Source organism: Gossypium hirsutum, chromosome D06, assembly GCF_007990345.1.
Source record: "Gossypium hirsutum isolate 1008001.06 chromosome D06, Gossypium_hirsutum_v2.1, whole genome shotgun sequence".
Lineage (NCBI taxonomy): Eukaryota > Viridiplantae > Streptophyta > Magnoliopsida > Malvales > Malvaceae > Gossypium > Gossypium hirsutum.
The window spans coordinates 18,723,203-18,793,178 of NC_053442.1; the positions used below are offsets into that span (position 1 = coordinate 18,723,203).

Genomic DNA, 69,976 nt, shown 5'->3' on the forward strand with positions numbered 1-69,976 from the left:
ATTTATCTATAATATATATAAGCACGAGTTTAAAAACAAATTAAACTCGCGAGAATTTTGTTTATTGTTAATATATTACTAAATTGTTATTATAAAAAAAATAATTTTAATATATTATTAGTTATTACGTGATAATGGCCTGATGGTTAAGAGTGTTCATCACCTCAAGTGTTGTCTAGGTTTGAGTCGCGTTAATCACATTTATTGTTCGGGTTTTACCCTATTATTATAATTCACCCAAAAAAACAACATTGACTAACTATTAATAATAGGTAAAATAAGAAGAATATTGAACAAAACTTGATATTCATATTAAATTAGACTTATTATTTTAGATTAATGATTAGACCGAATATTGATAGCTATTATTAAATAGACGGAATATTTTGGTTAAAAATATGGATCTAGGGTAGGCGTCGTTATTGGATTTTTCAAATTCTCAAAGTTCTATTATATTCTTAATTCCTAAATTCACAATATTAATATTAATGATGTAAATTAAGTGTTATAATCCAATCACTATCATTGTGTTCGTAACTTATTTTAATATTCTTCTTTAAATTGTTTCCGTTTCTTCCCCCCCTAAGCCAAGTACATGAATCTCTTCCCACGCCCTTAAAACACTTAAAAACATTAATTAAACAAACGGAGGCTATGAATATGAAAAATAACAATGGAGTCGTCATTTTTGGATTTTTTTGAATATGAAAAATAATAATTATCTTTGATCATTTTCAATCATTCTCTAATCGATGACTTTAAGAAATAGTGTTGTATTGCTTTGATTTATAGTAGAATATATGTACATCTAAGAAGTAATAAGGTTGTTTATTAATATATAATATATGATGATCCCATTCCTTCCATAATAATAAGAAGAAGAAAGCATGTAAATCAAAATTGGCGTGACATGAACCTACTATTAAGTAGCCTTCCTTGTTATTGAGTTGTCTTCTAAATTGGAATCCGATACTCTATACATATTTTTAACCAAAATAAGTCCCTTCATCTCCACCTCTCTTTCTCACTATCACTTGAGAGCACAAAAAAAAAAAAAAACAAGCTGGAAATTACCAACAACAATCATAATGCAAATGAAAGTACCCTCAGAAATTTCTCAAAGTCTACAACTGCAATACATGAATAAAAAAAAAAGGAATGATTGTTCCATTTCTTTCATCATTTCGTTCTCAGATTGTCGCATTTCTTTTCCAACCTTAATGCATTATTTCCTTTTTCTATATAACTCTCTCTCTCTCTCTCTCTCTCTCTCTCTCTACATGTAAATGTGAAACGTACACCAACACACATGATTTGAAACAAGAGTGGCATGAGACTAAGAGCCAAGTGGATCTTCAACCATGTGGATAAATTGGTCCACACTGCTCAATCTGAACGAAACCACAGCTCTTGGCTTAACCCTAGTGTCTCAAACCACCCCCTCCCTCTTGGGTCCCAGCCTTCTTTATACTTTTTATCATTTCTAAATTCTGCTTGTGGAGCAAACATTTTTTTTATAGCTAATATATACTAAAAATGGGGTGGAAAAATAAGCAAATGGTAAGAACAGTTGTGTCGAGAAAGGACACTAACCTCAACCAATAATAAGTAAAAAGAAGTTAAGCCTTAAAACTCCATGCGCTCTCATACAGGTTAGGCACCCAAAATGCCTAGAGTATAATAGTTTTGGGTATATGAGCTCACCATTATTGAAATTCAACATTCCTTCGCTCCTATATTACAGGTATCAATGTCACTCCTATAAATTTATTTTGAAGTCAAAACAATTTTCTTTTTTTTTTTTCAAGATTAAATCAAATGTAAAGATTTTCATTTAAAATCATCTTCAAAATAAAATTGAAAGATTGATCCAAGATTAAACCTCATACACGTATTAGGTTATTGATTAAACCCTATCGATCCAAGATTGGAAACCCATTTAATATTTTTCATATAATGTAGGTAGAACTGTGACCCTCCAAAAATATCTCATGTCAATGTCTGTCAACATTTATTCCAGTCCATTATTGAGACAAAGGCTACATCAAAAGTAGTGCACTAGCTACACCTCATATATCCAATTTATAGTCATTTTGGAGAAGAAAATTTATAAAGAATGCTTCTTTTTGGAAATCCAAAAAAGTATTATATATCAATTAAATTTAATTTAATTATAAAATTTTAACACTTCAAATAATTTATCGATTCAATCTTAACTCAATAGATATTTTATTAGTATAACCATCAAGACAGCGTAAATTTAAACACTTTTTAACTACAAATCTTTTTTAGATTGAACAATAATTATTATTAGAATTACACATAAAAAAAACTTAAGATGATCTAATCAAATAATTCGAACCTAAATGTTAATATAAAAAACTTGAATGATCACCCAAACTCAAAAATAACATAAATCTAAATCAATCTCAGAATCAAAACGACCCAAAATAAAAATCAATTTAAACTCAAAATGATAAAATTCAGAAAAGAAAAGAACTATTCCTAAATAAAAATAAATTCAGATCTTAAATCCGATGGTAGAATTGTTTTATTGCATTGACTGTAAATATATTCTCACTATTACTGTATCAAAGTGGGACGCAACTCAGCTTTACACATCTTACCTTCACAGTGCCTATAAAATATAAATATAGAGAGAATGATAGCACTAGTGTTTGACTCTGGTTTTCTTTCTTTCTTTCATGGTACTGTTGAAATATTGTATTACTTTCTTCAGTTTGGAAAAATGATTTCTACATAGTCAATGAAAAGAAATAAAGTTACAAAAATTATGAATTTCATATATAAATAAAATGTAATATTTTATATATTACTTTTCCATCTGTTTCATGAAATGTCTGGTTTTTTTGAGAGTGAATTAAAGTTTAGACATGACATATCTTCATCTCTATATCTGGTTGCATGCAAATATAGAATGCCATCCTAAACTATATTATAGCAACAACCAAAGCCCTTTTCACATCACATGAAATAACATTTCATCTATTTGTCTAAAACATACATGGTGCCACATTTGTAAAGGTTTGCTTTTAATCTATGAATTGGTAAGTTTGGTATGATTTCTAAGTATATTAATATTGAAAAAGTAATAACAAAAATTTTTTAAAAATATATAATCAAACTGTATTAATCATATCTTTTCATTAATCCAAGTATTAATTTAAATGCTAAACGTCAATTTAAATCTATCGTGGGGTATTGTGTTGTGTGATTACATGCAAGTGTATACGATCGTACAAGTAATAAGTAGTAAGTATAGAATTATCGTCTTCATAGGGACTATTGTGTGAATTATTTGCAAAGTCAATTATCAATTTGAAAGAAAACAAATAAAAGGGAATACTGTAGATGAGAGTCGCAATTTAAGTTGATATGGAAGTAATCAAAATTCAAAGACCCACGAAATAAAACAACATACCTTACAGAAAATAATCACAATAGGAAGATTAAACACAAGATTTAATAAAACACAACATGAATAGACTAAAATAAATATTTTACTTAACAATAATTTATTTGCATTCGTAAAAAGAATATCACGAAAGGATCATGGCAATATCAAAATTTATTAAACCTATTTTAATTAAGGCATAGGTTTCTCTCAAAGTCTTATTATGTCCCTAAGTTAATTAGTATATGCCTATATCAAAACTAACCTAGAAATCACCATATCGGGCATTTACACAGTTTATGCATACAGCAATCATCTTTCGATATTGACATGATATGCACCATTTGTTGGATATTTGAGTAGAGACAATAGAACCAGAGACTTATATGAAAATAAACAGTAGACTTCGAGGCGCGGATGACGCTTTCCGAAGAGAACTATTTGCCCCCCACACAAAGTTACTAGAGGGTTAAGACAAAGGTCCTCTCGGGATACAATGAAGTTTTGAATTTCCTTTGATTAGCAAAATCGAGGAATTCCCTAACTCTTACTCTAGTTTCTAAAAATAGGATTGGTTGTAATTGTGATTTGTGAGCACCATAGACCCTCTATTTATATTCACTCAAAGGATACTAATTTGAAGAATCACAACATTTCATGTTGGACATATTTCTTGTAAGAAATGTGTCCCATGAAAATGTATCATTGAATGATAAATTATCACTTTCCAAAATTGAATAAGTGCTCATCAAAAATTAAATTTGCAATCTATAATTTCCAACAATCCCCCACTAGATTGCTAATTCTAAAAATAAGTACTCAATGATTATGCATAAAGAAAGGTGTCCGCAGATTGAACCTTCCTTTAGTGCAAACTCTCAAAGTATCAACAAGTGAATGGTGGCTAGTTGCTTGAACCATCACTCTTAAAATCAATACCGAACAATTTTCACAAATAACCATAAAGTATTAGAGTAAGAGTTTAATTTTCTTTAGCACCGTTATGGCCATGTGCTCATCCCGTTCCATGAACATGTACGAGAGAAAACCATAAAGAAAATTTCGTTGGAGTGGCACCACTTCATGTCCATATAAGTGGATTTCATGACAATTAATGTCCATCCATTAAGAGTAAAACTCATCCTCTTAAAATATAAACACTAAATCCTGATCCTTAGTGTACATTGTCATTCGATAACTTGTTATTACCCTTTGAACCTTGAAACTAACTTTTGGCTAGAACAAGGTAGGGTTTCCATTATCAATGACGTGATTAGAATGGTTTTAATCCCATCTTAGTGGTGGTAACTTAACCGTATCCCTTGACAAACATTTTGTTAATGGATCCGTTAAATTGTCAATTGACTTAACATAGGTAACAATTATCACACTGTCCTTAATCAATTGTCTCGCATACTCATGTCTCAAACTTATATATCTAGACTTTCCATTGTACACCTTATTGTACGCTTAAGACATGGTAGATTCATTATCACAATATACGGAAATTGTGAACCTACGTTGTGGCCACAACTTTATATCTAGCAAAAGATCTCTTAGTCATTTCGCTTCCTTGCTAGTAGCTACTAAGGCTATAAATTCAGCCTCCATAGTTGAATGTGAGATGCAAGTTTGTTTCTTGGAGGCCCAACTAATGGCTCCACTTCCGATTATAAAAATCCATCCCGATGTAGACTTATTGTCACTTAGACTTGTAATCCAACTTGCATCCGAGTAACCTTCTAGTACTACGGGATAACCACTATAGAATAATCCTAAATTTTTTATTTTCTTAAGATAGGCAAAAATCTTACAAATTTCCTTCCAATGATCGATACTAGGGCAATTTGTAAATCTCGCCAATTTACACACAGCAAATGCGATATCGGGTCTAGTGCAATGCATTGCATACATAAGACTTCTGATTATGCTGGCATATTCAAGTTGCGCTATAGCCCTGCCATTATTCTCACTTAACTTGAAGTTCGAATCGTGTGGAGTTTTCGAGTCCTTAATATTCAAGTGTTTAAACTTTTCCAATACTTTCTCGATGTAGTGAGATTGACTTAATGCAAAGCCTTTTTCATGTTTTTTCACCTTTATGCTTAGAATTGTATCTACCTTATTGAGATCCTTCATCTTAAATTTCGAGGCTAGATACTCTTTGGTCTCACGACACCTTCTATGTTTGTACCAGAAATTAATAAATCGTCTACATATGGACAAATAATTACACCATACCTATCGGTGAATTTAGTGTAAATACATTTATCCGCACCATTATGTAAAAAATCATATGACAAGATAACTAAGTCAAATTTCTCATGCCACTATTTAGGCACTTGTTTTAAACCATATAATGACTTGATCAACTTACACACCTTATGTTCATTCCCAGGAAGCTTTCTAGTAGCTCTATGTAGACTTCCTCTTCGAGATCACCATTCAAAAAAGCAGTCTTAACATCCATTTGATGTACATGTAACTTATGGATAGATGCAAGTGCTATAAGAATTCGAATAGAGGTCATCCTAGCCACTGGTGCATAAGTGTCAAAATAATTTAAGCCTTCTTTTTGCCTAAATCCTTTAGCCACCAACCTAGCCTTAAAGGTTGGAGAACCCCCTGTTAGAGTATCCTTCCTTTTAAACACTCATTTACACCCGATAGACTTCGATCCTTGAGGAAGATCGACTAGAATCCAAGTATTGTTGGATAATATTCAATCCATTTCATCATTGATCGCCTCTTCCCAAAATGCTGCATCCTTAGAAGTCATGGTTTTACTATAGGATTGTGGATCACCATCCAAATTAAACATTATGGGGCTCTTCCTAATTACGGATTCTCTATTTCCCTCAACAAGGAATGCTAGTGATTGCAAGAAAATGAAATCAGGACCAAAGTCCTTTAATTTTCTCACTCTTTGACTTTTTCTCGGCTCCATAACCTTATTATCACAAAGACTTCTTTTGGCTTGACCATTTAAGATCATTGGTTGATATTCTTTTTCTGAATCTGTTAAATCATTAAAAACCTTATTTTCAATGAATAGAACATCTCCTGTTTCAATTATCGTATTTGACACTAAGTTAAGAACACGATAAGCCTTAGAGTGTTGGGCATATCCAACGAATGCACCCTTGATGGCTCTTAGACCTAACTTTGTTCTCTGTTGGTTGGGAACTCTATAGTAAGCCAAACACCCCCACACTTTGAAATAATCTAAGTTTGGCATCCGACACTTCTATAACTCATATGAAGATACTTTGAATTTTCTCGATGGTATTCTGTTAAAAATATAACATGTAGTCAATAATGCTTCACCCCATAAATTATATGGAAGTTTAGCATTTAACAACATCAAGTTAACCATATCTACTAAATTACGGTTCTTTCTTTCCGCCAAACTATTTTGTTGCGGAGTATAAGGCGTGGAACACTATTGTATCACACATTGTTACTCACAAAATACATTAAATTAATTTGAAAAATATTCACCACCTCTATCACTACGAAGCACTTTGATTTTCTTACTAAACAAATTCGCAGCCTCATTTTTAAAAACATTTAAACATATCAAAAGCCTCATATTTACTTCTCATGGGATACACATAAGTAAATTTAGAGAAGTCATCTATAAAAGTGATAAAATATCGTTTTCCACATCTTGTTAGTGTTCCATTTAATTCACAAACATCCGAATGAATTAAATCTAACACTTTTGAATTCCTTTCAGACTTATTAAAAAATGACTTCTTAGTAATTTTTGATTGAATACAAATTTCATATTTATCCACAAACTTATCATTACTTAGACTTATATAACCATTCTTTTGCATATACTGTAAAGTTTTAAAATTAAAATGTGCTAAACGCGCATGCCACAAAGGATAAGATTCAATAATATAAGCAGAAGAATTAAATTTATTCATATCAATGCTCACCTTAAGCATACCCTCGTTACAATATCCTTTTCCTACATATATATCACCCTTAAGCAAGACAAACTTATCGGATTCCAAGATAATCTTGAACCCCTTGTTACGCAAAATACTTGTGGACACTAAATTCTTTCTCACATCAGGAGCATGCAACACAATGGTCAAAGTCAATTTCTTCCTAGATGTGAAGTTGAGTTCCACTATCCCTTGACCGAGCACCTTAACCGATTGATAGTTTCCCATAAACACTTCACGGTTTGCCACTAGTTCATAACTCTTGAATTGTTGTTGGTCATTATACACATGGATAGTAGCTCCAGATTTGAGCCACCAATTACAGGATTTATCAACCATAGCTATGTTGAGTTTAGTAATCATGCCAATCTCCAAACTCTTGATTCCTTCTGTAACCATGGCCACTAAGTCCATGTCCTCTACCATATTGGCTTTGGAAGTTGTGGCATCTTATTTCTTTTTTAAAAGTCTTCAATCCTTAATATAGTCTCATTTCTTATTGCAATTATAACAATTGCAAAATTTTTCTTCTTGTCTTGCAGATCCTTGGTTTCGAATGTGGCCTTTCACTTACCATTTCGAGAGTTCTTGGACTCACTCACATGGTTCACTTTAGAACTTTAGGGAAGATACACTGCATCACGCTTCTGAGTTTCCTCTTCAATACGCAAATTCCTAAATATTTTCTCTATAGTGAAATCCTTTACCATATGCAGAAGTTTCTTCCGATAATTATTCTAAGATAAGGAAAACTTCAAGATGATAGCCCCAACTTGTAACAATTCCAGAATAACAACTTCCAAGTCACAAAGTCTGCTTACAAGGACTTGTAATTCTTGGACTTAATCCATGATTGGGATACTATCGAGTATTTTGAATTCAAAATACTTTATCATTAAAATTTTATCAGTACCTTGTCGTTCGGTGTTGTATTTCTCTTTAAGAGCTTTCCATATTTCCACTGAATATTGCATTGACATGTAAAGATCATACAATCGATTAGACAAGGTGTTGAGGATGTGTCCTCAATATGTGAAATTATCTTCTTCGCGCTTCTTCTTGAGCTCAACCACTTTCACTATTTCCTCGAAGTTTGCATTAGGAGCGGGATCCTCTACAGGTTGTAAGTTTGGATCTAGAACGTACATTATATTTAAGACAGTAAGAAGGAACAACATCTTGTCCTTCCAACGATTAAAGTTTGAACCATCAAATCGGTAAAGTTTCACAAATTCTTGGTTCATCACTTTGAATGCGGTAGTAGCCTCAGTTGCCATCTCCAATATAGTTCTCTCGCGGATGACGCTTTCTAAAGAGAACTATTTGCCCCCACACAAAGTTGCTAGAGGGTTAAGACAAAGTCCTCCCGAGATACAACAAAGTTTTGAATTTCCTTTGATTAGCAAAATCGAAGAATTCCCTAACTTTTACTCTAGTTTCTGAAAATAGGATTGATTGTGATTGTGATTTATGAGCGCCATAGACCCTTTATTTATATGCACTCAAAGGATACTAATTTGAAAAATCACAACCTTTCATGTTGGACATATTTATTAAAAGAAATATGTCCCATGAAAATGTATCCATTGAATGATAAATTATCACTTTCTAAAATTGAATAAGTGCTCATCAAAAATTAAATTTGCAATATGTAATTTCCAACACCATTTAGGTCTTTTGTCAGTTAAACATTACCTCTTCTCAGATTAAATAGTTAATTCATTAACCTACAAATGTTAGTCATACATTTACAAGCATAATCATTAATTAAACTTAAATGAATAAAATAATCATTTGCACAAAATATTCAGAAAATAAAAAACCAACTAACTCAAATCAAGATTCATATCCATTTTGAATAAACAAAATTAAGTCATGTCATATTAAATTGAAAACATGAAGATGATGTGCAATCTTGCCACTCGACACAGAAAAAAATATTAACAGTAAAGAGAAAGGAAAGAAAAAGTAACTGAGGGGGGTCATCCACAGCCGTTTCATAATAAGAAGCGAAATAATTGACTGCAATGGGTTATTTGTTTTACTCCTTGTGGCTTTCCATGGTAGCTCTCCTCCTTGTCTTTATGATAAATCATCTAAAAGCCTTCAAGTCATCCTTCCTAGCAGCTCTCATTTCGACAAGTGTTTACCTTATTTTGTAGAAATCAAGTGTTTTTAACAAGCCATGATAAAGGCAAGAACACTTAAAAGAAATTTTCTCTAAAAACTAATGTAGAAAAAAAGTGACCAATGTTGTGTGAAATGAAGGTCCATTTTATAGTCTTCTTATCCCCAACGTCCCTTGTTATTTTTAGCAAGAGATTTCTTAATTTTCTCTCCATGATTGTCGTCCCTTGAATGGTAGAAGTGGGTGAATATTTTGCTTGATTCCCCCCTTTTGATGTTATCCCTTAATATGAGGATGAATAGGTGTTTCCTTTCTAATTTTAGCAAGGAAGTTAGTTTGATTTCCTCTATGTATAGCCGACCATTGAGTGATAAAAAGGAGGTGGTTTTTTACTGCTATTTTTAGCAGTAGGTGGACGGTTGAAGCTTGATTCAAGGAGTATACGTTGCTGATTTTTATTTGGTTAAATCTGCTATATATGGGAGATGGATGGGTGGTTATGGACTGCTAATTTTAGCAATGGATGTTGTCAGTCTTATTTCATGGTAACGTTGGTAAGTGGACTAGTTTTGAACTTCCAATTAAGACAATACTGGCCTCTATGCAATTAAATCTAATATAACGTCATCTTGAAGCCCATGTAACTTCATTGTCAACCTATACCTATTTAAGACCCAAATACAACCAAAACCTATCATCCTTTCCCTTAGCCCAATTATTCCCAAAAAAATTACAAAAGAACATGCATTTAACATGAATTTCACTGAATTAACACATTCTCATGGTAATTATAAAAATATCATGAAATTGAGTATAAAACCATAAAAAGTGTTGTTTATTTACTCAGAATTTGCATAAAGTGTACATAAAAGAGTGCTAAAAAATCTATATATTTTGGAGTTTACACACCCCCATACTTAAATCATTGCTCGTCTTGAGTAATGCTAAAAACATGTTATAATCTGCAGAATTTAATTCATCCAAGTAGTCATGTAAAGGCAAAATTTATGCCCTCAAATTAATTTTGCAAGTATGTATCTTGTATATAGTATATCACCAAATATTTCTTCAAGTATTTAGATGCTTACAAATCATGATTTGAACAATTAATTTTATGAGTAGAATAAGTTCAATTCCATAAAAGACTTTAACTTCCCTAAATTAACTAAGCATCAGTCCTCAGATTTAACACATGTCTTCATATGTTGAGTTCAATACTTTCCTCTCTACTAATGTAGTCAACTTAGCGGTCTAGATCAATAAGTCTTTATAAAGGTTGTAACGGAGCTACGGTAAAGGTATGGAAAAATGGATATTTTAAGTCTAATAACCTTAAACTTAGCCTACCTTGGCCTTCAAAATTGCAACTGCCCACTGACTAACCAACTCTTTTTCTCTCTTTTTTTTTTCAAAAACATGTGCTCACTGTTACTCTTTTTTGCAACCATTTTTTTTTTGTCTGAAGTCCTTCTTGAGCACACAGCTTTATGTAATTCAGCATTGAGTGTTTTGTAATGCACACCCAATACCCTCTTTAACTCCCCTAAACTTAATCCTCAAACATATCAAAAGTAAGAAAAGTTAAGATTTGGTGGTACAAGAGGTCGGGAAAAATTTTAAGAAGAGATACTTAATTCATGGCTTTAAATAAATAAATATAGGCCATACAGCTCAACTAGGTTTTCAAGGGATAACGATTAATAGGGTAGGCTTGAAAGGCTCAATCGATCCAAAGAAATTCTACCTAAATCATTTTTAAACCGCTATACTTCCTAGGATTTTGCCTCAAGGAAATTACCAAACCAATTCTAAAGACTAAACCCTCATGCATGCTTAATTTTTCTAAGGAAGATTAAAAAATTTCGTGGCAAATCTATACATGCTCACTAAAATTAACATTCATTTCATGATTTACTTAACATAAAATACTTGAAAGAAATAGAAGGTCATAGTTGAATACAGACTAACATACCATAAAAATCAATTGATTTTGAGCATCTTTCTGCTTACCTACCTCCATGCAAGAATCATCTTCCACAAGAAAATTTTGAGGCATTGTCCCCCCAAACTTAAAAGGAACATTGTCTTCATTGTTCAAAAATATTCATCAAAGGAAAATACAAAAAAAAACTTAAAAATATATTTCATTAAAACCAATTCATGAGTGCAACCATATTTTATTTTGCAAAATAAAAAAAGAACAGAATAATAGAATAAAATTAATGTTTTAAAAATGAGTGAAATATTTTTCAGCTTAAATTCATCTGTCCGATAATATTTGACCACTGACTGATTACCTTAATCTTACATTGGTTGTCAGTGGAAGTTTCTGGCCCTCGAGATTTAAAATTTTACTTGGATCAAACACTCAAGATTGGGTCTATTTCCACAGACCCTTATTAGTTGCAATTATGCTGGTAGTAGTAAATGATCCTAACCATTAGGACTTGAGTTTTCCTAGATCAAATACTCATGTTTGGGCCCATCTTCTCTAGCTTTCATTAGACCCATCTTCTCTAGCTTCAGGCAATCTTTCGTGTGCATACCAAGAAGAACTATTATTTTGAATATCTACAATATGACATCCAATGTCTTTCTTTTTTTTTTGCCTTTTCAAGTTCACAAGCAACTCTACTTCTTGGATTTCAATCAAAATTGGAAACATTAATTGTCCTAGTTGAACCTAGGGTTTTGGGAATTCATAGATTTGAATACATCAAAAGGTTACCTGATCGTCTTGTACTCGCATAGTGAGTTCTCCTTTTTAGACATGTATCAATTTTTTTCTAGTTGCCAAAAATGGCCTTCCCAAGATAATGGAGATGTTTTTATCTACTTTAAAATCCAAAATAAAAAATTAGCAGGAAAAATAAATTTGTAAACACATACCAAAACATCTTCAATCTTTCTCTGTAGATGTGTTATCGATCGCTTTGCCAGTTGAAATGTAACAATTGTCGGCCTAACCTCACCAATCCCTAATCACTTGAATACAGACATGGGGGATTAGATTTATACTTACTCCCAAACCATATGAGCCAATCTGCAATAACAGTCTCCAATGTAACAAGGTATGGTAAAACTCCCTAGATCCTTTATTTTCTACGTCAACTTGTCTTGTAAAAATGCGCTACATTCTTTTGTCAATGCAATTGTCTTGAATTCCCATAACCTCCTCTTTTTAGAGAGAAATATCCTTTATAAATTTGGCATAATTCGACATTTGCTCCATAGCTTCTACAAGAAGGGGCATGTTGATATGTAACTATTTAAGCATATCTAAAAATTTCTTAAATTATACCTTTTGTTGATACTTCTGGAGTCTCTACAGATAATGAGGTAATGGAGTTTTAACCTTAACCGGATCACTTTTCTGATGGGGTGGATGTGTTTGTGTTTACCATGGGCGTTGAACTTTCACGATGATGTTGTTGTGCTTGGTTTTTGGTAGGAGTCACAGAAGCATGCTTTTGTATTATGGGAACTTCAACATTTGGTTGAACTTCCTCCCAATTCTTAGCTACAACGTGCTCATATTCAATTTAAGCAATCTTGAGTCCCAACATCTTTCCACTCCTTAAAGTAACAATTTCACTGGTTCTTTACCTGCAATCCTCGGATTTACAGTGTCACTTGGCAAAGCTCCTTGAGGTCTGCTTGTGAGCTCATTAGCTAACTGTCTCATCTGGTTCTCCAGATTCCTCAGAGTCGCATCAGTTTTAGCCATATATGCTTTTAGTAGGTTCTCTGAACTACTTAAAGACTCGACTAGCTGAGGTCTCTACATTTGTTGAGAAAAACCTGGCAAATAATTTGAATGTGAAGGCATATAAGAATTACCTAGACCAGTCCATTGATTACTCTAGGATAAATTTAGATGATTCTTCCATAAAGAAGTGTAATAATTTGAGTTCGATCCCGACCCACTTCTATCCTAATTCTGGTTGTCCATGTAGTAGATGGATTCTGGGTTTGATGGGTAGTCTTCGCACATATGGTCATCTCCACAATAAATACAGGAGATAATTTCAAATTGGCTTGGTTGCTGGCCTAATATGTTAGCATTAAAACCATTAGCAGAAAAGTTCTTAAACATGGAAGTCATAAAAGGTTGTGGTCTCCGACTACTCTTCTTCCTATGGCTACTTGAATAGTATGTCATCGATAGTTGTTGCTAGAATTGAATGGATCACTTACTTCCATAAATAAGTGAAGGTGCAAATGTGGATCTTCGGTCGGCTTTCCACTAAATTGGCTCGTCATTTGCAACATTTGGAACATAGCCAACTTTAATTCAAACTAAGGAGCCTCAATTTAAGGCTTCACAATTCCCAGATTGAGTCTATTGAATAAATGTGCAACATATTGACAGATGGGATGGTCTCTGTCATCAGCAATAATGACTGAATTATAAACGTTGTAAAAAGCTCCTTGGTTTTGATTTTGTCGTAGAGGATACATAATCACATGAAAATAGAAAAAGAAATAAAATAAATAAATTTAAACCAAATTGTAAAATAATTATCTTCACAAATAATTACAGAATACAGTCCCCGACAACGGCACTAAAAACTTGTGTCGCATGATTACGTGCAAGTGTACACAATCTTACAAGTAATAAATAGTAAGTATAGAGTTATCGTACAAGTAATAAGTAGTAATAACTTGTGTTATTTATTTACTTGGAATCTGCATAAATTGCACATAAAAGAGTGTTGAAGTGTCTATATATTTTGGAGTTTACAAGTATTTTTAAAATACGTGGATTAAATTGTAAACATATATACACTTATCGCATAAACAATTTGTTTCTAACATGTTAAAAAAGCAAATAATACCGATAAAATTTTAAAGGACTAATTTTTTAACCCATCAAATCTAAAGTGTACATATAGTAAGTACACATATGTTTATAATTTGATCCACGTGTTTAAAATACCACAAATCATATTTAACAATTAAGCTAATAGCTAAACTTATATAATAATAGGTATAAGGGTCAAAAAGGCTCTTAGTTAAAAAAAAATTAATTTAGCCCTTATAAAAAAACTGTATCCAATTAAGTCCTCAGTGACTCAAAAAAAAATCAATTAGCCGATTTCGTTCTGTTAATGAAAACTGTCAGTAACTAGTTTGACCATTAACCTTGTTGACACGGACGACAAAAATCACTAGAAACTGACATGTGGCAGTATGTTGACGTGGCATGCCCATATCAACAATTTTTTTAAATTTTTTTAAAAAATTAAATAATATTTTTTAAAATGGTTATTCGATAATGTAAAACTAAAAAAACTTCAAAAATTATTAAAAAATTCTAAAAAATATACAAAAATTTATAAATATGCAAAAACTCAAAAACATATTATTTATTAAAAAATTCTCAAATATATAGATAATTTCATATTATACTCAATGATTTAAAAAGTTGTTTGTTTACCAAGTTGAAATTATGATTTAGATCTCTTCCTGATGCTCAAAACTGTTATCAAATTAGATATTATTTTGTAGATGGGATTCAAGTTCCTGACATGCATTCAATCGTAATAGGTTGCAATACATCCAAAAAGATTTTTAGGCTTGCATCCTGGTTGAGCATCTTCATTCGAGTAAAAGTAGTGGCAAGGTGAGCACAAATGAGCATTCTAGCGAATCAACTACTAATGCCTTTTATATTACAGGTGGCGGTTTGGATCCATCCAACCTTTCAACGAAGGGCTCCTTGATAAAGCATATCAGAGGCGACCCTCAAAATGGAAAATTACTCTAAAAATTTATAAAATTTTAAATTAATATGCAGTCACTCTCAAAATTTTTAGAATTCAATTTAATCCTTTTTAAAATCATAAATATATAATGATGAAATTACATTTTAACTCTTATAAAAATATATAACTTAATCTCGATCCTTCGAATAAAAAATTTGTGTTAAAAACATTATTTAAAAGACTGTTAAGCATGGCTTGATATTGGAATAATAAATTATGTAAAAGAAGGGAATTATGAGCTGGAATCATATGTACATTATATGGAATGGTGGGAAGAAACTATAATTATAGTACAACCATCAAACTAAAATTAGTAAATAATGTAAAAGCTGAAAATGACAAATGAAAACAAAATTAAACACAACTTCCCCTTTTCTAAATCCACCCATTTGGTAGTGTGAAGACAAAAAGCTACTGTGAAACATAAATAATATAGACAATGTATTTCCAAAAAAACATGTCACATTAATTTGTGTCTTGTAAGATCTATATTGGGTGCGCGGAGTGGACCGTGGTCCATTTTGGTCAAACCTTTTCTCCTTTTTATTGCCTCAAATATGAATTTCTATACAGAGCAAAATTTTAAGATGCCACCCCTCTTGTTAATTTGTGTTTTGGATTATTTTATATTTAAATTTTCAAGTTTGAATTTTAATTATTATAAGTTTAGTTATTTCGGAATTATTAGTTAAGTTTTTAGGGTGGATTCTTTCATTCGAATTTAGATAATTTTAAATATATGCTATTTTGAGTTCGAATAATTTTTTATTTAAATCCTTTTAAATTCATATTAAATGAATTTTGAATCTTATTTTATAATTAAATTTAAATTATAGTTGAATGAAACCGAGTCAAAATAGGAAATTAATTCACACCATTCCATTTGTGTCTAAGGGCGAGTTTAGTATTGCTTCTAAATGATATTTTTGGGAAAAAAGTATTTTTGGAACAAATGTATTCCTAAACAAGCTGTGTTTTTAGAGAAAAAGTGTTTCTTCCAAACTAAAAATTGACCCCAAAGCACTTTTTTTCATAAGTTGAAAATTTTAATTTCTTCCCAAAAGTGGTTTTGAAAAGCATTACTGAACTAGGTCTAACAAGAAACAGGGTGAGCTAAAGAGAAAATAATTTCTTTTTTGAAATAAAGAGGGAATATTTTCATATCTATCTATTAAGGTCTTTTTATCAAAAGACAAAATCACAAAAAAAAATAAACCCCATACTTTAAGAAAAATAATTTTAATTAAAACGAAAATTCGAGTTTGTGTGGGTTTTTTTTAAAAAAAATTTATTATGGGTGGTATATGTCTAGAATTATTCTAGTTTAGATATAAATATTTAATTTGATTGTACTTTGTATTGAGTTCATTTTAGTTATAGTTGTTGGAATATGTATTATTTATAATTACGGATTTTCTAAAAAATGCATTTGAATGCACTCTTTTATTACATATCTACACTATATTTAAGGGTTTACTCATTCCTTCTCATTTTTTAACTGAATCTCAACTCAATTGAGTAATTATTAAAAACTCATTTCTTTTATAAAATAATAAACTTAATTGTGGAGATATTTTTGTCATTTCAAATCATATGGAATTTAGAAAAATGTACCTGATAGATTTGAACCCAAAATATCAACTAAAATTTCATTTAATTCTTAAATCGATATTTTATGAATACATTCGTTGCATCACATAATACGTGTGCCATAATCTAGTATAGATTAAATCTTTCAATATCTATTCAAATTTAAATCCAATTCAACATGATTTTACATTAAGATTCAACGACTCAAACTAAAATCAACTTAAATTAACAAAACTCAAAATCATCCCAAACCCCAAAATCATTCAAATGAAACCTAAAATTACTAAAAAAAAACTTGAACTACCCAGAATTATTCTAATTTAAAACTAGCCTAAATCTAAAATCAACTTAAATTAACAAAACTCAAAATCATCCCAAACCCCAAAATCATTCAAATGAAACCTAAAATTACTAAAAAAAAACTTGAACTACCCAGAATTATTCTAATTTAAAACTAGCCTAAATCGAAATAATCTAATAAATTTAAAAAATTCTCATACTTTATCCTCCTCGTGTTGTTGTCAACTATCAATTTTTTTCTCTCTCACACCCACAATAATTTAAGCGATGATGATGGGTTGGGCAGCATATTTGGGGACCGACCTCTTTTCTATGTTGAATTTTCTCCAAAGGATATAATACAGTTGTAGGCTTTTTTAAATGAAGTTACAAAGTTGATCCAAAACACTAAATCGTACTTACATATTATAGGGTTTGTATGCTTTTAAAAAAAATAAAGAAAGAATTTTGGGAACTGTGTCTCTGCTGGAATTTGGTGTTCAATCAGTGAATCAATCATGTTTTATGTAAGGTTTCTCAGACGAAAGACGTTTTGCTTTCTAACCTCTTTTATCCCTTCTTAAAAAGCCTGTAATCAACTTTGCTTTCTTTACATAAATATAGGCTTAATTCTCTCATACATCCCCTATTTTTTGTTTTCATTCTAACTTACTCCATAATCTTTGAATCCTCAAATATTAATATTATATCCATCACAACTTTTTATTAACTTAACCTTGGTGTTAAAGTCCCAGATTAGATCTACCTTGAAACATATTCAAAGTATGTAGATCAACTTGTAAATACGTATATACTTATTAGGTTTAAAGCGTTAAAAATAGTGCAAATAAAATTTTGAAGAGTTATTTCTTCTTTTTGACACATCCAATCTAAGTTGTCCATGTATTAAGTACATAAATATTTTCAATTTTCTTAAATACAGGATTAATAAATTATTGTAACTTTAAACAATTTTCAAAGTATCAAATTATATGAATGAATTTTTTCCATCAACTTAACTGTCCATTTATATAAAGCGTTTTCTAAAGGACTTGCCCCTTGGTTAAAAGGTACAATTGCATTTTTAGCCTCTATTAAAATTTAATAATCTCTTTTAACCTCTTGATTAAATATAAAAAAGTTTATTTCAGTCCTTCCTCAATTTAAGTTATTTTAGCACAAAGGTTTTTAACTCCGCAAATTTCTACACTAAATTCTTAGCCTCACCCTACTAATAAGATTTAAGAGAGTTATTTCATTTTTAATATGGCAAATTCAAGCTTTACAATTTAATTAATATGTTTTAAATATACTCTACACTAAATTTGAACTAATATTGAATGCCCTTCCTAACAACTACGTTCACGGAATACTTTAATAATTCAATTATAATGCTTTGAAATTTAAAACTGGAGGACATACTATAGAATTAATCCTAATATATATCACATACATAATCTATATTCATTTCAATTTAATCCTTTACATGTGATTACTTACGGCCAAGTAAAATACTACTACCATCTTTTTGATTTGGGTTACTTTATGCCTACTTTTTATGTTAAGAGGAAAGGTGGTGTGAAAATGGGGAATAAAATCAGTGTTCTTTTTATTAAAAAAAATAAAACCAGCATGAAAAAAAGTTATTTTGTTTTGCTTTTTTATTTCCTCTGAGAGAGTAAGACTAAGAAGAAAACACAAGAAAAGACAGAAAGTGAAAAGGTCACAAACAAGCAAACCTCTATTGGCTTTTTGGTTTTTTTTTTTTTATGGGATAATAAGTGGAGTGTTTGTTTCTCAGGAATCTCTCCTCTCAATTCTCATCCACATCTCTACCTCTCTCCCTTTCCCCTCAGCTCTCTCTCTCAAGTTTTCCAGTTTCTTTTTAATATTCTTTGTGTTCTCTTTTGGGGGTTCGAGTATATGGCGTTTTGTTCATTGATCTTCACGGAGTTTTCATCTGCAACAAGCAAAGATTTTAAGGTTTTGGGGGGCGCCAAAATCCATTTTGGAACTTGTCTTTCTTCACTCTAGTCTTTCTTCTTTTCATTTTTTACATCATCTCTCTTTGTTTATATATATAGGCATAGCTTCAATTCAAGTTTCAACAACTTACTGCAATTAAAAGCAAAGAAAAAAAGACCCCGTAGAATACCAGCAAGATACTAAGAAATTCAAAAATAAGATGATATGGGATTTGGTAGAGGAAGGGGATCAGCTACTCTTCTTGCATTATTTGTTACTTTCCACTTTAAACAGCCTTTCTAAATAAGTGGTTCATAAGCAGATCTCAGAACTTTCTGTCATAGGTATATATATTATAAAGTTTGATAAATAATATATGTAGAAGTCTATAGGGTTGTCATCAAGTGAATCTTTTGTATGTGTGTATAAATATATAAAATTTGTATCATCATCACAAAATCCAGTGATCAAGTATATAATAGGGATGGATGAGAGAATGTCCAATTTGACTTCAACATCTGGTGAATTTAGTGCTTCTCCAGGCACAGTACTGTACCCACCACAACAGTCTTTTGCTTCAACAAATCAAGCACCTGCAGCAGCAAAGAAGAAGAGAAATCTTCCAGGCAACCCAGGTTAATATCAATTTTCTCTAAATTAATCAAACATCATTCTACCGTTTTGGGGTCTCTATTTTTTTTTTTTTTTTGCATTCAGACCCAGATGCAGAAGTCATAGCTTTGTCCCCAAAGACACTGTTGGCAACAAATAGATTCATGTGTGAGATCTGCAACAAAGGGTTTCAAAGAGACCAGAACCTTCAGCTCCATAGGAGAGGGCATAACCTGCCATGGAAACTAAAGCAAAGAACAAACAAGGAAGTGGTGAGGAAGAAGGTGTATGTGTGCCCAGAGACAACATGCGTGCACCATGACCCAGCTAGGGCTCTTGGAGACCTCACGGGGATCAAGAAACACTTCTGCAGAAAGCATGGTGAGAAGAAATGGAAATGCGAAAAGTGTTCAAAGACTTACGCTGTTCAATCTGACTGGAAAGCTCATTCCAAAATTTGTGGCACCAGAGAGTATAGATGTGACTGCGGCACCCTTTTCTCCAGGTAAACTCAACAATAACCTCATCTATGAGTAACCCACTTAAGTTTACAAATCAAATGTCACTCAGTTTTAGAAAAGACGGATAGTGATATTTACAATACAAACCTCCCTTTAAATGGAACTGTCGGTGAAGCTCAAACACTGGTGCTTGTTAAGGTGTTATTGAGTATTCAACTGATTGCCAACCTTCATTCTTCTGCATGCACATAACGTTAGCTTGGGTTATGTGATTGTATGTGATATATGCATACATATATGTAGGAAGAATAAAGGGTGACAGGCTGCTGGTAGCAGTACATACCAGGTTCACATGATTTGCATAGCACAGGGTATAGAGTATTAATTTCAAGAACAGTAAAAGAGTAGTAGCCTCGTGGAGCACAATGTTCAGAAAGGGGTTTGAGAAACAATATTCTAATGGCCAACGAGAACAAGAGAATGGTGCTTAGATTAAGAAATTAGTAACTTTTTGATGGTTACTTACACCTGGTATGTCTTTTGTCCTAAGGGGGGAAAAACTAGTGAGGATACAAAAAGTTGATCACATGAGAAAGGTACTATTACACCACTGTTTTCTGTTGGATCCCTTGCTGATGAGATGCTCTTTTTGTTTTTTTTTGGGGGGGGGTGATTGATACAGAAGGGACAGTTTCATCACTCACAGAGCGTTTTGCGATGCCTTGGCTGAGGAGAGTGCAAGAGCAATTACAGGCCCAGCACAGCAAGTACCTGGTGGTTCTTCAGTTTCACATATGAACAATTTGCAATCCCAACTCCATAACCACGATTTCCATGGCTTATCAGTGAAAAGAGAAGAACATCCTTTCAATGCAAGACCAACAACAGAAGATAGCCTTAATCCACCATGGCCTGGTCCCCCATCAATAAACCTTTTAGATCACCCACTGTCACAAAACGAAAACCCTAGCCAAAACACTGGTTCTAATACACTTCTTCCTCCATTCCAGACCCAAACAGCATCTCCACACATGTCTGCAACAGCACTCCTGCAGAAAGCAGCTCAAATGGGTGTGACTATGAGCCAACCCCTACAATCACCAGTAGCGGCTATGGCTTCCATGCAAAGACCTTACATGTCAGGAGGAACCAGTGGTTCCACGTCTTTTGCCTTGTCTACAGCTGGTTCTGGTCTGGGTTTATTCCCACGTGAAGACCTTGGAAGTGGTTCTCCCCATGGGTTGGCATCTTTGGGGAATAAAGCTGCAGCAGCTATCACCTCTGGTTTCATGGAACAGTCACCCACTGCTGCTCCAAATTCTCTACTCCATGATATGATGTGTTCTTTATCTACTGGGTTTGACGGATCTTCATCATTTGAACAGTCTTTCAACAGGGTATGGAACACCAAAGGAAACCCCATTGATTTTCAAGAACCCACCACTGATCATCTCTCAAAAGCAAAAGAATCCCATTCCCAAGGCAATAACATGGGAGGGAATGATGGGATGACAAGAGATTTCTTGGGTCTTAAAGCATTTCCCCATAGAGATTTCCCCAACTTAGCTGCACTTAATCATCGTTTAAACCCTTCTTCAAGGTTTGGGCAACAAAACCAGCACAGTCAAACACCATGGCAAGGTTAGGTTATGGTTCTTCAGATTCCCAACTTCTACATATGATGCTGAGAAATATAGTTCTCCTCTGGTACCTTCATTTTCATAGTTTTTAATAAGCACTTAATTTCTTTCAATTTTTATTATAGTTCAATTATTTTATTATATAATGGAACAACTTTCACATATGTTCATCTATATATAAAATTAATAGAAGCATTATTTGATTGCTTCAAACGTATTCAACGTACATCTCTTGAATTTGATTTTCATTTTTAACCTTGACTGAAAATATAAGATTCAAGGGATAGATTTATGCATTTTCCATTATCATCATAAATAGCTTCCTAACATTATCATTTTCTTTTCTCCAACAACTTATCCCACTTTACTTGTCAATTAAATTTAAAATCTAAAATTATCCCAACATTACTTTTTTTCCATTTACATCCTCTTTACCATTCAACACAAATCAAATCACCATACCAAATTAACTTGGTAATATTTTTCAGAGGCCAATAAAAAGTTTGGAATTAAAATGCTATAGTTAGGGTTTTATCATGTTGATAACCATTTCATGGATGTATAGATCCGATAACATAACATTTAATTTTTCTAACTATTCAAATTTTCCTACGTTAATCTTTGAATTTGTTTTGTCTATATTCTTTTTTCTAATTTGGTCCCTTCTTTCAAAATATGATTTTAAAATTTTTTAGGTTTTATATAAATTTTTAAAAACTTCAAATACTTTAACAAAATTCAAGAAAATTTTCCAATACTAGAGTAGATCAAAAAATTCAAAGATGAAATTGAAAAAAGAAAATATCAAATTTAAAAACTAAAGTTATTTTATCCACGTTTATTTTATTTATTTTGGATACAACAGGTTTTCCTTTTTGAAATATATATACACGTTTAGTTGAAATGCAGTTAAAACCTCATGTTGGTTATAATGATGACAAAATGTTTGATTGAATCAACGTGATTTGAGCGGTAAGTGTTAAAATATTATCTTTTAGGAATATTTAAATACAATAAATTAAAAGTCAAATATTAATACAATGAATAATATTTGTATTAGTTTATATTTTGAACATTTTTATTTAAAACGTTTTAGTTCAATTTTATAACATGAAACTTTACAATTTTGGTTAGGGCTAAGTAGAGGAGGTGCAAACCCTATCCCAATAAATAAAAGGTGCAAATGCAAACAGTGTCGGGATTTTGTCTGCTAGCTTAGACTCGGATGCTATTTGTCTGTAAAAACAAAAAGGAGATACCCCTTAAATTTAATGTCTAAAAAGGGAGTTAAAATCCCGAGGTGAATTGATATTGACTTCTAATCTTTTTTATTTAATTAATAAATTTACACATTTGTTTAAGACTGTTTTTAACAATTATTGGGAAAAATTCAATTTAATAGAGAGATTAAAATCAAGTTTTGATAGGAGTTGTTGTGGAGGAGCAATGGCGTCTTAGCATTGAAGTGAAGAAAGATTGACCATCTATAAATTTTTGAGGGTGGATTCCAAACTATAACCACCAATCTTTATTTCTAAACAACAAAAATGTTCAATTAATTTATTACTGTGATCATGTGTTTTGCTTACAACAATGTCTTACTAATGGTGGAATAGATCAAAATTGTAGAAAGATTCAACCAAGATAGGATGCTAATGGAGGTGGACAAAATATGCATCAAAAATCAGAATATCCTCATTCTCTTTGTTTTTTACTTAAATCCTTAGAATTTTGAAATCTCAATTAATCGTTGGAGTACAGGGATAACTAATATTACAATTTTCAATCTTAATATTGCATGTTACACGGTGAACATGTAGCAAATTTATTGATTAGTGTCGTATTAGTAGTTATGACTTAATTTTTATAAATTTTTATTTTAGGCATCAAAAATAATAATAATAATAATAAGTTTCAATATGGGCGTTGTCATTACAAATTAACTTTTATCATTTTAACCATTATCATTACATAATTTTATCATTTTAGTCACACATTATTAATTTGTCATTACATACGCTCATTTTAGTCGCCCAACTTTAGTAATTTTTCATTTTGGTCACTCATTTTCATTTTCTTAAAAAATAATTAAGCTTTTACATGGAATTGAGTTATTTAGTTGCTGAGATAAAACCCAAGTTTTTCACCTATAACTCAATTCCATGTAAAAACTCAAGTTTTTCTCCTTAAAAACTCAAATAATTCCTATAAAACCCCAAGTTTTTCCCTTTATTGAAAAAACTAAAATTAATTTTTTTTTAAATAATAAAGGAAACTAAAAAGATAAAATAGTTTTTCCTTCATAATCCAAGTTTTCCTCTAAATACTCAGGTAATTTCCTGTAAAATCCCAAGTGTTTCCCTCTTACTAAAAAATAAAATTAATTCTAAAAAAGAAAAAATGAAATGAAAAAAAAAGATAAATTAATTTTTCGTGTAAAACTCAAGTTTTCCTATAAAAACTTAAGTAATTTATTATAAAACCCTAAGTTTTCTCTTCCTTTTACTAGGAAAAATCTGAAATAATTCTAAAAAGGAAAAGATAAAGGAAATTAAAAAGATAAATTGATTTTTCTAGTCCATATTTTCTATTGTAAAATTTTGATTTTTTCCTCTTACTAAAAAAACTAAAATTCTTAAAAGAAAAAAAGATGAAATGAGTGGCCAAAATAAAAACTTATAAAAGTTGGGTGACTAAAATAAATGTGTGCAATGACTAAAATAATAAAAATATGTAACGAGAGTGACTAAAATGATAAAATTATGTAACGATAATATCTATATTTTAAATTTATTTTTGGTGCCCAAATTAAAAACTTATGAAAATTGGTAACCAACCATATAGTTTTCCTAATAATAAATATAATAATTCTTGATTTTTTCGCATTATTGGAGTAATTTCGGGGAAAAAATTGTGTAGATAAATAATTTCAAGGATACATTTTTATTGACTAATATAAAAATACTCTTTTTAATTAAAAATGTTTATTTTTTAACTTTTAAAATTAATTAAAATAAATAACCTCGAGATTATTAATATGCCAAATAAACATTTTATTTGAAAAGGGTATAATTAGAATACTGAAGTGTAATAATTTCCTCTCTTTCTTAGTGTTTAACCAATTTAAATTTGAGATTAATATTTTCTTTTTATATATAGTTTTGATAGATATATTTAGGGGTATTCAAACTTCAATTAAAATCAAATTAATTGACCGAATCGACCTAATTCGATTAATCGGTCGGTAACTGATCTAGTTAAGTCGGAGGTCGATTAAAGATTTTTTAGAATTTCGATTAATAATTAATTCAGTTTAAAATCAGTTAATTAATCAAATTAATTGAATTAACCGAAATTAATAAATAATATTATATATTATATGTATTAGGTTATTACTAATTCGGTTAATTCGGTCAAATGAACATTATCAATTTATTTTTTATATGTTTTATATTTTTTTTAAAAACATAAATTTTGGTTAATTTGGTTAACCAACGGAATTAACCAAAATGTTTCAAATCAATTACTTTTTTTTAAATAAAATTCAATTTAGCTAACTGTTAAAGGATTAAAAATTTTAATTAATACTAATTCGATTCATTTTAACACCTTACCTATATTCATCCATTCAAGCGGGAAACCATTAAAAAAAAGTAATGACATCATTGTCAAATGAACTAATACACTCAAAATTTAATGGTTGTGAAAATTAACAAAAAAAAAATCATACTAAAAATAGGGAGCAATTCAACAAATTTAGTAATAGAAAGGAAAAAAGAAAACACAAAACAAAACTAATATTGGATGTGATTATCTCTTATTCTAAACTTAAATTTATATAATTATAGGATAATTGGCATGGGGGAGAAAAGATAAAAGTGCTCTTAAATAATTGAAACAGTTTTCTTTTAAAGTTTTTTGGCAAATTTAGATTACAAATTTTTAGGTTGCTTGTTAACATCTTCCTAAATTTGTTGGCCTCCACTTGTGAAACAAGTTTAATTAAGTATTTGAATTTCCTTTTCTTTTTTTATCTTTTTGTCATAATTAAAGAGCTTCAGCGATTAAAATTAGCCAATCATACAACACAAAATACAACCCTTACAATCTTCCAACAAGAGATGAGAAAGGGAGGGTGAGGGTGAGGGACGGATACAAAAAGCTCCATAGAGTTTGCCTAGAAATAAGATCCGAAAGTTGGAAATTGGATCCAAGTTGGGCTAGTTCATCACCGCATCAATTGGCTTACCTAAAGATGTAAAAATTTATTAAAGTCGATAAATTACTCCATAGTGATCAGGAGCATCTTGTAATCATTTATCCAAGTCGATAACAATAAATTAGTACAATTAACATTAGTCATGAAGCTAACAACAGAAGTAACTCTACTTCTATCTCTAACTCTATGTTGCTAATGGTAAGGCTTTTAGCTACTAGGGATGTGTCTAAATGACCCTATGACCCAATCTCTGTTATGGTTTCGAATGATAGCTCTCGCTCTTGCTTTGCTTGGGTTCACAACCGATGATCTGTCCATGTTTAGTTTGAACCATCCCCATTGTGGCTTAATCCATGATACCTCTACAAATGTTGGGATATAGATGGTGCGAGGTGGTTGAGATAAGGCGAAGCACTCAGCAGCGCTCGATATGGTATTTGCTTTGGTGGCAGTTATTTATGGATTTCCTCCATGCAGTACTGCATTTCTGAACAACCAAATTCCCCAAAGGTTCTAGGCAACATAACTCTCCATGGAATTTTTGGCCTGTCAATTAGTCCAGCATTTTGTTGAGAGGTGTCTTATTGTTTCCTCATGAGCATGGCAAAGGCAGCTGACGTTAATGCCTCTCGTATTCAAAAATTTCTTTATGGGGAGTGCTTGAGGCTGCAGTTCCATAAAAAAGAATTTAATCTTGGGTAGGAGCTTAGCTTTCCATATGCTGTCCCAAGTTGGGATGTTCCCTCTTAGAGCCATATTTTTCTTTCTCTCGACTACAATGTCATATGTCGTTTGAAGTGAAAATAGGCTTGTACGGGATGGGCTCCAAACTAAAGAACCTGTAGCACTCCCAGTAATTGAAGTTGGTGAGCTTGTCAATGCTTAGATCAATTCTCTAGGGAGTTCAAATAAGAAACTGTCGATCTCTTGTAAAACCCAATTCTCTCTAACTTGATGGAATGACCAAAGTCCCTCATCTCGGTTAAGGGGACCCACAACTAGCTTTCTTAAAGGCCCAAGACCTGACCAGTTATTTGACCAAAAATTAATTTAGGGTCTGTTTAATTGAAGGAAATTGATTTTCTAGAAAATCATTTTCAACTTTTTCAGCGTTTGATTGGCGGAAAACATTTTCCATTTGGAAAATGAACTCCAAAGCAAGGGAAAATGGGTTACATTTTAGGGAAAATGTCTTACCCTTTCAATTTCCGTAAGACATTTTCCGTGCTCTCCTCTCTATCGCCTCCTTTATTCCTTCCTTCATTTTCGGTAGAAAATTGCTTCTGTTTATCGATTTTCCAGTAACTTGTTTTTTTAATTATTCAATACTTGTTTTTTTAACACAATTACAAATAATTTATTTGATATTAATTTTTTTCAATTTATAACGATTAATATTGTAGCTTAATAATTGAGTATTATTATAAATAAATCATTGCAATATATGTAAAAATAATTTAAAATATAAAAATTAATTAATATATCAATATATGTAAAAAAAAATTCAAAAAATATTTCCAGGAAATCTGCCAAACAGCCGAAAATATTTTACACAGATTCAATCAAACACCAGAAAATATTTTCCAGTAAATCATTTTACAGAAAAGTAAAATATTTTCCCGAAACCATTTTACGGAAAATATTTTACTGACAATCAAACATACCCTTACTTTCAATCTTTGACTACCCATCTCATGCCCTTCTCGATAATGTGGCTGACTTTCCTAAGGCCACTCCAGGTGACTGAAGCATGACAGGTCCTTAATATCTTCCGAAGTGTATTTAGAAATAAGTGTTCTAGCCCAAAGGCTCTCCTTTTCTTGTATGATTCTCCCGCATAGTTTAGCCATATTGTCATTCTTAACCCTAGGCCTCCTTTTTCCAGTCTCGTTACATTTTCCCAACTTACCATGTGCATTTTCTTCAAGTTGTCATTTACCGCCCAAAGGACATTTCGATTTATGAGGTCCAATTAATCCCAAATACTGGCAGGAAGCGGTTGGGATTAAAACTTCATTTAATGCTTGTTTTGCTCTTCCTACTTGGTCTTATACAATAAAAAACACAAAAAATTAAAAACAAAAAAAGCTTGAAACTAAATATAAAAAATTCCAAGGAACTCAAAACTAAACATACAATCCAATAAAAACACTTAGACCACGAAGTTGTTTCTCTGTAAACGCATTTATTTAACGTCTTCGACTAGACGTTATTTTTTATATTTGTCTATATAATTGCATCGAGTTAAAGGATGCGTCTATCTCTCAAGTTAGATGATTTTGATCTCTTTTGAAGCGCTAAATTTTTTTAAATCCTTTAAGAGTGAGATTTTTATGAGGTATTTGTCTATTTTACTTCCTTTCATACCTAGTATCATGATTCTTAATCTTTGTTTTTTTGATACAATGTCTAGAATTATCAATAACCTCTCCTCAACTCTTAAATGAGAGGATAATGTACTTCAACGCACTCGAACTCATATCCTCCTGTACTGATAGCAATACCGATGGCGATGCCAACTAAATTTAGATTCAATCAGCTTTTAATGATCCAATATTTAAATATGAATAAATAGATAATGACATGATTGTCGAAACCATTTTTTATTTTGAAAAAACGGGATCGACTTTTAAAACGAAAAAATGGAGTCGATTACACACGAGGAAGGGTTAGCACCCTCGTAACACTCAAAATTGGTACCTAATTGATTATTAATGTCTTATAGTCGAATGTCGTAAATTTGAAAAGATTAAAAACGATCCCCCTTTATTAATAACATATCTTAAAAATAGTACTTGGATAAATTTAAACAAATGTAAAAAAGCCTTCTCATCCCGAGACGACAAAATGTTGTATCCCGTAAATTAGGATGCAACATTTGAATTCCCAAGCATAAGCTAAAAAATATTTATTGTATATTTGAAAACTAAGATATTTAGCCATTTTAGTTCGACGAGAAAGATCGAAACCTCGTAAGTTAGAGCACGATTTCTCATCGTTCCAAAGACGACATATTGCAAACTTCATTTTTCTTTTTTTACGAAATTGGATCAAAGCGAAGGTTTAATGCAATATTAACAATGATATAAATTTGATTTATTCAAAATGAAAAGAAATGAAATAATCAAATTAACTATGATGTAATGTTCGGAACTGAAAAGCAAATGTATGAACATGTAATAATATACATGGGCAGAATACTAAACAATATGCGCGTACAAACCCCAAACACACATAATAATTATCGAATTCGAAATAATATATAAAACAAACTTAATTCCAAAGAAAGGATACATAAATAAAACAACATGAAGTAAGTAATAGGCTAAAAAAAATCTATTATGCAAATCAATTTAAGATAAAATGAATACATGAAATGAATTGAAATAAATCATTTAATAATTTGTTTAAAACAACTAATAAAACACAATATACAAAAATATTTAAGCAAATGAAGTATGAAGAAAAATTAGAATATACATTATATAGAAAAATAATAAAAAATAATTTAGAAAATAAGTAATATGTATAATCCAAAATAAATAGTATTTATATGGATGAAGTTTAAAACAATAAATGAATTAAAACAAATAATATATATGAATGTACAATTTAATACAAATAATATCTACAATTTGAAATGAATTGGATAATTTACAATAAATAATATATAATAAATTTGAAATAATAATAAATATAAAATTAAAAAATTTTGATGATAATTCTAGAATAATCATACGCGATAAATCCAAAATAATAGTATATAATAAATTTAAAAATATTAATGATAAATTTGAAATAGATATACATGATAAATTTAAAATAATGTTAACAATGAATTTAAAATAATAATATTGATAAATTACAAATAATAAAACATGATAAATCTAAAATAATAATATACAATACACTTAGATAATATTAATGATTAATTTAATAATAATAAGTATAAACATTCAAATAATATCATATTTAAAATTTTAAAAAAACATAATAATCAATACTTAAATAAATAAAACACAAGCAAATTAAATCAAACTAGTGAGGATTAAATTGAATTTAAAACAGAATTAAAAAAGAAAAAATGAGAAAAAAACAAAACTAAGGGCCAAAATATGGAAAAAATAGATAGTATAACAAATAAATTGCAATTGATATTATATGGAAAAAAATTTTAAAGCAAATAATCAAACAATTTAAAATGGATGATTTATAACACGAGTTTTTAAAAAATAAAAAGCATGTGTGACATAATATTAAAAACAGATAAAGTATATAATTAATGGAAAAAAAATTAAAAGAATGATAAGAATGGTTAAATGAATGAATAATATGTAAATAAGAAAGTTGATGGATAAATAAACGAATAAAAGTAACAGAATAATTAATGATTAAACAATTAAATGGGTAAATAAAAATGTTAAAAAAACGCTTAAGTCAGCCTTACTCTCACAATATGAAGATTCAACGAAATTCCTCCACCAAAATCCAACTCAAATGAAAGCAATTTAAAAAGAAACGAAGATGAACGAAAAACAAAATAAGAACAAGCCACAGAAAATAAGAACGCAAGAGAAGGAGAAATTTGAGTGAATGCTCTTAAGAATTATTATTGCTCCAAACTCCAGTGTTTTTCAATGAATGGAGAGGCCTCTATTTATAGTTGACCCTCCCCAAATCCAACGGTATAGATTAATTACATCAACGACTAAGATTAAAGGGTATCTACAAATTAAATCTCTAATATTACAAAATCTTATCTTCTAAGATTGTATATCATTGAAGATTATGTTTCCATATGTGTCAAGCTTGTAGATGAACCTTCAACCTTTTCAAGTAATTGGTCATTCCGATCGGGCCAAATGATACAATTTTGGACTGGACTTGAATTTTGTTTTATTATTTTGGATTTATTATTTTTTTGTGAACCCGGCTAAATTGGCCTATTACAATTATATTTATAAAAGCTCTTAGATCACATATAACATTCTTAATTTTGGCTTTACCTATTGTGCAAGAGATGCTGAACATACATGTGCTTTCGCACTTAGGAACGTTTGAAATATACTCTCTCACCCTTATCTTTTCATTACCTCTCAACTTTTTCTTATTTTGTGCATAATTCCTTAAAAAAATTAGCATATCCAAATATTTATTTAATTGCATTTTATCTTGACTTTTTGAAAACTTTCAAGGATTTCTTCCTTATTATTCTCCTTCTTCAAAACAAAAATACACTAAAATTTGGATGATTATTTAATGAGTTAGTGTTAGTTTTTTTTTTTAATTCCACAAAAAGAAATATCTTAATTGATATTTAAAAATAATAAATAACAATTTTATAAAATTAAATTAATGACTGGGCAAGACCGTAGCTAAGCCTTGACAGCCCAAATCTCCCACCCAGGCCCAAATATTTGAAAACACGTTTTCTAAATTATTTTCCCCGAAATTTAAAGGTTTACAAATTTGTCATAAGGGTGCCTATACTCTTCACAAATTTGAAATTTAGTCTTTATGTTTTATTGTCATGAATTTAGCTCCTCTACTTTTTAGATTTCAAAATTAAGGTCCGGTTATTAACATTGTTAAAATATTTTTGTTAATTTTGTTAGTGTGACATTTTGAAATATAAAAAAAATACTCACTTTATAACTACGTAGCTAAAAAAATGACATTGTAATGAATTTTGGTTTAACAAAATAAATTTAACTATATTAATAGTTGGACTTGAATATTGAAATCTGAAAAGTAGAGAGCTAAATTCCTAGAAATTAAAGTACAGGGACTACATTCCAAATTTATAGAGTACAGGGACTTATGACATATTTTAACCAAATTTAAAATTCAATTTCTGGAGGGGCAGTAGCAGTGACCTATAAGAGTAGAAGTGAGCGCGAGTGTGGTTTTTGTTTGTCTCTCTCACTGAAATGGATATTTCGTCAGTTCAGAAGCTCTGCATTCATGTAAGTTGCAATTTCAATCTTCAAATTAGGCTTCTGAACTCAGCTTATTGATATTTTGTTGTTAATAATAATATGTTAATCCACTCTAATCTCCTTTTTTTTTTTAATTTCCTTTCGTTTTTCGTATTGTCAGTTAATTTCTTCTGCTGTTCAAAGATGTCGTTTATCCGAAGGTCTTTGCCGATTATCAGTCGTTCTCAAGAGCTCTCCTCCAATCATTCGAGTTTCAAGTGAATACTTTTCATTCTTCCTTTAATTTTTGCCTAACTATAATTAGAATTATTTACTTTGATTTTTTTGTGACGCGATCTTTCGGAAAAATAGGAAGTTATTTCTAAATTGGAAAATATGCATTGAAATCATGTCATTTTCAAGTTGAAACGGTATGGTTTTGAAGTTGAAACGGAATGGTTTTGGCTGGTTTTCTTTCAAATGAGTTCATCAAAAGCATTAATAAGCTTTTAAAAATGATTAGGTCATGCAAGGTAAATCTGTAGACTGTAAATACATTGTTGTGGCAGAATTTCAGATAAAATGATAGATACTGTTTCTAGAAAAATCTATTTATTTTGCATCTTAATGAGCAGTATCAGATACGGGCACCGGTAGTTGCTTGGAGGAGTTTCAAGACCTTAAGTGCAACAGAGAAGGTATTGGAACGGAAAAGTGGGGTAAGTGGCTGATGATGATGGTGAGGTCATTTGATTCTAGATACAAAGATCTCGATAAATATTTATGTTTCATGATTATTTGACTTCCTTCTGCCGCAGATGGGTTGCTTTCCATCAAAACTACCAGTAAGTTTACTGTCTCAGTATTCTTTTCTTGCTAGTCAAATATCCATGGTTGAATAGCTTAGATTTTGACTACAGTTAGGGGAACAGGGAATTAGAACCAGGGATCTCCTTTTTGGAGGATTAACGTGGTTACCACTAGGCTATGCGTATTGCCTGTCAGTTGTTAGCTGCTTAAGGTGTAGGCGATAATACAGGGTTGTCAATGACTCAATTCTGCTTTAAGTTTACTACGCTTTTTAATATGTATTTATGATCTGAAATTTAAATACTTCATTTGGATGAACAACTTATTATAGTGCCTGAAATGCTGTCAAGAGGCATGCTTCTCTTCTTTTCTTTTTAATATTAAAATTTGTCCATTTATTCCGTCAGTCAGAGCATATTAAACAATATATACATACATGCATATATGTGTGTGTGTGTGTCCCTGCGGTTAAATTCTTCATTATGTATTTAATAAAGTCAATTTTGTGTCTGGCTGCAGGCATTAGTGATAATAAGATATATCATTATCACTTAAATCTTAGAGGAAGTGTTTCTGCCAGAAGACTGACTAGGCTACCTTCAATTCCTAAGAATGATGCAAAGTTCAGGTATGCGCCATACTTAAACATTTCTCTGATCTTAGGTTATACAAAACATTATGATCTTATTTATTTGTTTTCAGTGGCACCGAAGTATGTCTGTCCATTTTTGAGACTATTGATGCCTTGCTGAAAGATATCAAACACTACTTTCAGAAGGTTTGTTTTTGAGTATTTGACTGACAGTTTTTGAATGACAATATAGTATATACAAATAGAGTTTTTGAGTATTTGGCTGTGGATTTTGGTGCAACTTTAGCATACACCGAATCCTTCAACAAATATAGCTGATCCTATTAGGAATTTAGAAATCCAAGATTCTTTGTTTATTTCTAGCCAATAAGCTTAATTACTTGAATCAGCTTGATAGATAATCTATTAGAAAGAACCATAACTTCACAGATAATTCAAATAAAAAAACTAAGGTGATGTCAGAAATATCACCTTTGCCACTGTATTACCATTTTGCTAGGGAATCATTTCAAGACACCTCTTCATACAACACTGGAGGAATCTCACATAAGCTGATGGACGCAAGAAATGTTTGTCAGCATTCTTATGCAGTATGCAACCAGCTAGTTGAAAAGGACATAACTGACAATTAATCAAGGTTTTTTTTTTTTTTTTTGAATTTTAAAACTGACTGTATTTGGGAAAGGTTCTATAGAAGACTGTCATTCATATCTTCTAAGTCGACCTAGGAAGTTTTCCTCTAAAGAGTCTTCTCATAAAATCATGGATCATGAAGTATGTTGTGCATTTTTTTACTTGTATGGATTTCATTATCTGTGGTCTTCTCTCTCCTTTCTTTCCCCTAAATTACTCTCCATTTACTAAGTCCACATATCTCTTGGTTTTGCAGATGCTGATTCTAAAGATCCCCGTAAGTTCAACTGCTACTTTGATGCCTTTCATCTGTACACAGAATGATATGGTCCGAAATTTGTATTTTAATGAAACTTTTTTGAAGGTATCTGAAGAAACTAACCTTTTCAGAATGCTTACCCTTCATTTTAAGTGTTTGGTAGATAAGGAAAATTGTTTGGAAGGAAGGGGAAATTTTCTGAGATCCTAAAGGACCAGCAACCTAAATTAATCTACCAATTTTCTGAGATGCCATGTAACCTTCTTCAAGTGATGTTAGGAATGAATTTTCTCTAGTTCAATTAACATCTCCTTGTTAATCATATATTTACCAAGTTTTCGTTTGATAAACTGAAGAAAAATACTGAATTTGTATTATTAAAATTTTATGTATGTCACTGAAAATTAAATGCTGAATATATTTATATTATTCGGCAAGTGTAAATACTGAATTTTGAAAAGTATTTATTTCATGATTTTAACTTCTTTCATGCAACATTTTATATTAGTCTGGATGGTTCTAGATAAAACTTAAAAGGGTACTTTAAATATATTATTTTTTGTAAAACAATTCCACTTTAAGTGATAAATAGCTTTCTATTTACTTATCTCATTCAGCATTTTTATGGAAATTCTCTATTAAGTAAATTTTAATAGAGTTGGAATTTTTTCCCCAGAGTGTAGCAGCTGAACTGGTGATTGAACGAGGGGATGCTTCTGGGTTGCGATGTGAAAATGTCTTTTTACCTAATGAATGCAGCCCTTTGAACTTTTCAAGCTCCAATGTTGAAAGACTAAAGTCTGGCCTTGAAGAATATGTTTTGAAGCACAGAAATAGCTTAAACAATAAATGTGATTCTTGCTTCTGCAGTAGGTAAAAATATAAGCTGAATACCCTGTATTCTGTTTTCAAGCTACTGCACATCTTTTGATTTTAGGACTGGCAAAAACTTTTTGAAGTGCTGTGATTGAACTATTGATTTAGATATACTTAACGCCAAAGCGATTTGGGTTCATAAAATTAGAAGCCTTGACTCAACCAAACAACTTGAGATTTGCATATTTTACGTTTCACCAAAATTTGAAGGTTATTTATATAAGAAGGATTTGAAGGTTATTTTTACAACCAGTAATTGTATTCATACATTCCGTGCCAAACTTGGATCCTTATTAGTTCTTACAATTTCTGGTGCTCATAAGTCTTCCCCTCTCAATAACTTACTCATGATAGTTGTATCTATTATAACCTATAAACATTAATTAGATCAGGTGTGATGCATCGGAGTACTTTCCTCTCTTTTGTTGCAATATCTAATGGAGCATTATTCTTTCCAAATGCTTCAAGAAGGGAAGATGAGCAACTTCATTTGACATCATTAAAAAATTTCATACTTTCACCTAAACTATTCTGCCAGGTCTTTTAATCTCTTTAGATATCCTGCCATGGATTACGTGCATGCATCTTGCTCTATTCTACTTCAGCTTTAGAAGAACGTTGTTTAGTTCTTCTTACTCGATCCATCAAAAATGAAGGGAATAAGTCTGAATTCTATTTGATGTTGTTGCTCTTACTTGCATAATTCTATTTATTAATTTTAATGTGTTAATTGTCTAACCTTATATTCCAATGTAGATTTCCTTTATGAAATTTATATGATTTACTGCTCAGTCATGTTGCTATAGACATCCGAGGAGTAAGTAAACTACGGCTACATGTTTTCAATCCCTTTAACAAGCATAACTTCGTTCTAGGGAGAAACTTAAGATCAGTAGTGGAGTAGCATCCAGCATGGAAAGCCATAGGAGTCCCGGACTAATTGTGGAAGCAGTAATTGCAATAAGTGAACTTTCGGAATCTCTTTGCTTCAGGTCATCCGGCAACAAAACAGAGGTTCTGATCTACAGTGCGCCTAAATAATTCAAAGAAAGAACCTTTTTTTTTTTCTCTTCATTTGCATCAACTTGTTGGTACAATGTAATCAATTTTGTCTCTGAATTTGTTTGATAAAGTTGATTTGGTTGATAACATCGTTTTCCAGGTTTTGCATTTTAAAGATTTCTCACCAGGTTCAGTATCCATTGCATCCCTCAATGCTTTGACTAGCATTGACTGGAGAAGTTATGGGTTAACGTTGGTGAGTGCTGTGGATCAAGTTGACCATGCACTGATAGAGTGGGAAAGTTTACCCCCTTATCTTCATATAGATATGGTGATACACTGCTATCATAAACAATATCCAACACCGTGTTCTACTATTCAAGTTCTTGACCTTTGCCCCATATTTCTTGTCTCTCAAATGTTGTATGTTAAATATATTCCTTGACTTTATCAAGGTCATAACATATCCAGGAAAATATAAATATCAACCTGACCGGCATCTTATTAAAAAGGGAGTGAAACTTGCCTTGGATGATTTGAAGGAGAAACACACCGGACTTCTTCTTAGTGCACATGCCGTGAAGGTAAGCATCTACTTTCGAAGTTTCAAATGCGTATTATCATGGAACAGAGGTAGCTTAATGCTTGGATTAACTTGGCTTAACTTCTTATTTAATCTGTAAACCTTATATATAACCAATGTTCCATGATCTTTTAATTCTTATAGAGGATTTACCTTTGTGCTTGGGCATCAGTAGGCCTTCAAATCTTTCTCTCCTCTCAAGTTTGCTTTCCGTTTCTAAGTTGGAATTGATTCTCTCTTTTAACGTACAATTTCTGAAATGTTCATTTAGATAGGAAACGTAATGCGAAATGGGCTGTGTTGAATATATGTTTATTAGTTAGCTATGTCGTCGTCATCATCATCTTCATCAATAATATCATCACGTCTTTTTTCCCTTTTTCTTCTTGACTTTCATGGTTTTATGGCCCGGTTCTTATGACTAAATTTTGTGAAAAGTAGATCAAGTAATTGTTCACGTATATAACTTGTAGTCATAAACTTCAGATTTGCAGTTATGCCCCAGACCTTGCAAGCTCAATTGCTGGCATCATCTTGTCATCTAATGATCTGAAGTTCCGAAGCAAATGCTCCACACTTCTTGAACTATCGCAGTCTCAAGCGATCGGAAAGCAAACCGTTGAAGATCGTATCAAGGAAAAGATAATCTCAGTCATAGAGACAAATGATAGGAAGCCAGAGAAAATCAAAGAGGCTGCACCTTTTCTTTTTGTAGATGACCGTCCCCAGGACCTCGACCCAGCCGACTTATATTTGGAGGAACATGCAGGAGGTGACAATGTTTTTAGTTTCCCAGATTGATTGATATGTTATACTTTATCCTCATGCAATTAACCAATTCCATCCAGGTTCGGGATGATAAAAAGGACCTGCATGCTTTGCATAAGGCAAAGTATCAGTCCTTACATTGTGAGTAATAGTTAATACATCTCTCTTCACTATCTGTTTTGAGTAGCATTGCTAATTATCTCAGTATGATGAGGGAACTTTACAAGCATTCAAAAGATTGGAAAAACGAATTCATATTCACCATAAAAACCTTTTCAGTGAGTTTTCTTTTTTAGAGACGACATTATTGGAAAGAACATCCACGAACACCAAACATAGACCATGAAACGAGCATAAAAATACCAAAAAAGATATTCATCTTAAAGACCTCATATTTTTGTCTTATACACCAAAAGCACTTGGTTATAATGTTCTTCAAGTGCTATGATATTCTCCCATCTATCTACTCTTTCTTTCTGTAATACCATCGTCATTCACATGAAAATGAACTTCAAGTGTTTCCCCATCAAAGAAAAACACTCCGTACATGTAAAAAGATTATACTGCAACCCAAAAATATTAAAACTGTAACATGATCCAAGAACCAGTGAGCTATGTATGAAGTCGGTTTAGGGAAAATTATCCAACTACGGATGAATAGATGCTATGTCCAATTAAAGTGGAACTGACTCATCGATGTGCTTTAAAATCCCACCCAATCCCCTGCTCTGGCTCCAAGTTCTAGCATCAAGCAGCAGGAACCTTTTTTCCATCCTCAATGAAGAAAATGGCAGTTTCAGGTACCTGAAAGGAAACAACAAAGAATGGTAATGCTGTCTTTACCGAACATGATGATTTTAATATCAACATGAAAACATATTAGTAACGCATCATAAGAAGACTCCAAAGGATGGTAATGCCATCTTTTCCAGCAAGGAGGCATGCATTAAATTTATCAGGGTGTACGAATAGTCAAATATAAAACATACAACCAAACAAATATAATCAAATTTCATCAAGTTTTAGCATTAGCAATGAACAATAAAACCTCACTTTCAAGGTAATAAAGAAACATAACTCAGAATTGGAGAGTTTCATGTTGAAATATATTTCCATGTGTAAGACCGGAGTAACGTCTTTTCTAATAGTAAAGGCAAAGAAAATAAAAAAAACATTGTTCCATATTTCTCATATGAAGCATTTTCATATTGAATGAAATGTAAAGTGAGATTATTGAAAACATTACAGCAGGCCAGGTCTCTGTAATATATTCCACAATATCATACGATATGTCTCCTTGAACATCAATTTGCTCCTTGTCAGTTGGTCCCTAAAGGAAAACAATCATTGAAAAGCTTGTAAGAAACAAAGGAACCTATAATGGAATGAAAAAACTACAAGTAAAGATGACTTTGACGCACCTTAACAACTGATGCACCGGTGGCAAATTTCTTCCCAAGCTTTTTCGAAGCATCACTAAGCTTAATTCCTGAAAAACAACTCCTCCTAAAAAATTAACTTGTTTTGAAAAAAACTAATAAATAGATGAAAAAGATAAAAATGTGAGAATGCAACTCACCAAATAGATCCAATCCTTTCACAATGGTGATACATTTGCGCCTATTACGTACAACCTTTTCAATGACAACTTCTTGTTTCTCCTTTTATTTGAAAAAAAAATGGGGAAAATTAGGAAGGCTAGATATGTTATTCTCACATATAATAACAAACCTTGTATGTAAGAGATCCACAAGCAATAACCAAAAAATTAAAGAAAAGAAAAGGAACCAGAAGAGTTGGTTCCTTGAAATATTGTAGCATTCATCCTTGCAGGTTACCTAAGCTAATTAATGGAAAGGTATTTAAATTTTGAACATTGGGAATCAAAAGCTTCAAAACACCCTATAAATATTATGAGCATATAATGCCAGGGGAGAAAAAAATAGAAAAAGAAGGAACCTTACTTTCTTCTTTATTTTTCCACCAGGAAGACGTTTTACATCTTCTTGTTTAGATGACACCGTGCTCCCTGAAAATTGAAAACAAACATTGGATCAGTGAGAATGAAAAAAAAGATGAATACAACTTTTTTAAAGGAATTATTTGTGATAAAATCTATTTCCATATAAAGATCATTTAAACCTGGTGGAGCTGAAGATGCTGCCCCTTCAGCAGCAGAGGAAATACCAACTGATTGCAGCTGTTCAGAAACCTTCTCACCCTCCTTTTCATTAGCCTCTGGACATCAAAGAGAAATCTTTAATTAACTTACTCTATGAAACTCACATTAAAAAAAATGCCTTTCTTCTCTTATCCTTCCAATTACAGTTTAGGAAAAGTGAAAAAAAAAAGAAAGAAAGGAAACAAGTAGAAGGGTGTTAAAATCATAGTAAAACAATTGACGTTAAGCATACATGTTTTTGTGTGTATATATAGTAGCAAAATGCAAAGAATTTTTAATCATTTATCAATTCATATCAGAAAAATATCTCCAAGAAAAACCAAATTTAAACCCCGAAAAAGCCCACAAAAAACAAAATTTCGTCTTCTTTAATATCTTTGTCATCGGCAAACAGACAGAAAGGCATGGGATTAAAATTTAAAAAAAAAAAAAGAAGCTCAAGTATGCAAACTAATTAATATAGAGAAAAACAGAGGGGGAAAAAAAACCTTTGAGGAGATGTGGGTAAAGGTCAGGGGCGTTGCTGATCAACCAAGGCTTACACTTTTCGAAATCAGGGCCGAATTCACAGTACTCCGCTGGAAGAGAACATATGGGACAATATAAAACTTTCACCGGTTGTGGTTTCTCTGCCATAATTTCTTTAATTCTTTTTTTTTGTTACTTCTTGCCTTTGCTTTGGATATAATGGATGTAAATAATCAAAACCCAGATTTCATTTCATAAAGCAAAAGTTCGTTTCCTTTTTCCCGGTTACAGTGCGACGCAACCGCAATCATGCAATGATGTAAAGAGAACCCGATTCTCTCTTTCTTTCTTGTTAGGGAAATAGGCCTATCTAAGTGGGCTAACTCGGGCTTGGCAGTGAGTGAATCTGGTCCGAGATGTGCCTTTATTATTAGACTTGGTTTAGGCCCTCTTTGCTAATTCGAGTTTATATTAGATAAATTATATTTTTAGTCACTTAATTATGCATAAATTTTTGTTTTGGTTAGATCACTAAAGTATTCAATATTGTGTTTTTTTGGTCACTTAAACGTTAGGTTTGATAAGAAATATAATAATAATTTTAGCCCTTAATATTTATACATAATTTTAATTTGATCCTAATTTTAAATAATTGGAGCTCAATGTTTTGCTTAATTTTTTTTTAAAAAAATCATAACACTTTCAAACTATTTTGAAAAATAGAGGTTCAAAAAAGTATTATAATTTTGGTGGAAAATCCGTCCACAATTCGGAAAAGGTGTTGGCAATAAGGATTAATGATATCTCAACTTTTGTTAAGCCTTAAATCCCTTGCCTAGACGATGTAAATCATTTGGCAACAAAAAAAAGAAGCCGACGCATATCGTATGTCTAATCATTAATGCTACAAACAGTTCGTTTCTAGAGGCCTAAACCGAAATTGTAAAACGAGACCTCTTAAATTAATTAAGTAATTATTAAAAAAATTATAAATATTTTATTTAAATTAGATTATTTAGTCTTTAGAGATGCGAAATTATCAACATTTCTTCTTCAATTGATAAAATAGCTAATCGACGCTGTTGATGTTAGGGAAGATTTTATCAAATTTTTCTGGGAAATGAATCAAGTCTTTTTATAGTTTGATAATTTCTTTCAACACTTTCAATTCTAAAAATTTCCATCATCTAGTGAACCAAAATTATCTTCATATATTTTAAATTGTTGGAGAATAAAAGTACATCGATTCTAAAAGATTCTTGATGAGATTTTGTCGTTTCATTCTCATCAAATCATTTATTTCCAAGAACAATCTATTTTTCATGAAATTTAGGTTCTATTTCCATCTTAATAACTATTTCTTTGGCACACTTCGTATCATTTCTTGTATTTTTCAAAAAAAAACTACTGCTAGCCAAATTCACAGCCAGTAATATTCCATACCAAATAGTCATGCTAAACATTATGGTTCACTTTGGACTTTAGGATCATCGTTAACTTCAACTAATTTAAATAAAGTATCTCTTATTTGTGAAACTTGAAATTTTATAGCTTTAACACTTTCAGTACGACTTTCCCAACGTGTTTGTGACAATGATTTAAGAGTTAGGCTTGGTATATGATCATGTACAATTTGCTATCATTCGTTGAAGAAGAGAGTAATGAATATTTTTGTTGTAGTACTCTGAATTAGGTAAAATATAAACTAGTAATATAACTTTCAAAGTTAGAATATTATAACCTAGTTAGAAGTTAATTACCAACCAGCACCAGAGAAATTTAAAGAGATATTTTTCAGTCTTGATTCTTGAAAAATATATTTTTCAATTTTGGGGTCTAAGAAGTACTAAAATCTTTTACAAACCTAAAAATTTTTATGAGAGTGAGAGAATTAAAATATTGGGTGCAAGAGGAAAATATGTTGTCTCATTGGTTTCAACAACTGCACTCTTTCTCCATTGGCTTAATACTTCTTTTGACCCCTCTACTATACTTAAATTATCACTTTGGTATTTGTACTATTTTTTTATTAGCTTGGCTCTTATGCTTTCATTCTATACACCCCATTACCCACCTATATATATTTTGTTAAAAAAAGTAAAATCAACCAATGACATGCTACCGTGTGTCAATTAAAGTAAAAAGTAGAAAATTTTAAATTTTTATTTTAAAAACCAAAAAAAATCATAAAAATTTGAGGAAAAAAACCCCAAAAATCTTAGAACTTAAAAATTATTAAAAAAATTAAAAATCATAATATATTTTTGAAAATTATAAAATATTTTTAAAATTACAAGTCTGAGAAACTTAAAAAAAATAATTTTTTTAAAAAAATCGTTTGTTTGAAAATTTATGTTTTTTTTAGAAAATCTTAAATTTTTTTATGATTTTTTAAAAATAATTTTATGATTTTTTAAAAATTTTATGGGTTTTAATTTCATTAAAAATACAAAAAAATCCCTAAAACATAAAATTTTAATATGTTCTAAAAAATCTTGAATTCTAAACAAACAATATTTTAAAAATTTTATGAAAATTTTAAAATTTTTTAAGTTTCGCATGCTTATAATTTTAAAAATAGCTTTTATAATTTTCAAAAATAGTTTATGATTATTTTTAATTTTTTAATAATTTTCTATGTTTTAAGATTTTTTTAATTTTTTAGGATTTTTAATAAATTTATGATATTTTGTAAAGATTTAAGATTTTTTTTTACTTCAATTGACCCATGACAACATTTCATTGGTTGATTTAATTTTTTTTAAAATATATATAAATGGATAACGAGGTATATAAAATGAAACTACAGGGATAAACCTGATAAAAAAATACAAATACCAAAGTGATAATTTAGCTATAGTATAAAGGCCAAAAGAGGTATTAAGCCTTCTTCTTTCTTCAATCCAAAGAGTGGTTTCTTTGGCGAAGCGCCTTTTATATCAAAAGGAAAATTGCATTCTTGCATTGTTAGGCAATCATTCCGAAACAATTCTATGAATGGATAAACCTCGAAATTCCACACAATAAATTTAAAGAAATACATTCGTTTTCTGAAAATAACAACAAATTCGATGTGGCAACAGCTCGTTTTTAGTGAAATCGAAACAGTGGTTTCGGGACCACAAATTCGAGTTCGAAAAGAAAATTATTTTAATATTATTTTATGGTCTGAATTATGATAGGAAAATATTATGAAAATTTCGTTAAGAAAATTTTATCGATTTTATGTTTAATTAGATGAAAAGGACCAAATTGTATGAAATGCAAATGTTAAGTTCTAGTAGCTATAAGTATCAAATAGATATGGAATTCAAAGTTTGAGGTCCTTATATGGAAAATAGACCATTGAGAGAAGTTAGTAGATAAGGATGATGATTCATCCATGGAAATTTAATTAAAGAAAAGGATGAAATTGGAAATAAAAGATATTAAAAGATGATATATGATTAAATAAAGAAAATATCATCTTTTTCATCATCTTTCCCAATTTATTTTCATGGAAACCCTAGCTAAAAGAAAAGAGCTCAAGCAAGCTTTCTTGGTTTAATTAGGTAAGTATTCAAGTCACGTTTTTAGTAATTTTTATATTTTTGAGATTGTAATAGTTTAATTCAGCTATCTCGGGGATTAAATTGTAAAGTTATCAAAGTATTAAAGTTTTTCCATGGATGAATATAGTTGAATTATTAAGATTTATGGTAGAAAATGAAAGGTTGTTGATAGATAAACAACTTTTGTTAAAGGAATTTTTATGAAAACATGATTTAGGGACTAAATTGAAAAGTTATAAAATTCATGGAAAAATTTTAATTTTTATGAAATACATGGGCTATTATTGTTATAAGTAAAAATTGGCTAGGCTCGGAATAAGGATTAATTGCATGAATTTCATTTTCCGAGCCTAGGGACAAAATCATCATTAATTAAAAGTATAGGGGCAAAATGGCAATTTTTCCTAAGATATGAATTGTATTAAATTGAGTTAAATTTACTCATATAGATCTGAAAAGACAAAATACAGAATTGGATCGAGGAAAGGAAAAAATATCGGATTAGTAGATTACGATTCACGAACATTTGTCAAGGTAAGTTCGTGTAACTTAATTGTGTATATTTATATGTTTATATTGAGTGTTGAATATGTAAATTGTGTAAATGTCATATATGTGTATGTAATTGATCTCATAACTGAAAATCCCTGATAAATAAATAAGTCTCGTTTGAATAATGAGATTCGATGGATACAGGGTTCTGTTTACCGAAATGGTAGTGTTCCTGCATATGTTGCGGATGTGTCGTAGCTCGAAAGAGCATTCCGTTACAAGCCCTCTCAAGCTTCCCGTTATAGTGTTCTTGCGAGCTTCTTATTAAATGCTCTTCGGAGCATCCTGATCGGTTGTGACCTTACATGTGTTGTGGGCACACCGCAGCTCTTATGAGAGTCCCGTTATATGGCTCTTCGTGAGCTTCCCGATTAAAGGCTCTTTGTGAACTTCCCGTTATTTCTCACTTGAACTTCCCGTTATATGGCTATCCAGTGCTTCCTAATTAATTGCTCTTCGGAGCTACCCGTTAATTGCTCTCTAGAGTTACCCGTTATAGTCTCTTTGTGAGCTTCTCATATTATTGACCGGATAAGTTTCCCGTTACATGGCTCCCATGAGCTTCCCGTTATAATGCTTGAGAGAGAGCTTTCTGTTTAAGTGCTCATTAAAGCACTCTCGGATATAAATTGACGGGTTTATAGTATTGTACACTTCAGGTGTACTACCCAAGTATCCATTGAGATTTCAAATGATTCAACGGGTGAAATTCTGACATGAGAACATGTGAAATCAAAATGAAACTATTCTTTGTATATGCATGAAATACTTGGAAACTCGATACCTGATGAGCTCATCCTTATTCTTGTTATTCACATGAAATACATGACTAACAGGTTTGTTGAGGTTATGTGTGTTAGGCTATTTGCCAAATTGTTTTGGATGTAATTTTATATGCTTGCTTTAAGCGTAAATGTATGGTAAGTTAATTTTTGTTATACGAACTTACTAAGCATTATATGCTTACTCTGTTTTATTTTTCTCTATCTTATAGTACTTGTAGGCTCGTTGGGTTGGAAATTTGGTGGAGACCACTCACACTATCCATCGGCCCATTTCGGTACAATTATGAAGCTAATTTTTGTTATAATGGCATGTATAGGTTAATTTAGCCATTGTTGGCATTTTAAATATTTTGGTTGTAACTAGCCATTGGTATGGCTTATGTTTGGCATTTCTTGAGATGTGCATATATATATGGTCTTAATATGTTGATGTGTGAAATTGAAATGGTTTAATGATGGTAAGCATATGGATGAATGGATGGAGATAGCATAATTGATAAAGTATGAATAAATGTGAATTTCGATCAATTAGGTAAGATTGAATATATGAATACATGTGATGAAATATCATGCATAAGACTTGGTTTTGGCTTGGTTTAAATGTCTTGAATTGGTTAGTGAATGTGTTTAAGTGTTTATGTAGGTGGAAGGTGAAATTGGGTGAGGAATAAGGCTTGGAAATAACCTTATTTTGTCTACACGGGCAGAGACACGGGCGTTGTCTAAGTCGTGTGTGACACACGACCTAGCACATGGGCGTGTGTTCTGGCCGTGTGTCCCCTGCATCTTAAAAATTTCAAAATAGAATGCTCAGATTTGATCACATGGCCTGGCACACGGGCATGTGGCTTGGCTGTGTGACTCTTGTACTTAATTAATAAAAATTAAAATTTTCACGTGGCCTAGGACACGGGCGTGTGACTTGGCCGTGTGACCCAAGTCAGAGAGTTACACGGCCTAAGGCACAGACGTGTCACTTGGCTGTGTGAGCCACATGGCCTGACCACAGGGGCGTGTGTGTCCTACACTTTAGAAAAACTTTAAAATTTCGTGAAAAACTGTTTGAGATTTTGATTTAGTCCCAACTTGTTTCTAATGTATGTTTTGGGTCTTGAGATATCTTATAAGGGATGATATGATTAATTTATTATTAATTTCTGGTATGAATGTGAAGTAATATAAAATATCTGTGTTTGATCTATAAACTTCGGTAATACTCTTAAACCTTGTTTCGACGACGAATGCGGGCAAGAGGTGTTACATTTATTGGTATCAGAGCTACGGTTTAGCCGATTCTCGGACTAATTTAGTGTATACGAGTCTAGCCATACATGCCATTATATAACCCGTGATAGTGTGATATCTCCTAACCATTTTAAACATGTTTTTTAAATAGTAATGCCGTTCAATCGAGCTAAATCCGAAGAAGCTGAGAGCAATGCTCAGGCTTCAGTACAAAGAGCAGCCTCAAGTAGCAGAAGGCCCATATCTGAGGGCCGATGAGGAGAGGCTAAAGAAACCTTCTTCCAAATAATGAATGAATGGTTTACAGAATTTGTAAGAATAAATCTAGCTATACAACAACCTCTCCCTCCTGCTTCTCAATCGGTTCTCGACATATCACAAGGTACAAAACTTGTTAGAACTGGTAAGCCTCCTATTGATAAAATCCGTAAATATGGGGCAGAATAATTTAGAGCAACATCTGAAGATGATCCTAAAAGGGTTAAATTCTGGTTAGAGAATACTATTAGAGTTTTGGATGAACTATCTTTTGCACCAGTTGAATGACTGAAATGTGCTGTATCTCTGCTAAAAGATTCGGCTTACCAATGGTGGAATACATTGATTTCTGTTGTACCGGATGAGAGGATCACATGAGAATTTTTCCAAACAGAATTTTGAAAAGAATATATCAGCCAGAGGTTTCTTGATCAGAAATGAAAAGAATTCATGGAACTTAAACAAGGCCACATGACTGTATCTGAATATGAACGTGAATTTGTTCAGTTAAGAAAATATGCTGAAGAATGTATTCCAACTGAAATTGTCATGTGTAAGCGGTTTGAAGAGGGTTTAAATGAAGACATCAAGTTGTTAGTTGGGATTTTGGAATTAAAAGAATTTGTCATACTGGTCGATTCATAAAGCTAAAGAGCTGAGTAAAGAAAAGAGACAAGCTGAGATGGAAACCAGAACTTCAAGTAAAAGACTTATGAGAAAGTCATACCCATTGGCCTCAAAGAAATCAAGGAAAAACTTTAATTGTTTTACTACCTTTGCGGTGTACTCTGGGAGAGATAGAGGTATTCAACATTCTAGTTCAAGATCTCGGGCTACATCTATAGCAAGTGCTGGTAGTGTTGGAAATCTCAAACTTCGGGGCAAACACTATAAAATATTCTATTTTGGTGAGTGTCGCTTGAGAAGCGGAGCATGTTTTAGATGTGGTTCTTTTGACCACTATCTTAGAGTCTGCCCGAAAAATCCTGAGAAAGACACTGTACAAACTTCAAGGCTAAGTAACCCCGTCTCTAGAGGTAGACCACCTCGTAACCCTGGAAATGTGAGTGGTAGTCGAGGTACGACAAAGGATTCATCTGTAAAACCTAAAGCACGAGCACTAGCCAGGACATATGTTATGCATGCACGTGAGGATGCATTTGCAGCCGATGTGATTACTGGTATTTTTTCTCTTCTTGATACTGATATAATTATTTTAATTGATCCCAGCTCAACCCATTCATACATTTGCACGAATTTAGTGATTAGTACAAATTTATCTGACGAGTCCACTGAATTCGTAGTTAAAGTTTCAAACCCCTAGGCAAGTATATGATGGTAGATAAAATTTGCAAGAATTGTCCATTAATGGTACGGGTTTACTATTTTCTGGCTAATTTGATGTTATTACCGTTTGATGAATTTGATGTGATTTTGGGTATGGTTTGGTTAACTCTGCATGATGCTGTGGTAAATTGCAAGCAAAAGCATATTGTATTGAAATGTCAAAATGGTGAAATACTCTATATTGAATCTAAAAAAGTGGATGGGTTGTCTAATGTGATATCAGCCATGTCAGCACAAAAATATGTTAGAAATGGGTATGATGCTTATTTTACTTATATGTTGGACACTAAAGTATCTGAATTAAAGATTAAATCAGTGCCAGTGGTATGTGAATATCCTGATGTATTTCCGGAAGAGTTACCCAGATTACCAATTGATAGAGAAGTGGAATTTTCTATAGATCTCGTTCCTAGAACAACACCAATATCAATAGCACCTTATAGAATGGCTACAACAGAATTTAAAGAGTTGAAAGCACAGTTGCAAGAACTGATTGACAGAGGTTTTGCTCGACCTAGTTCTTCACATTGGGGTGCGCCTGTTCTGTTTGTTAAGAAGAAAGATGGATCCTTGAGATTGTGTATTGATCACCGGTAGCTCAATAAAGTCACGATCAAGAACAAGTATCCACTACCTCGCATTGATGATTTATTTGACTAGTTAAAAGGTGAAACAGTGTTTTTAAAGATTGATCTCCGTTCTGGTTATTATTAGCTATAGGTGAAAGAGTCAGATGTGCTGAAAACAACCTTCAGAACCAGGTACGAACATTATGAATTTCTTGTAATGCCGTTTGGCTTGAAAAATGCACTTTTAGTATTCATGGATTTGTTGAATAGAATTTTCAGACCGTATCTGGATAGATTTGTGGTGGTATTCATTGATGATATTTTGGTATATTCTCGATATAAAAATGAGCATGATGATAATTTGAGAATCGTTCTACAAACTCTACATGAGAAACAACTATATGCTAAATTTAGTATATGTGAATTTTGGCTTCGTGAAGTTGGTTTTCTAGGACATATAGTGTCGACTGAAGATATTAGAGTTGATCCGAGTAAAATATCAACTATTGTTAACTGGAAACCTTCGAAAAATGTGTCTAAAGTCAGAAGTTTTCTGGGATTAGCTGGTTATTATCAGAGATTTGTGCAAGGGTTTTCAATTATAGCTTCTCCGATGACACGGTTATTGCAAAAAGATGTGAAATTTAAATGGTCTAATAAATGCCAGCAAAGCTTTGACTGATTGAAAGCTCTGTTGACTGAAGCACCAGTTCTGGTTCAACATGAATTAGGTAAGGAATTTGTGATTTATAGTGATGCATCATTGAATGGCTTAGGTTGTGTTTTGACACAAGAAGGTAAAGTAATAGCCTATGCTTCTGGACAGCTTAAGCTACATGAAAAGAATTACGTGATACATGATCTTAAATTAGCAGCTATTGTGTTTGAACTAAAAATTTGGCGGTATTACTTGTTCGGTGAAAAGTGCCACATATTCACTGATCACAAAAGCTTAAAGTATTTGATGTCGCAAAAAGATTTAAATCTGAGACAATGGAGGTGGCTTGAATTATTGAAAGATTATGATTTGGTAATTAATTATCATCCGGGAAAGGCAAATGTGGTTGCTGATGCTCTGAGTAGAAAATCTTTGTTTGCCTTGCGAGCAATGAATACTCGATTGTCATTGTCTAATGATGGTTCGATTATAGCTGGGTTAAAAACTAAGACGACATTTCTACAACAAATTTGTGAAGCTTAGAAAAGTGATAACGAGTTGCAAGCTAAACGAGTACAGTATGAATCGGTTTCTGATTCAGAATTTCAGACTGGATCTAATGATTGCCTATTTTTCAGAGGCAGAGTTTGTGTACTGAAGAATTCGAAACTTGTACAAAAGATCTTACACGAAGCTCATAATGGTATTATGTCTGTGCATTTGGGGAGTAATAAAATGTATAATGACTTGAAAAATATGTACTAGTGGCCGGGAATGAAGCGTGATATCTCTAAATTTGTATCTAGATGTTTGATATATCAGCAAGTTAAAGCTGAACATCAAGTACGTTCGGGTTTTCTACAGATAGTGACGATACCGGAATGGAAATAAGAAAAAGTTACTATGGACTTTGTATTAGGGTTACTCCTATCTCTGAAAAAGAAAGATGTCATTTGGGTAATTATTGATCGTTTGAAAAAGTCTGCACACTTTATTCCGATACGTATGGATTTTTCCTTGGATAGATTAGCAGAGTTGTATGTTTCTGAGATTGTCAAACTGCATGGAGTGCCAGTCCCCATTATTTTCGATAGAGATCCACAGTTCACATCCTGATTCTAGAATAAGTTGCAAGAGGCCCTGGGTACGCAATTACATTTCAATACTGTATTCTATCCTCAGACAGATGGTCAACCAGAATGTGTAATTTAGATTCTTGAAGACATGCTTCGGTGCTGTGTATTAGAATTCGAAGACAATTGGGAAAAATATTTGTCATTAGTCGAATTCGCGTACAATAACAGTTATCAGTAAAGTATTAAAATGACACCGTATGAAGCTTTGTATGGTCATAAATGTAGAACTCCATTGTATTAGACCGAGCTTAGTGAGAAAATGATACATGGAGTTTATTTGATTTGAGAAATTGAAGAGAAAGTGAAAGTAATCGGCGATAGCTTGAAAGCAGCTTCTGATCGTCAGAAATCCTATGCGGATCTTAAATGAAAAGACATAGAATTTCAAGTTGGCGATAAGGTATTTCTAAAAGTTTGGCCTTGGAAGAAAGATTTTTGGTTCGGCCGTAAAGGAAAACTGAGTCCACGATTTATCGGGCCGTATGAGGTTATTGAAAGAATCGAAACTGTTGTGTATAGATTGGCGTTACCGCCAGAGTTTGATAGAATTCACAATATTTTCTACGTGTCTATGTTGTGACGGTATCGATCAGACCTTTCACATGTTATTTCTTCAACAAAAGTGGAGATTCAACTTGACATGATGTACAATGAGGAACCGATCAAAATTTTGGCACGTGAGACAAAAGAATTGAGAAATAAAAAGGTAACTTTAGTAAAAATCCTCTGGCAATGACATGGAATAGAAGAAGCTACCTGGGAACCAGAGGAAACAATCTAGAAGCAATATCCAAACCTCTTTACTGGTAAGATTTTCGGGGACGAAAATTTCTTAAGGGGGAGAGTTGTAACAACTAGTTTTCAGTGATATCGGAACAGTGGTTTCAGGACCACAAATCTGAGTCTGAAAAGAAAATTATTTTAATATTATTTTATGATCTAAATTATGATAGGAAAATCTTCTGAAAATTTCGTTAAGAAAATTTTACCGATTTTATGTTTAATTAGATGAAAAGGACCAAATTGCATGAAATGCAAAAGTTGAGTTCTAGTAGCTATAAGTATCAAATAGCTATGGAATTCAAATTTTGAGGTCCTTATATGGCAAATAGACCATTAAGAGAAGTTAGTAGATAAAGATGATAATTCATCCATGAAAATTCAATTAAAGAAAAGGGTGAAATTAGAAATAAAAGATATTAAAATATGATAAATGATTAAATAAAGAAAATATCATCTTTTTCATCATCTTTCCCAATTTATTTTCATGAAAACCCTAGCTAAGAGAAAAGAGCTCAAGCAAGCTTTCGTGGTTTAATTAGGTATGTATTCAAGTCACGTTTTTAGTAATTTTTATATTTTCGAGATCCTAATAGTTTAATTTAGCTATCTCAAGGATTAAATTGTAAAGTTATCAACGTATTAAAGTTTTGCCATGGATGAATATAATTGAATTATGAAGATTTATGGTAGAAAATGAAAGGCTGTTGATAGATAAACAACTTTTGTTAAAGGAATTTTGATGAAAACATGATTTAGGGGCTAAATTGAAAAGTTGTAAAATTTATGGGAAATTTTAATTTTTGTGAAATACATAGGCTATTATTTTTATAAGTAAAAATTGGCTAGGCTTGGAATAAGAATTAAATTGCATGAATTTCATTTTCCGAGCCTAGGGATGAAATCGTCATTAATTAAAAGTATAGAGGCAAAATGATAAACAACTTTTGTTAAAGGAATTTTGATGAAAACATGATTTAAGGGCTAAATTGAAAAGATGTAAAATTCATAGAAAAATTCTAATTTTTGTGAAATACATGGGCTATTATTGTTATAAGTAAAAATTGGCTAGGCTTGGAATAAGGATTAAATTGCATGAATTTAATTTTTTGAGCCTAAGGATGAAATTGTTATTAATTAAAAGTATAGGGGCTAAATGGAAATTTTATCTAAGATGTGAATTGTATTAAATTGAGTTAAATTTACTCGTTTAGATCCGAAAAGACAAAATACGGAATTGGATCGAGGAAAGGAAAAAGTATCAGATTAGTAGATTACGATTCATGAACATTTGTCAAGGTAAGTTCGTGTAACTTAATTGTGTATATTTATATACTTATATTCAATGTTGAATATGTAAATTGTGTAAATGTCATATATGTGTATATAATTGATCTCATAACTGAAAATCCCTGATAAATAAATAAGTCTCGTTTGGATAATGAGATTCGACGGATACAGGGTTCTGTTTCCCGAAATGGTAGTGTTCCTGCATATGTTGCGGATGTGACGTAGCTCGAAAGAGCGTTCCGTTACAAGCCCTCTCAAGCTTCTCGTTATAGTGTTCTTGCGAGCTTCCTGTTAAATACTCTTCGGAGCATTCTGATCGGTTGTGACCCTACATGTGTTGTGGGCACACCGCAACTCTTATGAGCGTCCCGTTATATGGCTCTTCGTGAGCTTCTCGATTAAAGGCTCTTTGTGAGCTTCTTATTATTGCTCGCTTGAACTTCCCATTATATGGCTGTCCGGTGCTTCTTGATTAATTGTTTTTCGAAGCTACCCGTTAATTGCTCTCTAGAGCTACCCATTATAGGCTCTTTGTGAGCTTCCAGTATTATTGCCTGGATAAGTTTTCTATTACATGGCTCATATGAGCTTTTTTGTTATAGTGCTTAAGAGAGAGCTTTTTGTTTAAGTGCTTATAAAAGCACTCCCGGATATAAATTGACAGATTTATAGTATTGTACACTTCAGGTGTACTATCCAAGTATCCATTGAGATTTCAAATGATTTAACGGGTGAAATTCTGACATGAGAACATGTGAAATCAAAATGAAACTATTATTTGTATATTCATGAAATACTTGGAAACTCAATACCTGATGAGCTCATCCTTGTTCTATTTATTCACATGAAATACATGACTAACATGTTTGTTGAGGTTATGTGTGTTAGGATATTTGCCAAATTGTTTTGGATGTAATTTTATATACTTACCTTAAGCGTAAATATATGGTAAGTTAATTTCTAGTATACGAACTTACTAAACTTTATATGCTTACTCTATTTTATTTTTCTCTGTGTTATAGTACTTGGAGGCTCATTGGGTTGGAAATTTGGCAGAGATCACTCACACTATCCCCCGACCCATTACGGTACAATTATGAAGCTAATTTTTGTTATAATGGCATGTATAGGTTAATTTAGCCATTGTTGGCATTTTAAATAGTTTGGTTGTAACTAGCCATTGGTATGGCTAGTGTTTGGTATATTTTGAGATGCGTATATATATGGCCTTAATATGTTGATGTGTGAAATTGAAATGGGTTAATGATGGTAAGCATATGGTTGAATGGATGGAGATAGCATAATTGATAAAGTATGCATAAATGTGAATTTTGATCAATTAGGTAAGATTGAATATATGAATACATGTGATGAAATATCATGCATAAGACTTGGTTTTGGCTTGGTTTAAATGTCTTGAATTGGTTGGTGAATGAGTTTAAGTGTTTATGTAGGTGGAAGGTGAAATTGGGTGAGGAATAAGGCTTGAAAATGGTCTTATTTTGTCCACACGGGTAGAGACACGGGCGTGTGTCTTAATTGTGTGTGACACACAGCCTAGCACATGGGCGTGTATTCTGGCTGTGTGTCCCCTGCATCTTAAAAATTTCAAAACAAAATGCTCAGATTTGATCACATGGCCTGACATACAGGCGTGTGCATTAGCCGTGTGACTCCTACACCTAATTAATGAAAATTAAAATTTTCACATGGCCTAGAACACGGGTGTGTGACTTGGCCATGTGACCCAAGTCAGAGAGTTACACGGCCTAAGACACGGGCGTGTCACTTGGTCGTGTGGCTCACACGGTGTGACCACACAGGCGTGTGTGTCTTGCACTTTAGAAAAAGTTTGAAATTTCGTGAAAAATTCTTTGAGATTTCGATTTAGTCCCGACTTGTTTCTAATGTATGTTTTGGGCCTCGAGAGCTCATATAAGGGATGATATGATTAATTTATTATTAGTTTTTGATATGAATGTGAAGTAATATGAAATATCTGAGTTTTATCTATAAACTTCGGTAATGCTCTTAAACCCTGTTCTGGCGACAGATACGAGCTAGGGGTGTTACAGATGTTATGGATATCAAATGATAATTTATGTATCCTAGGGCTAAAAACGAATAAGGTATTAATTTTTAGAAAAATAATAGTACACTAATTTATCTCTGAGAAAATATTTAGACTTAAGTTGCTCAGTGCATTCTCTAGTTGTTTGTACCTTCCTTGCATTTATGTTTCGACAGATGCCTTTTCTTTTACGGAGAGGATAAGTAGCATCCAAGATAATATTCTCAAGCATGATGAAATTCTTCGGAATTGGTATGGTAAGTATAAGGAAAGATGGTAAGTATAAGCTCACATAAGACCCGAAAATGATTTTATATCATATTATGATCGTGTAATATATTTATTTGCATGTTTAAATGGTTACATTGTGTATTTAATTGATGTATTTGCTTCGGCAACGAATGTGATATGTCGTAACTTAGACCCGACGGTCGAATTGGATGCGGAGTGTTACATTAGCCACTAAAAGGTCCCGCTTAATGGGAAAAAATTGTGATAAGTGTGAAGTTTGAAGTTGAATGGAAGGAGGTGAAATCGATTCACTGCCTCGACTGGCACAATAGGTGGTAAATATTCAAAATGACTCCAAATGGGAAGCAAATCTTTGCTAAGGCGGTGAAGGCAAGTTTGCATTCGGTAGTGATAGGAGGATGATCCAACAAGATTTTCTAAGTAAATAGTAAATGATATAGATGGATAAATGATAAAGATAAAACTTTAAGTCAAAATCTGGGAAATATGAGTCCATATTAAAGATAATAATAGATAAAACTTTTGATTTGTGTTTTTGATCTGTTTGGTTATTTGAATTCATTTTCCTTTATCAAATCTAAATCTCTAACAGTCTCAAAGCTGGATCCACTCCAAAGTTTAATTTATATCGGTCCACAGACTCCAAATCTCAATCTGTTTTACGAAACATGTTAGACAAATTGAATATTCAACAAAGCAGGGAGGTAGAAAGCAAGATGAATATTAGAGGTAGAAATCAGTTAAATTGGTTTTTTGTTTGTTGCTTCTATTAATTGTACCGTTGAGCTGTTGAAGTTGTTACCCATCGGTTAAATCTGTTATGCATGGACTCTTGCAATTTTCTTGAATATTGATTTCTTTAGATCTATTTTTTTATTCCCTTGATAAGATTTTGGTTTGAGCTTTGATCTATGATATTATTGCTCTATTTGGATTTTTCTCTTTTCTACTATTTGATTTCCTACTAGTGATCAAACTGTAGAATGTGTCTTGTGAGATTTAAAAACTGCTATTGATCTCTTCTGGTGATGTATGTTGTGGTTTCAGTTAGTCAAAAAGTTTATTTGGTTATCTTGCACGTTAGTTGTTCGATAGTTTGTCTCATTGAATCTGTGCAAGATATTTTCAGTTAACGTGAAACTAACGTGTAGGATAACTAGTTGCAAACAAAAAATGTACATAGTGATAGTTGTAAGGAATCCATTTTATGCCAATTAATTAGTATCAAGACGTTAGTGGGAAATGTTCCAGTTTTCTAGGTAATTCTAGGTAATTAGTATACAAACCTCCAATGACAACATGTACGATACAGGGCAAGCATTTATCGACGATGAGAGGATAAGAAGGCTTTCATCATCATCTGCAAAAAGAGAGAGCTCCAATTGCTCAAGGCGACTCAATATGGGGTATTCATATTTCTTCATCCATTTCTAAATTACCAAACAACGTGAGTAATAAAAACACAATAAATCTTGTTAATTGGCTAGCAGAAAGATATATTGCAAAAGCAAATAAACCAATATTCAGCAAACGATATAATATTGAGTGCAAGCTTTTGGATCTGAGAGAAAACTATTGACATCCCAAGAATTTTACGAATAAAATATTTCAAACATATTAGCAAGGTTTGGAACATTCATAGATGGAATCTTTATTTTTTGTCTCAAATATTTGAGTGATAAAAGGTTGGCAGCATCAATTTCCAAACTTTCCATACGGTCACATCTAATTATCTCCAGGTGTTTCAAATAGAGTGGTGGACCAACGAGTCTCATATGAACGAGAGACCTTGAACCTCCCGCACATAGGCATTCAAGAAATGGACTATTGGATATAAAGTTGGCAAGAACTTCACCACTTACATTTACTTGTTTCAATATAAGAGATGTGAGAGAACTAGAACTAGGCAAACATAGTCTGTAAGCTCAAAGGGTAACAATGCTCTATTTTAAAACAGAAAATTCAAACTTGGATCTATTCATTAATGTCGCGTTTATAACTTTCACGAATATCAAAGCGAACTATGAATTCATCTATAGCAGCTCCAAATAAATGACAAGATTTCAGTATAATATTCACGTACCTAGCCATTTCTAAATCTAAAATTTTCTTCAACTTGCAAACCCAATACTCATATACCTTCTCCCAAAGCTTAAGCAATGCCTGTGAACCATCAAAGTGCAAACACGGAAGCTTTTGCCATCGACGTGAAATTTCACTAGTTTTTGCTGCTTCTTTCATTGTCATGCGAGACAGAATCGAAATTGAAATCAAAATCTCATTTGGTAGCTCACTTATTATTATCTTGATCAACAATATCTGTCTTGTGGTCCATTACATCAACCAAAGGAAAAGTGACAAAAAAATCGTAAGTATTGGGTATGAGGGAAGGAACAACTAGATTTAGGAAAAAAAACATAGAAATTGTAATAGGTACAAACTAAAAATGGGATCAGGGGTGAATACATCCCAATTCAGAAAAATAATGCAATAACTTGAGGTTTCTTCCCTGTACACGGACTGACTTTTCGAGCAATTAGTTATTAACCCTTTGAATTAACATGCCATGTCATTCCCTTGACAGAAATTAACGGATGAGTGGTCAAAATGTAATAATTCGATAACGCTAATGACTATTATGTAACTTTTGAAAGTTAAGTGACCGAAACGTAATTTTAAACAAAATTTAGGGGCTATGGTGTAATTTATCCAAAGAGATAAGTATAATAGTAATTTTATTACGCACACTTGTGTGAAAACTACATACTTAAAATTCATTTAAAAATAACATTAAAAAAATAATGAAATGTAAGGTTTGAAATTAATAATAACATACAAAATTAAAATAAAGCAAATTACTTTCTTCAAAAATGATTATTTAGTTATTTCATTGACTTTGTGCTGAGTTGACTTATAATACCAACTCAATAAGTGGCAATCATGTTATCTATACTAGAAATCTTATCAAACACATATGCATATGGAAACCACAAATTTAAAATACAAATGTATGTTTAAAAAAAATATACAATAAATAATAAAACGTATGGTTTGAAACTAATTAATAATAACATATGAAATATATATGATATTAAAATGAAAAAATAGATTAAATTGTTTATCATGGTCTTGCTATCAATCTTGACTCGATGTCAAGTTAACTTGTGACACCAACTCAATCAAATAAATTGTTAATATAGAAATTTTATCACACGCATATGTGTGTGGAACCACGTATTTTGAATACTGATTTTTGTTTAAAAATAACATACAATAAATAATGATATGTATGATTTGAAACTAATTAATAATAATATATGAAATATTTACAATACTAAAATAAAAAAATTATATTAAATTATAAGTAAAACAAAATTTAAACATATGAATACATCATATTAAGATTATTAAGTTGGTGTTGAGTTAATTTGTGACTCAATCAATAACATTTGCATATTTTTATTTTCATTGTTTTTTAAATAAAAAGACAGTGTCCTAAAAAGATATAAATTATTTTAAATATTAACGAACATTAAAATAATTTTTCTAATTAAATTGGGACCTGAATAACACTAATTCAATAATTTTTTTTATAAATAATATATATACATTAATTTTAATGTGAGCGAAAGGCATATTTTAAATAAAAAATTCATATAAAACATCACTGCAACTTTAGTTGAAATAGGAAAATTAAAAACTTAAGATATTTGATGGCTTAGGTTCCAATTCCATTGTTTATATATTTTTGTTAAGTTTAAATTTATTTTATAAAATTTATATAAAGGTATAAAAATAAAAAAAACTCCTTTTATATAATATTTATTAATGGTTTAAAATTTAAGTTTTTGATATTTTTCTTGACGGAGTTGATTCGTGATACAAACTCAATTACATGCATAAATAATAGCATTATTATATACATATAAGTTTTTAATATTAATAATGTTTATAATATATATTATTTTTATTAACTTGATATAATGATATAGATTATTAATTATAAATAATACATATAATGTTTTTTTTTGTAATTGTATATTATAATAAGATTCATCTAATAACATAGTTATATACTTCAGATTCTGCTTGGCAGCTGGTTTAACCAACTAATTCTATTAACGTTTATTTAAAAATGTTTGGTAAAACTTAATTGAAAGCTGCTATGTATAAAATGACAAATAATGGCATGATACATTTTATTGTTTATTTATTTATTTATAATACTTTAGTCTTTACTGGTGAAATTATTAGTACTAAGGAATTAAAACATGGAAATTAATTAGTGAGTATTTCTAAAAATTTAAATATTTTTTTAAATTCCTTATTTGCAAATATTAACCTTGTGGAATTGATAAATTTTAATAGTATATCAATATAATTGTAAACTATATTCTTAGTGATAATTATGTCATGTTCTTAGTATGTAAATTAGTGATAATTATGTCACACTCTGAATAAATTTGTTAAGTAGCATATTTCAATTAATATAAAGTTGCATAAGAAATCATTTTACACTAGTAAATTGAAAATAAATTAATAGTACATAAATATTCAAGAAATAAATACATGTGGCAAATGGAGTAATTTTTTAACAAGCATGTGGCAAAGGAAGTAATTTTAGAGAAAGTATGGTCAGATATGTCATTTCACATATCTCATTTTTAATCAGCTGTGAAAAAAGTTGTCAATCCCAACGTTTTTTGTTTTGGAGGTTTTAGCTCGACAAACTCTTGCAAACCAACATTCACTAAACATTAAAATTAGAGGGTTTGACTTAGGGGTGAGCGAAATTTGATTTGACTCGAAAAAATAAAAAAAAAGTTTGAATTTTAAATTATTCAAATAGAATTAATCGAGTTAATCGAATCAACTCAAAATTTTTTTTTCAAATTTTGAGTTCGAATTAAGTTAATTTTTCGAATTCGAATAACTCGAATAATTCGAATAAACCAAATACCAAACCTTTTTACTTCCCTCCCACCCAGCCCCCTCCAAACCCTTTTACTTCCCCCTAAACCTCCAAAACTTTTTTCCTTTTATTTTCCCCCCAAAACTTTTAGGAATAATTGTTGAAAATACCATCAACGTTTATGGGTTTTTGGATTTTAGCCCTTAACCTTTTTTTATTGACACCCTCAATGTTACGATTTTTCCATAAACTAGCTTAATTTTAACGGGAAATGTGAGTTTACCGTCAGTCAAATGGCAGGACAACAAACTAGCCTATGTGGCATGCCATATAAGCACAAATGACGTCATCTATAAAAAAAATTCATTTTTTTCCATCTTCTTTCTTCTCCTTCTCTCTTTCTCTCTTCCCCTCTAGTTGCTATTACAGAAAAAAGAAAATATAGTGACCCAACACCACCATTTTGTTAAACAATTTGTCACCGTTGGGAGTTTCTAAATAAACCTGCACAAACATTTGAGAATAAATCAATTAAACATAATAAACTTCAAATCAATTGAGCACTGAAAGTCTCAAAACCAACAAAACTAGTAAAAAGAAGTATAAAACAAAAGGAAACATGATCGTATAATTTCAGGGAAAAATAATCCGAGTCTGAAAGAAAATTTATTTTAATATTATTTTATGGTCTACCTTATGATAGGAATATCGTATAAAAATTTCGTTCAGAAAATTTTACCGATTACATGTTTAATTGATGAAAGGACCAAATTGCATAAAATGCAAAAGTTGAGTTCTAGTATCTATAGGTATCAAATAGCTATGAAATTCAAAATTGGAGGTCCTTATATGGCAGATAGACCATTAAGAGGATTTAGTAGATAAGTATGATGATTCATCAATGGAAAATTAAATAAAGAAAATGACTAAATTGTAAAGAGAAATAATAAAAGATGATAAAAATCTAATATCATCTTATTTCACCATCTTTCCCAAATCAAAATATATGGAAACCCTAGCTATGGAACTTGGGTTTTGAGCAAGCTTATTTGGCTCAATTAGGTATGTTTTCTTGTCCCGTTTTTAGTAATTTTTATATTTCTGAGATCGTAATAGCTTAATCTACCTATCTCGGGGATTAATTTGCAAAGTTATCGAATTATTAAAGTTTTTCCATGGATGAGTATGTATGAATTATGAAGTTTTATGGTAGAAAATGAAAGTTTGTTGATATATAAACAACTTTTGTCAAGGAAATTTTGATGAAATCATGATTTTGGGACTAAATTGAAAAGATGTAAAATTTATGAAAAAATTCTAAATTTTATGAAATAATTGACTGCTACTGTTATATGTAAGAATCGACTAGGCTTGGAATAAGGATTAAATTACATGAATTTCATTTTTCGAGCCTAGGGATAAAATTAGAATTATTTAAAAGTATAAGGGCAAAATAGTAATTTTGTCTAAGATTTGAATTAGATTGAATTGAGTATGAATTGTAGGAATTTAATGTTAAATTCATTCTTATAGATCTGGATAAACCAAATACGAGTTAGATCGAGGAAAAGAAAAAGTGTCGGATTAGTAGATTTTGCGTACACGAACACTTGTTGAGGTAAGTTTGTGTAACTAAATTGAGAACTTATATGTGTTAGTTGAATTACATGTATGTGTTTATATTATTTCCAAGTATATGAAATTAATCACATATTCAACGATGATCGATAAATATTAAGTCCCATTTGAATAAATGAAATTCGATGGATACAGGGTTCCCGGATTGGTTATGATCCTACATGTGTTGCGGACACACCACAGCTCGAAAGAGTGTCCCGTTATTAGCTCTCATGAGCTTCCCGTTATATAGTTCTAGCGAGCTTTCCGTTAATAGCTCTTCGGAGCATCCCGATAGGTTGTGATTCCGTATGTGTTGTGGACATATCATAGCTCTTACGACTCGTATGAGCTTCCTGTTAAAGGCTCTACGGAGCTTCACATTATATGGCTCACATGAGCTTCTTGTTACATAGCTCGAAAGAGCTTCTTGATTACATGCACATATGGTCATACCTGTATATGAATTGATGGATTATAGATTTGTACACTTTGTGTGTACTACCAGTGTATCCATCGATATTTTAAATGATTCAACGGGCAAAGTTCTGACATGGAATAATATGTATCTGAGATGAATTGTTACGAGTATATACTTGAAGTACAAGGATATAATTTGTACATGTTTCATGAATACTTGATGTGAAAAGTATAAGTATATGGATATCGATTATTGATGAGCTCATATATGTTTTTTTATATTCATGTGAATTACATATCTAACATGCTTGATAAGGATATGTGTTTAGGAAATTGGCCAAGTTGATTTGGAATGTGTTTGTATGCTTACTTTAAATGGAAATGAATACGAACTTACTAAGCATTAAATGCTTACTATATGTTATTTCCTCTGTTTTATAGTAACCCGGAAGCTCGTTAAGGTTGAAAGCTGATCACACTATCAATTGCCCTTTTTCGATATATTTATTAATTCAACTTTGGTATAATGGCATGTATAGGTTAATTTGGTCATTGATGGCATGTAAATGTTTTATTGTGATTAGCCATTTGAATGGCTTATGTTTGATACATTTTGATATATATAAGTATATGGCCTTATCATGGTTGATATGTGTTTTGGTATAATTGATTGATGGTTAACTAATAGGCAAATTGTAACATGGCTTGAGTTGGTATAGTTGGTACAAATATGAATATATATATATGTAAGTGATCAAATTTTTAAGCATGGATACTTGGTTATATATATGATGATATGATATGCATAAGACTTGGTTTTGGTTTGATTCAAATGTTTTATATTGGATTGGGAATGTGTTTAAGTGTTAATGTAGGTGGAAGACAAGTTGGGTGAGAAATAAGGCTTGGAAATGGCATTATTTTGTCCACACGGGCAGAGACACGGGCGTGTGTCTCAACCGTGTGCGACACACGACCTAGCATATGGACGTATGACTTGACCGTGTGTCCCCTGCATCTTTAAAATTTCAAAACAGAATGCTCAGAATTGATCACACAGCCTGGCATACTGGCGTGTGGCTTGGTCATGTGACCCTTGCACATATTTAATGCAAATTATTATGTTCACACGGCCTAGCACACGGGCGTGTAATGTGGCCGTGTGACCTAAGTTAGAAAGTTACACGGGTAAAGACACAGGCTGGCCGTGTGCCATATTTTGAATGTCCACACAGCCTGGCCACACGGGCGTGTGTCCTCTGCACCTTGGAAAAATTTTGAGATTTTACGAAAAATTTTCTGAGTACCCGGTTTAATCCTGACTTGTTTCTAATGTATGTTTTGGGCATTGAGAGCTCATATATGGGACTTTATGAATAATTTCTTACGTGAATGTTAAATAATATGAAATGTATGTATTTGATTTGTATATTTCAGTAATAATCTGTAACCCTGTTTTAGCGATGGGTATGGGTTAGGGGTGTTACATTTATTAGTATTAGAGCTACGATTTAGCCGAATCTCGAACTAAAGCAGTATGTACGAGTCTATCTATACATGCCATTATATAACCTGTAATAGCGTGATATCTCCTGACCATTTTAAACATGTTTTTCATATAGTAATATCATCCAACCGAGCTGAATCCGAAGAAGTTGAGAGCAATGCTCAAGCTTCAATTCAAAGAGCAGCATCTAATAGTAGAAGGCCCGTATCTTAGGACCGAGGAGGAGAGGCAAAAGAAGCCTTCTTCCAAATGATGAATGAATGGTTTACCAAATATATAAGAATAAATCCTACTGTGCAACAACCTCCAGCCCTCATGTTTCTCAATCGGTTCTCGATATGCTACAAGGTACAGAACTTATTAGAAATCGGTAAGCCTCCTATAGATAAAATCCATAAATATGAGGCAGAAGAATTTAGAGCTACAACTAAAGATGATCCTGAAAGGGCTGAATTTTGGTTAGAAAATACTACTAGGGTTCTGGATGAACTATCTTGCACACCGGCCGAATGTCTGAAATGTGTTGTATCTCTGTTGAAAGATTCAGCTTACTAATGGTGGAATACACTGATTTCTATTGTATCGAAAGAAAGAGTTACATGGGAAATTTTCCAAACCGAATTCTGAAAGAAATATATCAGCTAGAGGTTTCTTGATCAGAAACGAAAAGAATTTCTGGAGCTCAAACAGGGGCATATGACAGTATCTAAGTATGGACAGGAATTTATCTGACTAAGTATTCTAGAGAGTGTATCTCGACTGAAATCACAATGTGTAAGCAGTTTGAAGAGGGTCTGAATAAAGATATAAAATTGCTAGTTAGAATTCTTGAAATAAAAGAATTTGTTGTACTTGTTGACCGAGCATACAAAGCCGAAGAGCTTAGTAAAGAGAAAAGACAGGCTGAGATGGAAGCCATAACTTCAAGTAAAAGATTTACGGAAAAGTCATATCAGTCAGCCTCAAAAAAATTAAAGAAAAATTTTGACCGTTTACCACCTCTACGGGGTATTCTGGGAGAGACAGAAGTATTCAACGCTCTAATCTGATATCTCAGGCTACATCTATAGCAAGTGCAGGCAGTATCACTACACCAAAACGGGTTTTTAGCGGAATTTATTTAGGCCTTTAGCTGCGCTTTTTAGCGCCAAGCGCCGCAAAAAATGCCGCTATCGACAACGTCGCTAACGTTTGCAGTGTTTACAGAAATAAACGCCGCTAAAGGTCATGTTCTTTAACGATGCTTCAAAAAAAAACGCCACTAAAGGTCATGTTCTTTAGCGGTACCTTTAGCGGCGCTTCAAAAAAAGCCGCTAAAGGTTATGTTCTTTAGCGGCGCTTTCTCAGAAACGCCGCTAAAGAACATGACCTTTAGCGGCGATTCTACGACAAACGCCGCTAAAGAACATGATCTTTAGCAGCGCATACCAACAAACGCCGCTAAAGCTCATGTTCTTTTAGCGGCGCCTTTTCCACAAACGCCGCTACAAGTAATGTTCTTTAGCGGCGTTGTTTTCCACAAACGCCACTATGGTCATGCTCTTTAGCTTTTAGCGGCGCTTTTATAAAAACGCCACTAATTTTGGGATTTTTGTAAAATAAATTTTTTTATTTTTCAGCCCTCTTGTAACAACAAATCAAAAGAAACCAAATCTAAACCAGCCAAAAGCAATAAATTTATATAATATTTCAAATTAAAAGAATAAAATAATATTAATATCAATAAATAAAATAGAATTCATATTATTTTTACAAAAATGTTAAAAGTTAAAATGATAAAAATATTTATACAATACACTATGATGGTGGAAGTTGCGACTGCTGAAACATCTTCATCATATTCTTAAGCTGCTGTTAGAGTTCGTCATACTTTCTGCTCTGCTCTGCTTCTCTCGATGTCGCATCTGTTTTAAGTTGTAGCTGGAGTTCTTCATATTTCTTTTGAACCCCTGCTTCTCTCACTGCAGCCTCTACTTCCCTCGCTGCCGCCTCTGCTTTAAGTTGTAGCTGGAGTTCTTCATATTTCCTTTGAACCTCAACTGTGGTCGCTTGCATCTGAGCCATCTGGTCTTTTAACCTCTGAACTTCAGCTTGAGCCTGACTCCCCGAAGACATGTATTGATGCGAGCTGGATCTAAAATATTGGGTTGGGCTAACAAAATATCCTTGAAATCGAACCCGACCATACCTTTCAGGACCCAAAACTTCAGTAATAATCCGATTATCAATGTTTTCAAGATGAACAGAACTATCACTAGAAGCAATCGCTTCGTACTCCGCCTTTTTATCCTTTAGTTTTTCCTAATAAATAAATCACATAGTTAGGAACGCAATATATATTAAAAACAAATGCAACATAACAATAGTCACATTACAAGCAATGAATTAAACCATTAGAAAATAAACACTATAAATAACTAAAACAAGTCAAATCGTATTAAGTAAATGTACCATAATTTCACCAGCTTCAAGAGTCATAAGAGATCCATCTTTCTTCCTATGTGTAATTTCAAAAAGTTAAAGGCGTCTAACTTTTTGACCAGACGACAGTTCCTATAATATAGTAGTAAAAATATTATTTAATGGAAAGTTATACATATTTGACAGTATTAAAAAATTAAAAATACCTCCGCCTCAGCTACACATGCAAAACTTTTCGACCCGGCTGTGTGAGTGAATTTTTGTTTCTGCCTGCTGCTTTTTCCAACTCGTTCACGATCCTACGTTATGAAATTTTTAGTACGTAAATAGTAAATGCTATAAACCAAAATAATTACAAGAGTTTGGAAGTACGTCATACCTCGCCTTTCTTCGAATGCCAAAATCTAACCGCATCTTCCCATTGGTACCTCAGCATACCCGACGGGATATTTTGCAATTTCTCATCGAGGGTTGTTTTTGTCTTATAATAATATTTCTTCAAAGTACTTTTATGGTCTCTCCAACTTTTTCCCAATGCCTTCTTTACATAAGTATCCGAGACCTCTAAAGTAAACCTCCCCTACAAAAAACACAAGTTAAGAAAGTAAATATAAACGAAACTAATTCCCAAGTATTACAGATGACATTAACATTTTGTTACTTAATATTATCGAGGGCTTGGTTTTTGTTACTATCGGGCATTTGATGCCATGACTCGTAGTTGATAGGCAACATATTCGCATTTCGTGCTAAAATGCCCATGTATCCTACTAAAAGTCGAGCTTCTGATCCAACAGGCTGACCAAAACTGTTTTTGCATACCTTGACACGCTTGACTGGATCTAACTCGTATAAATCTCTAAGTAGCGTACGTCCTCGACCTCTGCACATCCCACCATTTTCAGCTGAAAAGTGGTATATTATAATATAAGAATTTGAAAAATAAAGCAATTATAAGTCAACACGCATGTAAATTAAATGTAAAATTAATTTCAACTTCTGCAGGATCCTCAGGTGTAATCGGAACATTCGAAGATCCAATTACTGTCTGTTGTTCACTATTTGTTTCTGCCTAGTTTGGATCATTTTGAACAATGCTTAGAACTCGCATTTTTCTTTGAGGCATTTTATCTGCAATACACATAAAATAGTTGAAAACTTAATAACTAATTACAACAATAACAACACATATAAAATAGTTGAAATTTATAATAAGACCAAGATTTAAATTATGATATTACATATAATCAAACAATTGTAAAATCTTACTACATCATTATTCGTAAATATCTTCATCCGTATCCTAACGAACCCATTGAAATTGTGTACTAGTACTAGGGATATTATCATTTAAGTTTTGTTCTGGAAAGGGCAAAGTTTCTGATCTTTCGTCGATGTTATCTCTACTTCCACTGCCCATGTCAAACAAGTCTCTAGGGATGTTACGGAGTACAACGTACCAACCCTCATCAGTTGGATCTTTTGAGTAAAAAACTTGTTTGACTTGAGATGAGAATACATACGACTCATCTATTAGTTGTTGTCCTGTGTGAATCAATCGAGCGAAGTTCACTATTGTAAAACCAAATTGATCTTGCTTAATTCCACGAGCAGCATTAACATCGACCCAATCCCTCGAAATAAGACAACTTTCCATTTGCCGTAGTAATCCAACTCAATTATGTCAGTGAGAAGTCCAAAATATTCCACATTTCCCTCGACAGGATTATTGTTCATAGTACTAGCATAAGTTGTAATGGAGGAATTAACAACTATTCCACAATTTTGCGTTCTCCTCAATCTCTCGCGATATTTTGTATGAAATCTAAATTCGTTGATGAGGAACGCACTATATCTTTTAACCAATCGATTTGGACCTTGGGAAAGCCATTTAACTTTGTCGTTGACGTTCTTCTCACCCCAAACCTATTGAATGGAAAGTAAACTGAGTAATTAAAAATGTTATGAGAAAACATTATTATTTGTCGATAAAAGCTCCAATTGCATACCGTTTGGCTTAACCATTCATGAAAATATTCTGTGAACAACTTATTGATATCTCGATGTTGTGTTCTTCGGGAGCGCGAACGAGATCTCAATATTTATTTGTACTCACTATGTTAAAAAAATGTTCACTTTGTTAGAAGATAAACAATTTTAAATTCGATAAATATTTATCAAATTTGTAGAACTTACTTCCGTAAAGGTTCCATTGATTCTTGGTGAAACAGAACATATCGATGTACTTGTACCCACGATAAATGATCTAATTCTGCAATTTCAAATTTGCCGATTGGTTCTCCAAAACTTTGGAACAAATAAGTATCGGCGAAGTTATGGTCCGTGAGTCCAGCATTTCTATTTGGTCTATTCAACCTTATTTCAACGTCTTCCAAATATCTTGAAGAGAAGGTCATACATTCCTCTGCCAAGTAGCCTTCAGCAATCGATCCTTCTGGATAACGCTTGTTACGGCAGTAAGACTTTAATTTGGATAGGAACCTAAACACGATATACAACATTATCAAAAGTTGTAACTAAAGGCATAGAGGTGAATGAAAGAAAATTTTAAAAAATTTAATTAACAGCTTTCTATGGGATACATCCATCGATAGAAAATAGGTCCGCCAAGAATTGCTTTATGCGGGAGATGGATTATCAAGTGAACCATAATGGTGAAGAAGGAAGGTGAGAAGATTTTCTCCATGTTGCATAAAGTCAAAGCGGCTCGATCCTGTACCTTCTGAAGTTCTTGAACATCCAAAACTTTGCCATAAATGGCTTTCATTATATTGGATAGTTCAATTATACAAGACGTCACCTTCTTGGACATACAACATCGTAAAGCAACTGGCAGTAAATCTTGCATCAAGATGTGATAGTCATGTGATTTTAGCGAATATAATCTTCGATCTTTAACACTAACACATCGAGATATATTTGATGCATACGCATTTGGAACCTTTATATACTTCAACACCGTGCATAACACTTCTTTCTCCGTCTTCGACATTGAAAAAATAGAAGGCGGCAACTGATATTTCCCATTCGGAAGTGGATTGGGATGAAGATCAGGCCGAATTCCCATTTGGACTAAATTAAGTCAACTCTGAAGATTGTCTTTTGATTTTCCGTCGACATTCAAAATTGTACCTACAATGTTCTCGCAGACATTTTTCTCAATGTGCATAACATCAAGATTGTGTCGTAAAAGGTGATGCTCCCAATAAGGCAACTAAAAAAATACTTCTTTTTTTCCACAAGTCCGCCTCATTAGGATCGTCCTCTTCATCAGAGTCATCATCAGCTTCATTATTTGATCTTCTATTCTTTGCGTGTTTGGCGATTGATTCATCTTCCCATAAATGAAATTCATATCTTTCAACATGAACAAGAATTTAAAGCCACTGGTTTGCGAAGGAGCTTCTCTGAACTCTTCAGTACCGTCAAATACAGAACTCTGAAATCTAAATCTATGATTTTTCGGTAACCACCGACGATGCCCCATGTAAGAGAACTTCTTCCCATTGTACAACCATTGCGAACATGTTTGTGCAGCACAACAAGAACACGCATAACGACCCTTGGTACTCCAACCGGATAAATTGGCATAAGCGAGGAAGTCATTAATGGTCCACATCAAAGCTGTACGTAAATTAAAGTTCTCCTTTCTCAGCACATCGTATGTCTCGACACCAGCCCATAATTGTTTTAACTTTTCAATAAATGGCTATAAATAAATGTCGATATCATTCTTGGGCCCTTTCTCTCCAGGGATAATCATAGATAAGATAAGGGAAAATTGCTTCATGCAAATCCACGGAGGCAGATTGTAAGGAACAAGTACTACTAGCCAAGTACTGTACGCAGTGCTCATGATCTTGAAAGGATTAAATCCATCAGATGCTAGCCCAAGCCTCACACTCCTAGGATCGCTTGCAAAGCTTGGAAATTTATTGTCAAATGATTTCCAAGCTAAAGAATCTGTCGGATGCCTTAGTAATCCATCATCGGTTCGTCCATCATGGTGCCACGTCATTGACTCCGCTATCTTCGACGACATGAAAAGCCTTTGAAGCCTTGGTATCAACGGAAAATACCGCAAAATCTTGACTGGCTTCTTCCTTGACTGTGCAATATTTTCATCGTTGTTCCCATCTTCTGTGTTTATATGTATCCAACGGGATTTGCCGCATACATGACAACATTGTTGGTTTTTCCGATCGCCCCAATACAGCATACAGTCATTCGGGCAACTATGGATTTTGTTGTACCCAAGGCCTAAATCTTTTATCATTTTCTTCATATCTTTGCATGACTGAGAGATTTTTGCAAACAGAAACATTTCTCTCAAAAACTCTAACAGCATTGTCAACGAGTTTTCGATCCACCCTTCCAAACATTTTAATTGAAAAAGACGAACACAAAAAGACATTTTTGAAAATTTTGATCCTTTATACAGTTCTTCGTTCATGTCA

General features: G+C 32.1%; 3 protein-coding genes across 5 annotated transcripts; 2 read left to right on the forward strand and 1 right to left on the reverse strand.

Moving 5' to 3' along the window:
* The first annotated feature begins 18,794 nt into the window (after window positions 1-18,794).
* On the forward strand, window positions 18,795-22,043 carry LOC107901480 (protein indeterminate-domain 7). Its single transcript, XM_016827507.2, has 3 exons — window positions 18,795-19,739; window positions 19,822-20,221; window positions 20,860-22,043. The coding sequence occupies exons 1-3, from the start codon at window positions 19,589-19,591 to the stop codon at window positions 21,821-21,823; spliced, it is 1,515 nt and encodes a 504-aa protein (XP_016682996.1). The 5' UTR covers window positions 18,795-19,588; the 3' UTR covers window positions 21,824-22,043.
* A 9,876-nt stretch (window positions 22,044-31,919) lies between these two features.
* LOC107901481 (type 2 DNA topoisomerase 6 subunit B-like) lies at window positions 31,920-37,650 on the forward strand. Of its 2 annotated transcripts, none has more exons than XM_016827508.2 (12): window positions 31,920-32,002; window positions 32,136-32,232; window positions 32,590-32,673; window positions 32,773-32,799; window positions 33,284-33,392; window positions 33,467-33,542; window positions 34,246-34,353; window positions 34,925-35,121; window positions 36,000-36,138; window positions 36,287-36,480; window positions 36,590-36,710; window positions 37,196-37,650. In XM_016827508.2, the coding sequence occupies exons 1-12, from the start codon at window positions 31,967-31,969 to the stop codon at window positions 37,508-37,510; spliced, it is 1,503 nt and encodes a 500-aa protein (XP_016682997.1). In that variant the 5' UTR covers window positions 31,920-31,966; the 3' UTR covers window positions 37,511-37,650. The 2 variants fall into 2 exon arrangements, with proteins under 2 accessions (XP_016682997.1, XP_016682998.1); XM_016827509.2 differs by having other exon boundaries at window positions 34,246-34,266.
* A 187-nt stretch (window positions 37,651-37,837) lies between these two features.
* On the reverse strand, window positions 37,838-40,464 carry LOC107901483 (translation machinery-associated protein 22). 2 transcript variants are annotated; one of them, XM_016827511.2, is made up of 7 exons: window positions 40,148-40,464; window positions 39,620-39,715; window positions 39,442-39,506; window positions 39,057-39,138; window positions 38,899-38,966; window positions 38,724-38,807; window positions 37,838-38,281 (listed from the first exon to the last, which is right to left on the reverse strand). In XM_016827511.2, exons 1-7 carry the CDS (start codon window positions 40,293-40,295, stop codon window positions 38,225-38,227), a joined length of 600 nt encoding a protein of 199 aa, XP_016683000.1. In that variant the 5' UTR covers window positions 40,296-40,464; the 3' UTR covers window positions 37,838-38,224. The 2 variants fall into 2 exon arrangements, with proteins under 2 accessions (XP_016683000.1, XP_016682999.1); XM_016827510.2 differs by having other exon boundaries at window positions 38,899-38,983; window positions 40,148-40,454.
* Between the last annotated feature and the right edge of the window lie 29,512 nt (window positions 40,465-69,976).

Coding starts and splice junctions, on each gene's coding strand:
- LOC107901480 (XM_016827507.2), top strand. CDS start 19,589: ATGGATGAGAGAATGTCCAATTTGACTTCAACATCTGGTGAATTTAGT. Junction 19,740..19,821: donor AAATCTTCCAGGCAACCCAG/GTTAATATCAAT, acceptor TTTTGCATTCAG/ACCCAGATGCAGAAGTCATA. Junction 20,222..20,859: donor TGCGGCACCCTTTTCTCCAG/GTAAACTCAACA, acceptor TGATTGATACAG/AAGGGACAGTTTCATCACTC.
- LOC107901481 (XM_016827508.2), top strand. CDS start 31,967: ATGGATATTTCGTCAGTTCAGAAGCTCTGCATTCAT. Junction 32,674..32,772: donor TATTGGAACGGAAAAGTGGG/GTAAGTGGCTGA, acceptor CTTCTGCCGCAG/ATGGGTTGCTTTCCATCAAA. Junction 36,139..36,286: donor CATCCGGCAACAAAACAGAG/GTTCTGATCTAC, acceptor ATCGTTTTCCAG/GTTTTGCATTTTAAAGATTT.
- LOC107901483 (XM_016827510.2), bottom strand. CDS start 40,295: ATGGCAGAGAAACCACAACCGGTGAAAGTTTTATATTGTCCCATATGT. Junction 38,808..38,898: donor CCGGTGCATCAGTTGTTAAG/GTGCGTCAAAGT, acceptor GTTTTCCTTTAG/GGACCAACTGACAAGGAGCA. Junction 38,282..38,723: donor TTACAGAGACCTGGCCTGCT/GTAATGTTTTCA, acceptor GTTTCCTTTCAG/GTACCTGAAACTGCCATTTT.